Here is a 66,355-nt window from a genome sequence, read left to right as displayed (position 1 = left end):
CCCTCCCCCATTCATGCTCTGTCTCTTTCTGTCCCAAAAATAATTAAACGTTGAAAAAAAAAAAAAAGAACTTTATCAGATGCTGTACTGAAAAGTGATATATTTATATGTGAGAAAATAGAAAAAAATAACACAACAGATGACATATTTAAGTGACAAAATATTGATACAAATGACAGCAGCTGTGGAAAGGAGAGAGGTGACTACATGTAATAATGGAAGGATCACGGTATCCAGTCTGAAGCTTTGCCAGTGAAAGTGTGAGCTACCTGGAACCGGAAATGTCAGCACCACCTGGGGATTGTTAGAAAGTGCAGACTGTACCTACTAACATAGGATCTGCATTTTAACAAATCTTCAATAAGCTTTGAGAAACACTGCTCAAGAACACTCAGATTAGGCTATGCTAATTATTTATTACTTACATACTTGGCCTATGAGATAGTCGTTCCCAAACTGTGAAGCTCTGAGCTCTCCAGGCCCTTCCTGCATCTCTTATATTAAGTAGGATGATTATGAGCATGGATATAGTCAAGAGGTTGGTAGTAATGCAGGGTTTCTTTCTGGAATTTTATTGAAATTCTACTGTGCCTTCACTTTATTTATGCATGCACACACACCCAGAAATCTGTGGAGCCTTAGGCTCATTGCTAAGAACAATAGTATAGACTTTCTATGGTGTTCCATGCTTTGTGTGAGATGCAGTGATGGATAACATGGTCTCTTCCTTCAGGATCTCCACAGAATAAATGTGTAGAAAAGATCTACCAGAAGTAGAAAGAAAGAAAGAAAGAAAGAAGGAAAGAAAGAAAGAAAGAAAGAAAGAAAGAAAGAAAGAAAGAAATGCAATGTTAAAGGCCACTCTCAAAATGGTAAGCAAGAAGACATTTAAAAAATACTCCATGATCTTGTATTTTAAAATCAATAGACACTTCTCTAAAGAAGACATCCGGATGGCCAACAGGCACATGAAAAGATGTTCAGCGTCGCTCCTTATCAGGGAAATACAAATCAAAACCACACTCAGATATCACCTCACGCCAGTCAGAGTGGCCAAAATGAACAAATCAGGAGACTATAGATGCTGGAGAGGATGTGGAGAAACGGGAACCCTCTTGCACTGTTGGTGGGAATGCAAATTGGTGCAGCCACTCTGGAAAGCAGTGTGGAGGTTCCTCAGAAAATTAAAAATAGACCTACCCTATGACCCAGCAATAGCACTGCTAGGAATTTATCCAAGGGACACAGGAGTACTGATGCATAGGGGCACTTGTACCCCAATGTTCATAGCAGCACTCTCAACAATAGCCAAATTATGGAAAGAGCCTCAATGTCCATCCACTGATGAATGGATAAAGAAATTGTGGTTTATATACACTATGGAATACTACGTGGCAATGAGAAAAAATGAAATATGGCCTTTTGTAGCAACGTGGATGGAACTGGAGAGTGTGATGCTAAGTGAAATAAGCCATACAGAGAAAGACAGATACCATATGGCTTCACTCTTATGTGGATCCTGAGAAACTGAACAGGAACCCATGGGGGAGGGGAAGGAAAAAAAAAAAAAAGAGGTTAGAGTGGGAGAGAGCCAAAGCATAAGAGACTGTTGAGAACTGAGAGCAAACTGAGGGTTGATGGGGGGGTGGGAGGGAGGAGAGGGTGGGTGATGGGTATTGAGGAGGGCACCTTTTGGGATGAGCACTGGGTGTTGTATGGAAACCAATTTGACAATACATTTCATATATAAATAAAAAAATAAATAAATAAATAAAATCAACTCAAGGGGCTCCTGGGTGGCTCGGTTGGTTAAGCGTCCGACTTTAGCTCAGGTCTTGATCTCACGGTTCGTGGGTTCTGAGCTGTCAGCACAGAGCCTACAGTCTACTTCAGATTCTGTGTCTCTTCTCTCTCTGGACCCCCCCCCCCCCCACACGCTCTGTCTCTCTCTCTCAAAAATAAACATTAAAAAAAATAAAAGCAACTCTATTGAGATACTGTTTATATACAATAAAATGCACCCATTAAAAAAAAACACTTGGAGGAGCCACTTACGAGTGTATGACCATGAATGCCTTTGACGGGAATGATTAATGCCAACTACACAGGTTCAGAATGACTCTCAAGCTTAAGATAATGGATGAGAAACTCCTCTATAAATTACTACATGCTATTCAATGTTATCTGTGTTTTCAGAGAAAGTTTTCATGGAGAGTGTACACCTTTCGATTTAATCTGTGGGTTGAGCATGCAGCCTGATTCCCCCTTTTGGTCCCCAGCTGTCACTCTGTGAACTTCCCTTTCTCATAAGGACACTGTCCTTGACCTATGTTCCTGAATTCTTTTTTTTTTGAGGTGTTTTCATTTTCATTTTTGTTTTTGTTATTTTCCACTTTAGGATCTTTGAGCCATTCTCCTTCTCCTGAAGAGTCAGCATGATCTTTTAAAAAACTCCTTATAAATTAAGACTTAACAATTAACTATTATCATTAATATAGACAATTATTTAACCTAAAACATCATGCTAAAAAGGGACCAGATTCCCAAGCTCAGGAAAGAGCAGTAATCTGGCACAAAATACATGAGGCTTATATGTTATCATTTGTCAGAAACTTAAAAGCATGTGGAAATTTAATTTTTGTAATAATAATCTCATGACCCACTTATGTTGGTATGAGTCAAACACCACCAGCTTCAGACACCACGTTATTTCCCCTCCACTCCCAGTACATAATTTCTCCCAAAGTTACAAAACGTTAACAGCTTATACCATCACCAACAGCTGAGAATGATGGTTAACCCGTTACCAGATGAGGAGGACTTTCTCACCAACCATAAGGCTTATGGAACAGAATTAAGATGTACAGTTGTTGGCTGACATGTTTTTCCATTAAAATATTTTATTTCCAAAGAATCATATGGAATATTTAAGGATCAGCATAGCAAATTTTCTAGTTATTTGTTGCTTTTGGTGGGGTAGAGGTTGGAGGAAGAAGCAAAGACTGATGTAGGTCATATCTGAGACAAATTTGTAGTAGTAAAATTCCTAGTTGGAAAAATATTTTGAACCTAGAAAATTAAGCTGCATGTGAAAAGATTTATTTTAGTTATAAATATTGGACTGATGACTAGCCCTTCATGTATTTCGTCTCTAATTGGGACATAGAGTGTGGATAATTAACATACTTAGAACTTCCAGTTTTTTTTTTAATTTTTTTTTAATGTTTGTTTATTTTTGAGACAGAGACAGAGCATGAACGGGGGAGGGTCAGAGAGAGAGGGAGACACAGAATCTGAAGCAGGCTCCAGGCTCTGAGCTGTCAGCACAGAGCCCGACGCGGGGCTCGAACTCACCGACCGTGAGATCATGACCTGGGCGGAAGTCGGACGCTTAACCGACTGAGCCACCCAGGCGCTCCAGAACTTCCAGTTCTTGAAAAGTAAAAAAAAGAATTAAATACAAACACCTATCACTCTCATACATGCCTGTTCTCCCCAGAATAACTTGTGGGAAAGCACTGGCTCACAAGTTGCTTTATTATTTAGAATTTATTCACTTTTTGGGGCGCCTGGGTGGCGCAGTCGGTTAAGCGTCCGACTTCAGCCAGGTCACGATCTCACGGTCCGTGAGTTCGAGCCCCGCGTCAGGCTCTGGGCTGATGGCTCGGAGCCTGGAGCCTGTTTCCGATTCTGTGTCTCCCTGTCTCTCTGCCCCTTCCCCGTTCATGCTCTGTCTCTGTCTGTCCCATAAATAAATAAAAACGTTGAAAAAAAAATTAAAAAAAAAAAAGAATTTATTCACTTTTTAAGTCAAGAGGAAGTGAATGCATATCCTTTGCCTCTGCCTCTGTGACATTTATGTTATTCTGTTATGACACGGGGAGCAATTATGTTTGATTTAACGCAATACATTTGATTGGGGTGACATTGTTAGGAGCTCTGTGTTTACTGGGTCATCTGCAAGTTTTTCAATACCACTGAGTGTCAGGTGAGAGCTAGCAAATTGGATTACTCATATTTGGAAAATCAAAGGAAAATTCAGTGTTTTGTTTTCCTTAAGAGAACTGTTTATTTAATCTAAATGTTATATAATGACTTTTATAATTGCTTCCAAGATTTTTCTCTCCTTGGAACCTAAAATTTTACAACTATGTTAATTAATAACGTTCTGCACTTCCACAGCACCTTTTTGTCTGAAAATCTCAGTGTTTACTTGTCTTTATCCTGTCTTCGGGGAGAAGTGAATCTGTGTTTTTTTTGCTTTTTCCTTTTTAAGTATAAAAAGTGCATTGATTCAGAATGGCCGCTTTTTGTCCAGCATCGCATTTCTGTGGCATATTGTGCCAAGAAAAGGAGGGTCTCACCTGCTGTTGTTCTCGAGACTGCCCGTACTTGGTGATGGCGTTAGAGAGCATGCAAGAGCATTTCACAGACTTCTTGGGGATAAAGATCACACTTTCACTTTTTAATGTTTATTTAATATTTGTTATATTTTAGGTGAAGCCAAGTAACTGTGAACTCCACATCCACACATTCTGCAAAATAATGAAGTCATAAACTCATAGGCTAAGGCAAACGGCAACCACAAGAAGCTTTTGAGACCCACAGATGAAGTCTAGAGTCCTTGTGCTAGCAACTTCCTGCGGCACCCACCCACCCAGGGTCTGAAAAGAGCACACGTTCATTATCTCACAGTGTCTGGAGGCCCAAAGTCTGGGAACAGCTTACCCACATTCCCGGCTTAGGGTCTCCAAAAGCTGTGATCACAGTGTTGGCTAAGTGGCGTCAACGTCTGGAGGCCAACTGGGGAAGAATTCACTTCCAGGCTTACTCAGGGTGGCCACAGTCCTTTCGGTTGTAGGACCCTGGCTTGTTGCCGCTGTTGGATGCCAACCGCTCTCAGATCCTGGACACCACCCTGAGCCCCATGCCAGGTGGGTACCATGCCAGCATGGCCACTTCTTCACAGGAAGCTAGGGAGACCATCTCTAGAGTGACTCTGCTAACAAGACACAGTCTTATGAACATAATATAAACACAGAAGTGCATCCCGTCACCTTTGCCGTTCTCGACTAGACAGAAGCAAATGCCAGGCTTTGCCCACAGGCAAGGGAGATAGCTGTACAAGGCCATGAGCGGCAGGAGGTGGGGATCATGCCCCACCCTACCCATAACCGGTCCTATCAATGCAGGTTAGGGAGAGCAGCATATAATGGAAAAACCAGTGACTAAAGCTAGAAGGGCCTTAGCTCTTTCTCGAGTCAACAAAGAAAGTAAATTCAGAGAAAGCTGTGTCGTGATGGGTCTGGCAGCTCCACCTGTGCTTCTGGGGCCTCTGCAAGTTTTAGTACATCTTCCAGGCCCAGCTTCCACTCTTAAGGGCACTTCCTGGCCCAACATGGCTGTTAATGGTTACAGCCATCAGTAGCATAAAGAAGGAAAAGCAGACAGAGAAAAAGTTGGAGCGGCCAGAGCAGCCTCCATAGCTGTCCTGCAAGTCCCGCAGAGCAAGGCATCGGTTTAGACATGTCTGACATGTTGCTGAGGGCCATGTGAGCGAGTTACAGCTGAGGGAGAGGCTGGGAAAGGCAGTTCCTAACTGGAGCTGTTGTTGCCAAATAATGCAGGGGATCTTTTACGAAGGAAGGAAGGGTGGTAACTTGCTGCTTCTGCCCAGCCGGCCCCGGGAGTTCCTTAAGGTTTGCTGACACTAAATGCTGAAGCGCCCTGTCCGATACTGCCCTCCTAAGGAAACCACGCTCCGAGGTCGGCCTCCAGCCACCCCAAACAGAGAAACCATGTTGATTCCTGCCTGTGCTGGCAGAGGCATCTTTGCCATGGAAGGTCCCATATGTGGACCTCCCCATCCTTGCCAGACTTCCTGCCTTGGTAACATGTGCAGTGAATCAATCAACAGCACTCGGGGCTTGTTTTGACTGATTCCACCCTTCATCTCCACCCTCGGTTCCCAAAACTCTCGGGTCGCAGTCCTGGCTCAGTGCCCATCTCCCTTCTGCTCACTGATTTATTGCCTGTTCTGTGTGCTGGCTCCATTTCAGGACACAGATCACTCCCTTTTGCATCTTTCTGTTTTCCTTTTTAATGTTTATTTATTTTTGAGAGAGAGAGAGAGAGAGACGGAGCACAAGCAGGAGAGGGGCAGAGAGAGACACACAGAATCCAAAGCAGGCTCCAGGCTTTGAGCTGTCAGCACAGAGGCCCCGCCCAATGTGGGGCCTGAACCCATGAACCATGAGATCCTGACCTGAGTGGAAGTCGGACTCTTAACTGACTGAGCCACCCAGGCACCCCTCCCTTTTGCATCTTTGATGCCAGGTCCTTGTCTGGGCAGGTCCCGTTCTCTGTCCCTACGCTCCTGTTACCATCTACAGCTGGGAGTGACCCCAATGTCCTCCATGTCTCACGATCTGGATCTAGGTCCCATCATGTGCTCCACAGCCTCAGCCTGGCACTCTTACAGCAATTACCTGGGCCGTGGGGAGGTCAAACAACTGGGAATACTAGCACAGGCACATAATACGTGCTCAGTGAAGATCTGAGCTGGTTTTAGTGGGTACTGCATTTTAGGATAACAATCTTGGATCTTACTGATGTCAACCTCCCTCACATACTCAGGTTATGTTCTTTTCTCCACAGAGACTATTCCAGCACAAGTCTAAGACCAGTTAGGTCTCAGGCAACAGTCTTGGGACCTTACTTTGTCAATGCCAAAAATAATTTGGGTGAGACTCTCAATCAGTGGTGAAATATTTGGGGGAATATATAGGGCTTTGAGCCCGCAGGGACATGGCTGCTGGGGGGTGAAGGGAAGAGAAATGAGAATTCTGCTGAACTGCCTGGGGTTCCTGCTCCCCTGTTATTATCTGTGGCTGTTGCCTGAAATCCTTCCTCCTTACATTCCCAGCACTGTTGTTGGAGATTCCACAGATGATTTGCTTCCCTGAAATTACACTTCTCTGTTAGATGATTGCCTTAGCCTATTCCACCCTCCAAGTCATCTCTCTGCCCTAATGTCTGACTTATGTTGACCCACAGGTTCTGAGTCTGAAGTTACAGGCATATTGGCCAGTATTCTTACCCGCTTCTCAAAGCAGTTGGGACACCACACTGTCACTTTTCATTGACACTACTAAGATTTATGAAACCTCTCTTTGTGCAAGACACTATTCTTAGTATTTGGGATAGAGGGATGAACAAAAGAATGTCCTTAATCTCTTGTCATTTGTAATCTATAAAAAATCACAATGAGCAAGTAAATCAATGGCAAACATAAAAACATGAAGTAATGATAAATGCATTGTAGGGAACTAAAATAAGCTATGGTATTAATGAGTAACTGAAGTTTACATGATTAAGAAGGGTCTCTGAAGAATTAAACTATATGCTGAGGTTTATTCCCCACAGACAAGATGTGGAAACAACCTAAGTATTGTGTCCATTGACACCCGCCAATTGTGACAATATGCATGGAACTGGAGGGCATTGTGCTGAGTGAAGCCAGAAAGAGGGAGACAGATACTCTATGGTATCACTTACATGTGGAACCTAAAAAAATCGAAAAGTCAAAGACGTAGAAACACAGAAGTAGAATGACTGACGGTTGCTGGGGTTGGGGGAGGGGTGGAAATAGGGAGAGGTTGGTCGAAGGGTACACCCTCTCAGTTAAAGGATCAGTAATTCTGAGGAGCTAATGTGTAGCACGATGACCATAGTTGATAATACTTTATTGTACACCTGAAATTTTGCTGAGAGTAAATTTCTAAAAAATGCTTGAGGGATACATGTGCGAGGGGATGGGTGTGTTAATTAGCTACATTGTGGGATGTATACCAAATTACCATGTTGTATACTTTAAATATATTACATTTTTTATTTATATTTATTACATGTTGTGAAGTAAAAATATATTTGTTAATTACACCTCAACAACAAAAAAATAAGAATGAGTAAAATAAAAATTAAAAAATGTATGTACTAAGATCTTAAAAAATACCTGTCACTAGAGGATTGATAACATAATGTTTAGTGCATCCATATAATATGCTGCCACTAAAATTAATGATGATGTACATTTGGTCAAAGTGGAAGCTGTACATGCATTTGATGTGTGTATGAGTTTGCACAGCAGAACATTTATAACTACCTCTGGGTGGTAAGATGAAGGGCTATCTTCAAAAATATGCTCTTTATGTTTTTTTCTGCATTATTTTTTACAATGTGTAAGATTTTATCTTATGGTGAGAAAAGAAGAACAATAGAAGTACTTAATAAAATAGAGAAAAAGGAATCCGGATAGGCTACCTCTAAGCATCCTTTCTGCAGATGGAGGTTGATGACCTTGATCCTCACAGAGAAGAGCCTTTCTTCTTACTAAGTCTGTCTCTGGCACCTGGACCGAGTACTACCTGAGACTGGGTTTATTAGAGGTCTGTCTGAGCAAGGAAGGAGCCATGCGCAGCTGCTTACAGTCACAGGGAAATAGGACTTCAGACAAGCTAATGAGAGGAGACAGAAACAGGCCACTGGAGATGTCTGCTGGTCACTGAGCCATAAATCCTTTCCCCACTTACTCCTCCTGCCAGCTGTGCACTGTGACCTGGTGTCTAGGAGATCATCCACGTTCAGTGGATCGTGGGGCAGCAACAGAGAACCAGTGCAGAAGCACTTCTGTCTTTCCAAAGGGGAGGATTATGCAGGTCTGAGAACAACACGGATGGTTACATTGTGCTGATCTCTTCTTTATGGTCAGACACTTACTTTGCTCAGTTGACTAAACAGTTAATTATCATGAAGACATAATACTCCAGACTGACTCTGAAAGTGGGAATCAGACCAATCATTATATGGGCACATTTATCCTATTTTTCCATTTTATTATACTCCTGGATAATATTCCATCCAGAACAGTCAGTATGCACTGAAGTACAACACATATTGTACTAAAATGACAATTTATAGCTCTTCAATAAATGCAGAGATTCATTTCTATGTACGTTACAATCTACTTACTCCTTGAAATTGGATCCAGAGCACCTGGAATAAGAATGTCCCTTAGAAATCATCTTGTCTGATTCTGTTTCCAATAGCAGCAGAGAAGCTTATCTCAGGAATTGGAGAGTGACAAAGAGCAGGATAGAAACTGCAAATGATATCACCCTTAAAGGAGGAAAACCTCACTGGACCGGATACACTCTAATATGGCTTTTATCTGAGATAACTCTCTAGTCTGAAAGGCACAGAGCAGCTGGAAATAAGCTGAAGGCTCTTGCGTTATTGACTTGAGATATCCGAAGACAGAGTTGGGAGCCGCTAGAGAAGCTGGAGGTTGAGTTGAGAAATTCTGGCAAGAAGGAAGTCACAGATCTGTGTATAAAGTCCCCTCAAATCCTTGGCTAACTCCCGATACGCATCTGCCTGGGGAAAACCCGACAGAAAGCAACAGATGAACGGTTGAAAGAAATTTCAGTTGCTGCTCTTCATAAAAGAATTTAGAATTCGAGTCTGGCCATGTTGGAGGACTTGGTAAATTCACCCTATTCACAGAAACCCCACAAGGTTCAAGCCGTGGGAGCAAAGACTGTGTCCCAGATCTAAAGGGTTCTAGGTCTAAGCATAAACCATGAGACCTACTCCGGAAAGTATAAAACCAAGTCTCTCTGAGTTCAGTGCGATCAGCCAATAACTGCCTGCCAGAACAAAAATCAACACCATCCCAAGGATGATAACAGAATCCAGAGTCTCTGCAATACGTCGTGCACAGGGTCTAGTACTTACTAAATATCAGTAGGTATGCAAAGGAGCAGGAAGATGTGACTCACGGTCATGAGAAAGATGAGTCAGAAGAGCCAACCCTAAGATGACATAGACGTTGGAACTAGCAGACAAGAATTTTCAGCAGCTCTTGTAACTCTGCTCAGTCTAGACGTTATCGACTTACCGTTTCTCAGCCTCGACTTTGCTTTTCTGTGACCTGCTTTGTGATGTTGGAGCAAGAGTCTGTAAACATTTCTCTTTTGCCAGCTGTCCCAGTATTGAGCTTTGTTAACAGAAGGTCCTGAATGGGGAGGCTGCAGGAGGAAGCAGTTTCTCTTCCTGGTTCTGTTGTGCTTTTAATTAAAAAGGAATTCTGGCTCTTGCAGTACGAGGCTGCCAGAAGACAGTGTGACGCCCGGCAGGTGGCTTTCCCCCGTGAACTCCAGCAGCAGGTCGGCAGGTATCTTCCCACATGTCTCCCCACTTGGGGGCGGGCACACCAGGAGGTGATTTCCTGCTTGCCATCCCTAGCCTGGAATACATCGGGAACTTACCTGCTGTTCTATGTGTTAACACCATAGCCTCTCTAATGATGTATGAATCTCAGTCTTGGCGGGGGCGGGGTGGGGGGGAAGTGATTTATTCCACGTCTATTCATGCCTCGGCTCCCAATATCTGCTATTTATATAGTCTTTAGAATTCTCTTTACCTCTTAGTGGTTAATCCCCTGACACTAGTTAATAATTCTTTCTATTATGTTTTTCCTATTCAAATTATTGGTGTGTTTTCTACCTCCTGATTGGACCCTGAACTACAAAATGTATTTAAAATGAACACACAATTGTTGTAAGATATGTTTAAGATGAGTAGGAAATCTCAATACTAAGATAATATAAATGATTTATAACATTTCTAAAACAAAATTCATGGCATGGACTTAATAGCATATTAAACATCTTGATTGCACAACAAAAGAGTGAGTCCAAAACTAAAATTGGATGATGACTATATTTCTCTGAGAAACTGAGAGAACAGAAAATGAAGAGGTAGGTGCTGAGCACCTTAGGGACCTGTGGAATCCTGTCACAAAAGGAGACCATGTATATAATTGTAGTCTCAGAAAGAGAGAAGGAAGAGAAAGTGGGACAAAAAATATTTTAAAAAAATAATGGCTGGAACATTCCCAACTTGGGAAAACAGAAATCTATAGATTCAAAAAGTTCAGCAACTCTGAAGAAGATAAATATGGAGAGCATCGTCCTTAGGCACATGATAGTCAAACGGCTGAAAATCATGATAGATAATCTTGAAAGCAGACAAGGAAAAATGATTCATTAATAGAGAGCTACAATCATATGCTGACCTTCCAGCAGAACTAGCAGAGACCAGAACTCAGGGAACAGTATCTTTAAAGTACTGGAAGAAAAAAAAAGTCAATTCTGAATTCCTTCAATAAAATATCCTTCTACAATATATAAAGTTAAGTAAAAACAAGTAAGAATTTTCTCAGATAATTAAAAGCTGAGAAAATTCTTTAGCAGCAGTGCTGACACTACAAGAAATACTGAAGAGACTCTTTAGGCATAAGAAATTACCCAACATTAAAAATCTCATCTGCAGTTGGGAATGAAGAGCACCAGAGACTTTGTTTATTTATTTTTAATGTTTATTTATTTTTGAGAGAGACAGAGACAGAATGCAAGTAGGTTAGGGGCAGAGAGAGAGGGAGACACAGAATCCGAAGCAGGTTCCAGGCTCTGAGCTGTCAGCACAGAGCCTGACGCTGAGCTTGAACTCACGAGCTGTGAGATCAGGACCTGAGCTGAAGTCAGACACTCAACCGACTGAGCCACCCGGGCGCCCCAAGCACTAGAGACTTTAAATATGCAGGTAAATATAGTAGAAACTAATTGTTCTCCTGAGCTTTGTAAAATACATACAATCAAGTAAAACAAAACAAAACAAACCAAAATTTATAACCTATGCAGATACAAAACATATGAAAACAGTAACACAGAAGAAGGAGTAAATGGAATTGTAATGTTGCAGCATTCTTACATTTTATGAAAAGCAGTAGAATATTAAATCTATGTGGAATGTGACAAGTTAAAGTGCATGATATAGTCCCTGAGCTGCGATTTAAAGAGGAGATGTACACCTAAAAAGGAGAAATTAAAATGCAATAATATGGTTGCCAAATTAATGCTAAATAAAGGCTATGGGGGAGAAATAAGTGAGACAAATAGAAATCAAAATGTAAAATGACAGACTTAAGCGCAGTCATATAAAGAATTGTATGTAAATGAACTAGGCACTCCAGTTAGAAGGTAGAGATTATCAGATTGCTTTTTATTTTAAAAAAGTAGTATCTGACTTGTGTACAAGAAATACACTATCAATATAAAGACACAGGTATGTAGGATGTAAAAGAGTGGAAAAAATATACCATTCAAAGAGTAAGTATATGAAAGCTGGTGTAGCTATCTAAATACCAACACGCTTGAAGACAAGGAATAGTAACACAGTGCATTTCATAATGATAAAAGGGAAAACCCATCAGGGAGACGTAACCATGTATATATATATGTGCATAAAAACAGCTTTGAAATACATGAAGCGAAATGGACAGACGAATCGAGATGTAGACAAATCCAAGATCATAGTGTGGGATTTTACCATCCCTCTTTCTTTAATTAGCAGGAGAACTGGACAACAAACCAGTAAGAATGTAGAATGTGTTTAACAACATGACCGGCCATGTGATCAACTGACGTGTATAGACCAATAAACAGAACGAAAGGATACACACCCCTTTCAAGCACACAGAACATGCATATCACTATAGATTATATGCTGGGCCATAAAAAAATCCTTCATTAGTTAGAAAAGATTGACTCTTATTGAGGGTGTTCTCTGACAAAAATCACATTAAATTAGAAATCATTAAAAATTAATTATCTAGGGGCGCCGGGGTGGCTCGGTTGAGTGTCCAACTTTACCTCAGGTCATAATCTCAGGGTTTCTGAGTTAGAATCCTGCATCTGGCTTTCTGCTGTCAGTGTAGAGCCCAATTCAGACCCTCTGTCTCCTCCCTGCTCTCTACGCCTCCCCAACTTGCGCTCTTGTTCTCATTCTCAAAAATAAATAAATATTTAAAAAGTTAATTATCTAGAAAAGCCCAATAAGGGAGAAATTAAGCGGCACACTGTTAAATACCCTGTGGATGGGGCGTCTGGGTGGCTTAGTTGGTTTAGCATACAACTCTTGATTTCAGCTCGGGTCATGATCTCATCGTTCATGGATTCAACCCACATGGAGCTCTGCACTAACAGTGTGGAGACTGCTTGGGATTCTCTCTCTCCCTTTCTCTCTACCTCTCCTCTGTTCTCACTCTCCCTCTCTCTCTCAAAAAATAAACTAAAAAATTAAAATTAAAAGAAATAAATACCCTGTGCATAAAAGGGAAAAAATAGAATTTAAAAGTATTTACAATATTTTTTAAAAAATAGGCTTCATGCCCAGTGTGGAACACAGTGCAGGGCTTGCACTCACGACCCTGAGATCAAGACCTGTGCTGACATCAAGAGTTGGATGCTTAACCGACTGGCCACCCAGAAGCCCCCAAAGTACTCACAATTTAAAGATAATGAAAACAATATATAAAAATTGTTGGAAGCAGCTAAAATAGTGCTGAGTAAAGTTTGTGACATTAAATCCTTATATTGTGTATCATCAATTTTAAACCTGCTTTTTTAACCTTCCAACTTAAAAAGCTTCAAAAAGGTGTGCGCGTGAAAGCCAAATCAATAGAAAACAGACACAAAATTAACAAAACCAAAAGTCCATTTTTAAAGAGATTAATAAAATATATTTTTAAAAATCTGGTTAGGTAAATCCAGAAATAAAACAAAACACGTATCTTCTTTTTAATTGCTGGTATTAGCAATTTAACTACCACTCTTACATACCTAACAAGGTAAAAAAGAGGCTAGCATAAAAACTATAAATTCGACAATAAGTTGGACAACTTACTGAATTAGAAAATTTTCTGGTGGGGCGCCTGGGTGGCGCAGTCGGTTAAGCGTCCGACTTCAGCCAGGTCACGATCTCGCGGTCCGTGAGTTCGAGCCCCGCGTCAGGCTCTGGGCTGATGGCTCAGAGCCTGGAGCCTGTTTCCGATTCTGTGTCTTCCTCTCTCTCTGCCCCTCCCCTGTTCATGCTCTGTCTCTCTCTGTCCCAAAAATAAATAAACGTTGAAAAAAAAATTAAAAAAAAAAAAAAAAGAAAATTTTCTGGTAAAAACTTTTCAAAATAGACACAAGATGGAATTGAAATATGAATAACCTTTTATCTGTGTGACACTGAATGTTTTTGAAACAAAATTCCAACAAGGAGAAAAACTATAGACCTAGATATTTCAATTGTGACAAACATGTAAGGAAGAAAGAATATTAATTTTATACAAACTATTTCAAACAATAGGAAGGAGTCACACTGCTCAGCTGGTTTTATGAGACCAGTACAACCCTGATAAGAAAAACAAAACTTTCCAGACACGTGACAACAAGAGAAAATTATAGAACAGTATCTATCATGAGCAGTGAATATAATGTGAAAATCCTGCACAAGGTATTAGGAAACCAGCCCATTAATATATTAAAAAAAAAAAAAAAAAAGGCTAAGTCTCGTTATTCTCTAGGAATGCAAAGTTGGCTTAACAATAAAAAATCAATGTTATTAACCACATTAAACAATAAAGAAGTATTCAATCTTGTCAATAGATGCAAAACAAGCATTTGACAAAATTCCGCACTGTCCTCTCCTGGCATTTATGACTGCCAGCAGCTTCTCGCATCTGCTGGGTATTTGCTCCTCATTTCCTCAGAGACCCCTCCTCTCTTGTCTCTCCCTGTGGCTCTCGGGTCTCCATCATCCACCAACCTCTCCTCTGAATTCCACACTTCGGTAGGCACTGCCTGTAAGTTTACTCTTTGGTCATCTCACACCTAGTGTGTTCAGAGCTGGACTCCTAAACCACAAATAAATATTCCTACCCCCCCAATCTATTTCTCCCCTAGCCTCTTCCTTCACAATAGATGTCATTATAATCTACCCAAGTGTTGGCACAACGGCTCTGATATCCTGCTTGATTCCTCCTTCTTACTACTCTCCCGGTCCACTCTATCAGAAAGAACTAGACTTTCTATATCCACAGCACCTCTCCGCTTACGAGTGTCTGCTCACCCTCACTGACACCACCTTGTGGAAGTACCACATTAGCCTCTCTTCCTACTGCTCTTCCTGACTCCCCACTGGCTCTCCATGTCTACTTTTCATATAGCATCTGGCATGATCCTATTACTCCTCAGTTTAAAGCCTCTAGTGTCTTCCTTTGCATGACAAATATAATCTGAACTTCTAGGGGGTCTTTAACGTCTGCTTAAAGTGGCCCTTGTCATCTTTTCAACATCATTGCATTCGTATGCACAGTCACTCTCCATACTTTATCCACACTGGCCCCTTCGTTCCTCAAATATGCCAATTCCTCATGACCTAAGGAATCTAGGAATAGATGCTAAAATAAAGTTTGGCCAAACTCAATCTGTCCTCTAGTAGAGATGGGGGGTGACTATTATAAATACTTTGTGAAAGGTTTCGAATCCATGTGACATACCAGTGTGATGTGTGTGTGTGTGTGTGTGTGTGTGTGTGTGTGTGTGTGTGATACTCCTACATTTATTTTCCTATGTTAACATGCAATAGATTATTAATGCAAATGAGACCTTGTTTGAAGAGAGAGCAAGGAAGTGAGGGAACAATTCTACTTTGAGTCGTGGGGGAAGGGGAAGCCCAGAGGGATACAGAAAATGTGAAGGGTGAATCCTTAGACGGAGGAAGGAAGGAAAGAGAAAGGAATGGGAAGGCAGGAGGCTGGGTTAAGGGGGTGTAGCCTGGATAGAGTTTAGATTGAGCACAGATGAAAGTCTTAACTATCTTGAGAACATAGTATCTGGAATAGAGAATTTGTGATATGCTGTCAACAGGTGGAAGAAGAGAGCAGACTTGGTCATCAGACCTGACCCTACGGTAATAGACAATCCAACAGAGCTGGCTGCTCCTTGGGAACAGACGCAGTGAGGTGATGAGGGGCAGTCCAGCCAGGCCAGAATAGCATGGTTTCCATGGTAACACACAAGCAGCTGATCTAGGCTGGTTCCATGGGATGACCTGTGGACTCTCTGGATAGGCTGGTGACCAGTGAGTCGAAGAGCTCAATGCATGTAAATTCTGGCCACCTAGAGGGGATATCAGATTGAATAGCAGAATTTGGCACATCCCAGCTAAGAGGGTAGGACCAAGGTCCAAATCCAGTGAGACTAATAAATAGCAGGGCAGGTCATGTGTGGGGGAATGTGTGGAATGAGGCAGTTAGTGGCACGCGTACTAGGGCTAAGGGTAGCAAGATTTTTTTAATGTGCAAATTGAAAAGCAGCTACGTCAACAGAGGAGCAACATCAGAAACATCAGTAGCATGAGGGCCTTGATGCTGTATCACTTGCACCCGTGCTCCTTATAATTTTGGGCCAAAAACCAGTTTGTCTTCAAACAGCTCTTAAGGTGACATTCACAGTTACTGATAATTGAGACTCATATCTACAAAAGGAAAGGACTGCCAGGCAACACAACTAAAACCTGACTGATGGTCTAGTGCCCCAACACACAAACATCAGTGATGTTAAGATAGCAAGACATAGGGGCGCTTGGGTGGTTCAATCAGTTAAGTGTCTGACTTCAGCTCAGGTCATGATCTCATGGTTCATGGGTTTGAGCCCCGTGTCCTGTTCTTTTTTATTTTTTTTTTTTAATTTTTTTTTTCAACGTTTATTATTTTTGGGACAGAGAGAGACAGAGCGTGAACAGGGGAGGGGCAGAGAGAGAGAGGGAGACACAGAATCGGAAACAGGCTCCAGGCTCTGAGCCATCAGCCCAGAGTCTGACGCGGGGCTCGAACTCACGGACCGCGAGATCGTGACCTGGCTGAAGTCGGACGCTCAACCGACTGCGCCACCCAGGCGCCCCCCCCCCCGTGTCCTGTTCTGTGCTGACAGCGTGGAGCCTGGAGCCTGCTTCACATTCTGTGTCTCCTTCTCTCTCTCTTTGCCCCTCCCGTGCTCATGCTCTGTCTCTCTTTCAAAAATAAATAAACATTAACAATTTTTAAAGAAAAGGTAGCAAGATATAAACATCAAGATAGCGAGATACAGACATCATCACGAGAAAAAGAAACCACCACACCTGAGCGTCATCCCATGAGTGAGGTTGGCCAATTGCAGTTGCAGGTAGTGAGTGGTAACGTGAATATTTACATTGTTCATGGTCTTTTGAAGTCATTAGATCTTTAACAAATGATTTTTTAAGTTTATTTATTTGGGAGGTGGGAGGGGCAGAGAGAGAGAGAATCCCCAGCAGGCTCTGCACTGTCTGTACACGGAGCCCTGCATGGAGCTTGATCTCATCAACTGTGAGATCATGACCTGAGCCAAAATCAAGAGTCCCACACTTAACTGAGCCACCCAGGAGTCATGACAAATTACTGTTTTAAAGATCTAATGACTTCAGGGGCCCCTGGCTGGCTCAGTTGGTTAAGCATCTGACTCGGCTCAAGTGATGTTCTCACGGTTTGTGAGTTTGAGCCCCATATTGGGATCTTCGCTGACAGTGCAGAACCTGCTTGGAATTGTCTCTGCCCCTCTCCTGCTCATGCTCTCTCTCCCTCAAATAATAAATAAACAAACAAACAAACAAATAAATTAAATAAATAAATAAATAGAGTAATTTGTCAATTGATGATTTGTATCACCTTCCCCTGCTCTCAGTTCTTCAATGCAGAAAGGATTAACTGCAGGCATTCTATAAAGTGGCTACGTGCAGGGTTGAGTGGACTTAGGGACCACCAGCAGACCATTAGACTTCTACTCTAAGAAGTGAACCCTTAAGAAGTGAAGTGTTCTGGAAGGCTGTAGAGAGGAAGTCAGCCCTTTAGGGTGACCGTGTTTACTCATTGCCTTAGTTACCTGTAAATGTGCAACAAAATATCCCCAAACTCACATGGCCTAAAGCAGTAAATGTTGATTACCTGCTCAGGAATCCTGTGTGACCTGGCAGGGTGTCTCTGTCCTGGGTTCTCTCGTGCAGTTATAGCTAAACTGTTGCCCAGGATAATAGTCATTTCAAGACTTGACTGGAGCTGAAGGGTTCACCTCCAAATCACTTCTGTGCCCATTGGCAGGCCACATCCTCACTGGACGTTGTCCAGTACCTCGCCACATGGACCTCTCCTTGTGCTGCCTGAGTGTCCCTATAAATGGCAGCTGGCTTCCCTCAGGGCAAGCAATCCAAGAAAGAACAAGAGAGTGTTCACAAAAGAGTTTCTGAGGTGAACGTCACAGGCTTTTTATAACTGAATCTGGAACTGATACACCATCACTTCTGTTATATTCTATTACTTAGATGCAAGTCACTAAGTCCCACCCAAACTCCAAGGGAGGGGGTCACACATTGTGTGAATACCAGGAGAGAGGCGTCTTGGAGGCCATTCCAGAAGCTGCCCACCAGAGTTATCATTTAACTCAGTAACAGGCCTTACTCTCTGAGTGGCAGGTGGCCCTGAGTACTGGGTGGAGAGGGGAACAATGAGGACACTGTGTTGTAAGATGTTGGCCTGCCTCTGACATGAATCCGAGAAGTACACCACAAAGAGTCATTACAGTTCCAATGTTACGATAAATCTAGAAAAGCATTGAAATCATCGGTGTAATCAAATTAGAGCAAAAACATGTACAATCTAAATAATTATACCAAAATATATCTTCACACGTTCTGGAATATAACAAATTATTTTTAAAAATTGCCATGAATATATATTTATAAATAGCAACTGTAAAAACACTTTTCAGAACATAAACAGCTTAGTGTAGGATATTTTGAATACACACATAGCTCACTTACCTTATCCTAATATTAAATATTAGTAAAGAAAATGGTAATTATAATTTTTTTCTTAAAGAGATCAACTTTCTAAGATAGTATCAGCTTAACAACTTTCTAAGCTAGTATCACAGCTTAACAGATACTATCTCAGTGTCGCCACCTCAGGCCCCAAATAAAACCACTAAAATAAATACTCATGGCTGTTAATTTTATAGTCACTATCTGGGAATACTTTTAGCACAGGGTTAGATCGCGTGAACACTGAGACATGCTCGTAGCTCACTAAGCTCGTAACATTTGGAGCAAATAAGGGGACGTAGGGAAGCAGCAACAATTAGGAATCGAGCCCGAAAGGGTCATCACAAACTAGGCTTCTTTCTAGGTTAGTCATGGACACTGAAACCTGGGGATGTGAACGAGGCAAGTGTGTCATTAGAAGTGTGTGTGCAGGGCGCTGGTCGTGTTGGTGTCAATTATCATGCTGGGCCAGTCAGTGGAGTACACAAGGTTGAGTCCTGGTTTCCTACAGCTTCAGGAATGAATCTTTTTCAGAATTATTTGCTGGCCCCTTCTCTTTGGCTTTAACATTTATTTTTTTTTTTTTAATTTAAATTTGAATACAGTTGACACACAATGTAACATTGGTTTCACTGTGGTATTTTAATGGGGATTGTGTTGAGTCTGTATATGGCTTGGGTAGTATGGACATTTTAATACTATTGATTCTTCCAATCCATGAGCATGGAATAGCTCTCCATTTGTTTGTATTGTCTTTAGTTTCTTTCATCAGTGTTTTATAGTTTTCAGAGTACAGGTCTTTCATCTCCTTGGTTAAGTTTCTTCCTAGGTATTTTATTCTAATTTGTGCAATGGTAAATGGAGTTGTTTCCTTAATTTTCTGCTACTTTGTTATAGGTGTATAGGAACTCTGCCAATTTCTGGGTATTAATTTTTTATGCTACAATTTTACTGAGTTCATTTATTACTTCTAATAGGTTTGTGGTGGAGTCTTTACGGTTTTCTATATATACTATCATGTTACTTGCATATAGTGACAGTTTAACTTCTTCCTTACCAGTATGGATGCCTCATTTCTTTTTCTTGTCTGATTGTGTTGGCTAGGACTTCCAGTACTATGTAATATAAAAATGGTGAGAGTTGACAATCTTGTGTTGTTCCTGATCTCAGAAGAAAAACTCAGTTTTTCAGCGTTGAGTGTGATGTTAGCTATAGGTTTTTCATATATGATCTTTAGTATGTTGAGGTATATTCCCTCTAACTCCACTTGGTTGAGAGTTTTTATCATAAATGATTGTTGAATTTTGTCAAATTCTTTTTCTGCATCAATTGAGATGATCATACAATTTTCATCCTTTGTCTTGTTGGTATGGTGTATCATGTGGATTGATTTGTGAATATTGAACCATCCTCACATCCCTGGAATAAGCCCACCTAATCATGGTAAATGATCCTTTTAATGTATTGCTGCATGAAGTTTGCTAAAATTTTGTTGAGGATTTTTGTATCTATGTTTATCAGGGATATTGAACTGTAGTTTTCCTTTTTGTGGTGTCTGTCTGATTTCAATATAAGGGTAATGCTGACCTTGGAGAACATATTTGGAAGCTTTCCTTCCACTTCTATTTTTTGGAATAGTTTGAGGAGAATAGATATTAACTCTTACCTAAATGTCTGATAGAATTGACCTGTGAAGCCATCTGTTCCTTGACATTTTGTTTGTTGGGAAGTTTTTGATAACTGATTCAGTTCTGTTACTAGTAATTGTTGTGTTTAGATTTTCTGTTTCTTCCTGAGTCAGTTTTGGAAGACTGTATGTTTCTAGAAATTTATCCATTTTTTCTAGGGTGTCCAGTTTGTTGGCATATAATCTTTCATAGTATTCTCATAATCCTTTGTATTTCATGGTATTGGTTGCTACTTCTCTTTCATTCCTGATTTATTTATTTGGGTCTTTTCTCTTTTTTCTGGATGGCTTTTGCTAAGGGCTTATCAACTTTGTTTATCTTTTCGAAGAACCAGTTCTAGGTTTCATTGATTATTTTCCAGTTTTTAAAGTCTCTTTGCTATTTATTTCCTCTCTCATCTTTATTATTTTCTTCTTTCTATTCATCTTGGGCTTTGTTCTTCTTTTTCTAGTTCCTTTAAGTGTAAGCATGTGTTGTTTATTTAAGCTGTTTTTTTTTTAATTTTTTTTCAAGTTTATTTATTTTTGAGAGAAAGAGACAGAATGTGAGTGGGAAAGGGGTAGAGAGAGAGAAGGAGACACAAAATCCAAAGCAGGCTCCAGGCTCTGAGCTGTCAGCACAGAGCCCGATGTGGGGCTCGAACTCACAAGCCGTGAGATCATGACCTGAGCTGAAGTCGGACACTTAACCAACTCAGTCACCCAGGTGCCCCTTTAAGCTGTGTCTTGTTTTTTGAGGTAGGCCTGTATTACCAAATATTTCCCTTTTAGAACTGTTTTCACTGTGTCCCAGAGATTTTGAACCATTGTGTTTTCATTTTCATTTGTCTCCATGGAGTTTTTGCTTTCTTCATTGACCCATTGGTTGTTTAGTATCATGTTGTTTAATCTCCATGTATGTATTTTTTCTAGTTTTTTTTCTTGTAATTTATTTCTAGTTTTATACTGTTGTGGTCAGAAAAGGTGCATCATATGATTTCAGTCCTCTTGAATGTAATGAGACTTGTTTTGTTGTCCAATGTGATGTATTCTGGACAATGTTCCATGTGCAGTGGAAAAGAATGTGTATGCTGCTGCTTTAGGATGAAGTGTACCATACATATCTGTTATGTCCATTCGGTCTAATGTGTTGTTCAAAGATACTGTTTCCTTACTGAATTTCTGCTCTTTGACTTTAACATTTACTATTGTAATGCTTCAGTCATGAAACTGAGTCATGAGCCTTCTTTCCTTCTTTGATTATATCTTTTCCAGATTCAATCTTATTAAATTCCATTACTTTAAATATTATGATATTCTAATGATTTCCAAATTAAATACCTACATAAGACAGTTCTGTTAAATTCTAGACTTGTGTGTCTGAGAGCCTGTACCACATCCCTATTTCTGTATCTAGTAGGCATCTCAAATTTAATTGATCAACATAAAACTCTTTTTTAAAAAATTCAGGTCTACTGAGGTATAATTGATGTATATTGTCAGATATTTAAAGTATAAATCATGGTGATTGAATATGCCTACATAGTGTGAAAGGATTCCCCTTATCTTGTTAGTTAATACACTCATCACATCCATCACCTGACGTATCTATCTATCTATCTATTTATTTATTTATTTATTTATTTATTTATTTATTTATTTTGGTGAGCATTCTACTCTTTTGGTGAGAGTTCTACTCTTTTCACAAGTTTCAACTACATGGTAGTGGTAGTTGACTATCAACTATAGTCACCATGTTTTTCCTTGGATCTTCAAACATTTTTCAACTTATGGCCAGAAGTATAGACCCTTTTACCAACCCCTCCTATTTCTCCTACTTCCATGAAACTTTTAATCAGTCCTTCCCTAAAATCTGTTTCTCCTGGAGGCTTCCCATCTCAGTAAATGACATTATTCATCCAGTCACTCAAGCCAAAAAACTAGGAGTTTTTCTCACTTCCCATATCCAATCTGTAAGTGATGTTAGTTTTATCTCCAGTGCCACCTTTAGACCTAAACAAATGAGGTGACCCTTTTCCTTAGACTTTTGTCTCAAGAGACCCCACTGAAAGTATTTGCCTGGGAAATTTTCTAAATCTCCCCAAAGTGCCTGGGACAAACATGGGAAGGCAGTGCCATGCTGACAAGGGTGCCTCAAGCCCAGATTAGGATGTATATGGTCCCCAATCCCCTTTAACCATCCGACACATGTGGGTTCCATCTATTGCCCCCTGACCTCTGAAACTTGAACTTATAGAGTGATTCTGGAGCTCTTATGCCACCTCACACCTGTCAGAACCCTTATTCCAGCAGGCCACCTCTGATTCCAAACTGCTGAGTGGATCTCTCCCACAGGCCTTGAGATTAGATCACCAGAACCAAGCCAACACACTGATTTGGAGCTACTTCCGTTCATGCTGGACATAGGACACGTTAGGGCTTGAGTTGTGTCATAGGTTTATGCATGGGCTCGTATCATCTGTGGTCTGACTAAGATTCCACCTGGTCTATACCAGTGGGAATGCAAAGGGTGGTAGTAGTCATCCATTACCCTGTGTAAGTCTTCAGGGCCAGAACCAGTGTGATCACGCACCCACCCTGGAGGCTGTGTGGCACATCCGACACACAGTCTTCCAGAGGTGGCTGCATTTATTGCTTTCTAGGGCCTCAGGACTATTGTCCTGCAATGGCAGTGACTGATCCTCTCTTGCCTCTGATTAATATTCATCAACAGGAGAATGGGTATTGGTGTGAGTATACTGCAAACAATTGATACATGAAAAAGCACGGAAGAATCTCAAAACATTATAATTAGGGAAAGAGGCCAAAAGGGTACGTAATATGTGATTCCTTTCAGATGAAGGTCAAGAACAAACAAATTGATCTGTTATGATTTTTGATTAGGATGAAAATGTTCTGTATAACTTTTCAAATTGAGGTGGTGGTTATGTGGATGTACACATGAAAATTCACTGAGCTATGTAATTAAGATTTGTATATTTCATTGCATGTATTTATAAAGCATTAACAATTAGACCAAAAAAAAAAAAAAAAGAAAAATATGTACTGAATGATAGAATAAGAAAATTGTTTAATACACACAAGAAAATGTTCAACAAAGCCTACAATACACTTTTCCTTTAGAATGACACTAATCTCAGTGGATTTCAAACACTTACTAATGCTGCATATTTTAAAACAGTAATTATAAGTGCTAATGAAACAACATCAATTGCTATTCAGAATTTCAAGCCAAAAGTTTAAACTCTTATTAACCAAAGAAATTTTTTTAAAAAAGCCATAATTTCTAGTCTACAAACAACAGAAATTGCCCTAATGTCTGCCCATTGCAAGCAAACTATATCACACTGTGAGCAACACTTACAAACCTATGATAACAGCAAGATGACCTTCCCTTCTGGCTCCATGAGATAAACAGCTTAACATCCTAAATAATGCCACATGAATACTTATCTTGGATAGCAGCAACAATGGAACATATTTATAAACCATGGTTTGTAAGTTTCATATTCTGCTATTTATGGTTTTCAAATTCTGTCATTTTTCTTCTCACTGTAAATTTCCTATTTAGTCCCTGCTTCTCAGTTCCCAGGGTTGTACCACAATTTAAGACTTGGCACACTTCTCATGAAGAGTGAAGACGGCATAATAAATATGAGGACATTTACCCAGATTGTCATTTGATTCTACTTTCAGTGATGGCATCCACAGATGGAGGGGCCTTTTGACTGACCAACTCAGCATGTGTTATGACCCATGATGTTAAACCCCTTCCCCATTTCATTCCCTGTCTTCTTCTCATGCTCCAGCTTTTTTCTCTATCATTTTTCTTATGATTCCCTCAGCCATACTCTAGAATTCAAGGTAATGACTTCCTACTGCATTTTCTACTGCGGGCTTTTCACTCAGTCTTCCTGGATCCATCTGGCATTCTGTCCTTAATATGTACTACCAGCTCCATAGGTCGTGTATCCTATATAGGACCCTATATAGGATCACCTGTTGGGAATATTTCTGTTTGCTTCTGCAAGTTAACTGACATCTTTGACTGTTTCACTCACACTTGTTCACTGTCTAGCTTCTGACTGGATTTTGCAGGTGACTCTTACCAGCCAGATACTGGTAGTGGGAAGGGAGAGGGAGAGAGAAATGGGAGTATTAAGTTTTGTGGCAGAGGGTTTGCAGTAGCTGCATTCCACTAAGACCACCATTATTTTCCGGTGACTTCTCTCCCACAACTATACATTTTGCTGAGCTCCGGTAGAAGCCACCCCCTCCACCCCTTCAAGTCACATTAGGGTAGATGCTTCTCACCATTTCTAGTCCCAGATTCTTCGCCACTTGTGCATTCCTGGAACCTGCCCAGAGCCTCTCACATCATCTCTTCCTAAAATTCTTTTTGCTTTCCTCTTTGGGTGTGATGTCTCCCAAGACCCTGTCTGATACACCTGCTTAACGTAAAACAAAATAAAACATGAGCCTTGAATACTGTGACCATCTCAGAGGACATGATTGCTTTCTCAGTTTTAAAATAATTCGTGTCTGTTGCATCTTACAGGATGTGTGTATGGAGCTCAGTAGCAGCCTGGCAGCCTCGTGGACTCTGCTGAGTGTTTTCTTACACTGGGATTTCCCTGGCCTAGAGACTGAAATCACAGAACCATGGAATCCAAGCCAGAGGGGCTTTCTCTGTCATCTGAGATAGTACTGATTTTCGGCTACATGTACTGGAGCCAGCCAGGGCCCGGGCTGTGGGGCTGACAGAGTAGGGAGCAGGTAAGACTCCATGTCCCTCCCAACCCCCTCTGCACAACTGGCTCCACTCCTACCTGTTGTGGTGTTTGACCTTTTACAGATGGTTGGGCCTGAACTCTGTTGTTTAAGGTCAACCTCTGGAAACAAGTATTATTGAAATAGTAAACAACAGCTGGATTTTCACAAATGTTTGCTAAATGTTGGGATAACTGCTTTAAATTTGTTATGTCATTGAATTAGGACCCTTCCTCCTCCCCGTGCCCCCAAAAAAGTAATGAAAGCTCCTCCTCCCCCAGACTCAGATTTTCCCACATTTGAGTGTATCATTCTGTGCTGTGATGTTTGGCCCTTTCAGCTGATGGCTCTCAAGAGGATGAGGAAATGAGAAAGCCACATACCAAGGTATCTTTAAGGCTTATTCACTGGAAATATTTTATTTCTCTAATCAAATCAATCACCTGAAAGGGTAAACCTGGCTGTTTTCCTCATGGTGAACTGACTTGTGATGAGGGATTGCTTCAATAACATCTACTAAAGATTCCCTGAATATCCGCTATGTGTGAGACACTGTTCTTTCAGTGACAGAAGAATGATCAAGGCAAAGCCTGTGTTCTCAAACAGCTCACCAACATGAATGCCCTCAAAGTGACCATGCAAACAAAGTTTTACCTACGTCCCCCCGATTGTAGTTCATGAAGGGCCCCTGGAAACCATCTGATCCATCCCATTCATTTTATACATTAACTCCAATTATAAGCGGTGTAAGCAGGTCACAGATCTTAAATTCATAGACTCTTTGGCTTAATATTTAAAATTTAAATGGCTGGAGGTCTCCATCCCTTGTATCGGGGAAATAGTGTGTCTTGCCCAAGGTGTGCAGTTTGTCAGGGATTTAAATTTGTATGGGCCAGTTCCACTCCAGACTTGTGGTTTTAAGCCCTTGGTCTTATTCAGGAGTTCCCTCCTGCAACCATTCTGTTGTCTGTGTCTGAGATGTCGAGACAGTGAACCAGGTCCCCACCTGTGATGTCTCAGAAGCATCACCTATGCAAGTCTGTCTGCAGTTTTGAGGATGGGGGTGAGATGCATCGCCACAGACTGAATCATGTAAAATTTAATATTAAACGTCCTGATTCACAAAAGTCACTTGACATTCTCTGCATGAGAAATTATGTGGAAGAAATAACATAATCAGCTGGGTCTTAAAGTGCAGTAGAATTTTTACAGTTAGAAACTGGGGGAAAGGACATTCAGGGAGGAAACACCAGAGGCAAAGGTAAGAATAGTAGATGTGTGTGAACACAGATCTTTCGTTAAAATGCCTTTCCAGATTGTCCACCCAGTGTCACATGGACACTGTTCATCTGGCACAACAGGAGCCTGAACTGGCCTAGGGATTGTGGTTTGACTAAATTGAAGGTTGATAAGTAGTATTGTGGACAAAACTTAAAAAGGAGGTTTGTAGGGGATAAATGATGGAGAATTAGCCAAATTTAGTTTTTCTGAATTTGTTAGCCCAATGAAAGCGTGGGAAGGTTTTTGAGCAGCAATACTGTGTGATCAAGCCCAGGTTGACAGATGATTATGGGCACATATGTGTGTGGATTCTGATGGGGAGTCGGTGAAGGTAGGGAAGCTTGCTGCAGTGAACGGTGGGAAGTGCTCCTCCGGTGTTCATGGACAGCCGACACTTACCACACTTGGCCACGGATTGGCTCATGCAGACAGCTACCTTGGTTCCGGCTGGGCCCCTTGCAGAAGACTCACACCCGAAGGTTGCTCTGTACCCAACCATAAAGGCCTAGACGTCCTGTCCCATCTGGGACTGCTCTGTGGGTCATTCATCCCGTCGGGTGTGTGTATGTGGTTGGGGGGGGGGACCTCAGGCCGTCCTGGCACCTGACTGCAGCCAGACTTCTTTCTCTTTCCCCTCTTTCTTCCTTCTCCTTCCTTCCACAGGTATTCATCCAAACATCCTGCATGCTAATCTCCACTTGGTGTGTTTTCCAGGGAACCCAGTCTGTGACATTAGTCAGAACGTGATGAGAGTAGTCTAGGCGACAGGCAATAAGGACTTAGGTTAGAGCAGTGTCATTTGGGATAGAAAGGTCAGACATAAAGTAGTCTTGGAATGGTTTTGCTGCCATGTAGACACCACTGGGGTTTCCGGAATTGGGACTCACCAGGACCAAGTCTATAGCCTATAGTCTATGCATAGTGTGTGTGAAAACATGACCGGGTGAGCAAATTAACTAATAAATAACTAAGAAACAAGTGAAACAGATGTGGGTGGTCATAGTTCCATGAACAGAGTGGGCCAAGGAAAGTGGGTCCTGTGGTTTGTCAGGCTATGGTAACGAGCCTTTGTCACCACATTTGATTCTGCTATGCTGACAGATACGCAGACTGAGGTGAAGAAAGCAGCGCAGAGCGCTTTCAATGAAATTCTTACTGTGCCTCAGTTGCAAATCCTCTGAATACTAATCAGACTTGAGATACTCTAACAGGTGCATCTTACCACCATCCATGCCAGCTGGGAAACCTGAAATGGCCGTTTGTTTCCCCGTGAGGGTACCCGCATTCTCACAGGGCACGCCGAGGCTTCACCTGCCTATACCCCAGTGCCCATACCTGCAAGCAGCCAGGAGACTTTTTATAATGAGAACCTTCATGACCTGTTAAAAATCAAACAAGATGATAAGCAGAATCCACAGTCAGTTCTGTTATCGTGTGCCTCTTTCTGCTAAAGATAGCAAATAAAACCTGCATAATTTTAAATATGGTTAATTGGGGACTGGCTAATCGGCTTTTTATGCTATTAAGAAAAGATAGTTCAGGGAATGGCCTAATTTCTACACTGATATAGGCAGGCAGCTTTCTATCTTGAGCATGTCTGTAACTCAGACGTAATAGTCCTTAGACATTAAAAGACACTTAATCCCCAAGGAAAACTCATCTTTGCTCAGCATACTGTCATTATCAACGGTGTCGTGATAGTTGCACAAATGTTTACTGAGCCCTAAACATGTGTCAAATGCCATGCTAAGCAGGCGCACTCGTGGTTATAAGGGCATAAAATCAACCCAGGAGGGGGGAGGAGGGTGTCAGGAAGGAGGGAGGAGGGGAGTGTCTAAAAGGAAGAAATTCTTGAGAGTGTCCATGTTCCCAAGCGTTCAGATACCATGAGAACCAAAAAGCATCCATTAGATTTAGTATCTGGCACATTAAAGCAGCTTTTGAGAAGCAGTTTCTGCAGGGTAGAGGCCAGAACATGGTGGCTTCATGTTAAGGAAGGAGGTGGAAACAGTGTGGAGGTTCCTCAAAAAATTTAAAAATAGACCTACCCTATGACCCAGCAATAGCACTGCTAGGAATTTACCCATGGGATACAGGAGTGCTGATGCATAGGGGCACTGGGACCCCAATGTTTATAGCAGCACTTTCAACAATAGCCAAACTATGGAAAGAGCCTAAATGTCCATCAACTGTTGAATGGATAAAGAAATTGTGGTTTAAATATACACAATGGAATAGTATGTGGCGATGAGAAAGAATGAAATGTGGCCATTTGCAACAACATGAATGGAACTGGAGGGTATTATGCTAAGGGAAGTAAGTCAGGCAGAGAAAGATACCATATGTTCTCACTCATATGTGGATCCTGAGAAACTTAACAGAAGATCATGGGGAGGGGGAGGGGGAGGGGGAGGGGGAAAAATGAAGTTAGGGAGGGAGGCAAACCATAAGAGACTCTTAAAAACTGAGAATAAACTGAGGGTTGATGGGGGTGGGAGGGAGGGGAGGGTGGGTGATGGGTACTGAGGAGGGCACCTGTTGGGAGGAGCACTGGGTGTTGTATAGAAACCAATTTGACAATAAATTTCATATTAAAAAAAAGGAAGGAGGTGGACATGGAAGGTTCTGAGTAGCTTTCTGGGAGCTTGATGTAAAGCAAAGGAAAAACACAGAGAGTGACTTCAGAACAGAAAACAAAGCAGAGGAAAAAGTTTTGAGTAGGTTTTTCTCTTTCAGATGTCACAGAATTGATCTTAGATGCTGAGAGAAAAGAACTAGTTGAGAGGAAATGGCAGCAAATACAGGGGAGGGATGAGCTACATTGATGCGAGGCCCCTAAGAGGCTGTCTGGTGTGGACTGAGGACGAGTGTTGGGTCAGGTCTGGACAACAGCCGTAATAGGAGCAACAATGGTAACTACTGATCACTATCTGCCACCCCTGCCTCAGTGTTCTTGCGGTTATCTGATCTTCCTTCCAAAGTATTATTAAATGTGTATAATTATTACTCCATTTTTACAGCTGAAGAGAATGGGAGACACAGACAAATTTTCAGGTGGGGAAAGAAATCAAGGTGTTGACTCCATGGGGACCTCAGTTTGACCCTAGAAAACAGGAGAGGAAATCTGCAGAGAATGAGGAGGAAGCTGATACATAGAAGACTGGAGGTGGATTTTGAAGGCTGGGAATAGGGTGAAGGATTTGAGAGTGGGCTGTACCTAGAAGTCGCAGCAGGTTTCCTGAGCAGCTCTGAGGAACCAGCTGAGGTACAAGACTGTGGGTTTTCACTTGTTCATAACCCAGGTGTGCAGCCCTGGCTCCCAGGAGCAGGGGAGGTGAATGCCAGGCTGTGGGTATAGTAGCTGCTCTAGTCCCTTCCATCATCTCTTTCGGTGACCTTATTCCTGCTTCCTAATTCCTCACAGCTGGGTGAACTAGACTGAATCTCAGTGTTACAATGAAACTTCATAACATAAAATTCAAAATTCATGTGAATGTTTCAGTCTGACAATTATTTTCCAACGCTAGAAGTGGGTGGACGCTGAAAATCCTCCATGCACGTGTGTGCATAGCATTTCTCAGGATAGGAGACGACCATCCGGATGAGGAAGTGAATTCCTCTATTTATGCAGCATTCCATATCTTCAGTATACTCATGGAATCTCAGACACATTTTCCTCTTAAAAGTGCTCCCCTCATTTATCAGCTTTCTTCTATTAGCTCGAATTCACTTTGAATTCACTTTCATGGTTAATTGTATTCAATAATTAAAAAATAATTTTAAAACCCAGTGTGCAACATCATGTTACATTTATCATCAATAGTGAGTCTGAAAAAGGGAAAATTAGAATAGTTGATGGTCTTTATTTTGGAAAGGTTTGGCTATAGTTGAATATGTGACTCGGAAAAAAGACATCTAATTAAGGTTAATCTATTTTGGCACTAGAATCACCTTACATGTGGTCTTAGAAATGATTTAGATGGGATGGATGCTTTATCAGTTAGCATCCAACTGGAAAAAGAGAAATCACTTTAGCTCTTTCCAATAGAACAGATTTAATGTAAGAACTTGGTTAAACAAGTAGAAATGATGAAAAGCCAATAGGAGGTGCTGAGGCAATCTAGACATTAGGAACAGCAGAAACAGAAGAAATGATGGCAGACTCCAGAAGCTGGACTATTTGGAAGGTGCCAGAAGAAGATGGGAGTTGCTGGTTGAAAGCTGAGAACACAGCTTTTTAGGATCTTGAGCCATGGTGAGATGTAACTGCTGCCAGACACCGTAAGAAGCAGAGAGAAAAAGGGAAGGAAGAAATACCCTAATTTATCCCTTCCTCTGGCTCTCTCTTCTCTGCCAGTGACACAAGTTACTCAGAGTTACTATGAGGCCAGAAGGAAGAGATCCTAGGAAGTGTATCTCTCTACTATGCAGGGCATAGGAAGGAAAGGGGAGGAAATGGATCTGAGAGAAAACAGACTGTTGAGCTGCATAAATGCTACTTTAGTAATCCGTATTTAACCTAATGAGAAACTAATAAGACATAAAGTTAGTGAAAAGCATTTAGAAGAACCTAGTCAGAAGTTTTCCCATTACCCTTCTCCACTCTACCAAACTCCTCTACATGACACTGATTCTTACTCTTTTACACCCTCTTTCTTTTCTTCCTTCTTTCCTTCCTTCCTTTTCTTTTTTCTTTTCTCTTTTCTTTTCTTTTTTCTTTCTTTTCTCTTTTCTTTCTCTTTTCTTTTTCTTTTTAGTTTTATTTTTTTAATTCACATCCAAATTAGTTAGCATATAGTACAACAATGATTTCAGGAGTAGATTCCTTAATGCCCCTTACCCATTTAGCACATCCCCCCTCCCACACCATCTCCAGTAACCCCCTGTTTGTTCTCCATATTTATGAGTCTCTTATGCTTTGTCCCCCTCCCTGTTTTTATATATATTTTTTTGTTTCCCTTCCTTTATGTTCATCTGTTTGTCTCTTAAAGTCCTCATATGAATGAAGTCCTATGATATTTGTCTTTCTCTGACTGACTAATTTCACTTAGCATGATACCCTCCAACTCCCTTTCTTAAAGAAAGGCTGTCCTTCTTTAATACGAGTCTTATAAATCTACCTGTGCTCCTGTGTTATCCGGCCATAGGTTTATCCCATATACTCATCCATGTATCCTCCTCTAACCGACACCCTACTTCTCTCTCTTTTCTCAGCCAAGATTGTAAATATTTTTGCACTCAACATCAGAAAACCTAAATATATATAAGGCAAATATTAATAGAACCTAAAGAGAAGTTAACAGCAGTACATTAATAGTAGGGGACTTGACAAAAGACTTGAATAGACTTTTTTTTCCCAAAATAAGACATACAGATAGATGGTCAACAGGTACATGAAAGAGTGCTCGACATCAGTAATCATCAGGAAAACTCAAATCAAAACCACCTCACATTTGTTACAATGAATGTTAATGAAAGGACAAGAGGTAAGAAGAACTGGTACATATGAAGACAAAAGAAAACCCTGTGCACTGTTGGTGGGAATGTACAGTGTTACAGCCATTACAGAAAAGGCATGGGGTTTCTTCAAAAAATTAAAAATAGAACTACCATATGACCCAGCAATTCCATTTCTGTGAATATGTCTGAAGGAAAGAAAATTGCTATCTCTCAAACAGTTGTCTGCACCCCCACATTCACTGCCACTTTCTTCACAATAGTCAAGATGCAGAAACAACCCTGTGTCCACTGAAGAATAAACACAGAAAGAAGATGTGGTAGATGAATACACAGAGGAAAGAGGGAAAGAAGGAAAGAGAAAGAAGGGACTCTGGCCTTTGTGGCAATTTGCTTGGACCTACAGTGCATTATTCTAAGTGAAGTAAGTCAGACAGAGAAAGACAAATGCTGTGTGATCTCACTTTTGTATGGAATCTAAAAAATCCAAATACTTAGAAACAGCGAGTAGAATTGTGGTTTCCAAGGAGGGAAGCCTGGGGAAATGGGGAGGTGTTGGTTCAATAGTACAAACTTGTGGTTATTAGATGAACATATTCCTGGGGTCGGAGTTGTAAGCCTGGTGACTATAGTTAACAAAACCATATTGCATACTTGGAAGTCGCTACGAGAGTAGCGCCTCAACGTTCTCAACCCAATAACAAACAATAACAAGACGATAATTCCACGCGGTAAAGGGTGTGTTAGCAAATCCTGCCCTGGTAAACATTTTGCAACACATACAGGCATCCAGTCATCACATTGTACAACTTACACTTACACAGTGTCATATACCAATTATGCATTAATAAGGCTTGAGAAAAATAATTACTGCTGGATTTTGTTCTATTGACCTCCACCTTCACACTCTTTCTTTACTTGTCCCTGTGAGATCGGTTCCTCTAAGTCTTTCTTTCCTCTTAAACAGGGAAAGGACACATGTGTTATGTTGATGGGAAGGAACAGGAAGGGGAGGCATGGCCAAAGAGGAAATACTGGACAATATTTCCTGGAAAGAAAGGAGTTAGAAGGTAGTTCCAAGCATCCCCAGGAATCTCCCTGAGAAAACCTATTTTGTTCAAAGTAAATGGACGCTAGAAATGTGAAATTCCCAGGGAAATTGCCACATCTTTCTTGAAAAGGAGAGGAAATCTAATAGATCACACAGCGTCCAGTAGTGTGGATGTTGTCAGCCTTGCCCTGAGGCCGAGCTACAAACCAGCTGCCATATGCAACTGTCCCTGTCATGCTGTGTCACTGAGCCGGGCGTGGTGTCATCCTCCTCAGAGCTGATAAAGATCGTACAGAATTTCATACCAAAGGGCTCACCTACCGGAAGGAATTAAATTCTCCAGTGTGAGTTTGAGTGGCCTCCCATGGAGGTCTGTCTGCCAGAGCTGCCCTCTCCTCACCGGGTCTGTGGCCTCCATCGGCATCTGTGACTACAGCGAAGCCAGCTGGCTGGGACCTGCCTGCACTCCTGTTGCATTCCTGTCCAGCTCTGTGTATTTGTAGTCAGCCCTGTTGAGCATACTCCGCTGTGCACATCAGAAAGAGCTTGTCCAGGGCATATCTCTGCCGTCTGGTCGTCTCTGCTCTGCCCTCCTGAAATAAGTCCTTCGTTTTGTTTCTAGAACCTTGAGGCCTTGTCACTTGGCGTGAACCCTGGCGGCCACCCTTTGCAGGATAAAGCATTTCTTTTTTTTTTTTTTTTAATTTTTTTTTTCAACGTTTATTTATTTTTGGAACAGAGAGAGACAGAGCATGAACAGGGGAGGGGCAGAGAGAGAGGGAGACACAGACTTGGAAACAGGCTCCAGGCTCCGAGCCATCAGCCCAGAGCCTGACGCGGGGCTCGAACTCACCGACCGCGAGATCGTGACCTGGCTGAAGTTGGACGCTTAACCGACTGCGCCACCCAGGTGCCCCAGGATAAAGCATTTCTACCCCAGTGGTTCTCCTCACTCTGGCCGGCTCGCTCCTCCCTAAGTCTGCCTGTGTAGGATGGGATGAGAGAGTGTGGATGGGAGCACGCAGCCTCAGAAGACAGGTTTCCCGTGGCCAATACCTCCTGCACAATTACTCAGTTAATCAGCGTGCTAAGCCTCTACCCCCAGTGTTCCCAGTTGTGTGTGACAGCGTGGAGGAGACTTGAGAAGGACACTCACAGACCCAGACTCGGCAGGGTTTATGAGCTAGTTGAACAGATGAATGAACAAGTAGGTGAGAAGTAATTTGACCCAAGTTCCAGTCTGGCCTCTGTCACTAACTGTGTGAGTTGGAGGTTTAGAGAGATGAGGCATAAAAGTATAAAACATATCCCTTTGGATTACTGTGAAGGCTAATTAAGAAGACGATGCCTGAAGACACACAGTAAAAACCTTCCCTCCTGTGAGCATTGGGTCAGTAAGCACCCAACCAAGTTCACGGAACATTCTGAGTTTTGGGAACAGGGACAGCAATGCTCACAACTTGCCCCTGGTGGGAGGAACCCTGTGAAGACCACAGGGCAAGCGAGGCAGCGCTTCGAGGCCCTATCATTCTTGGGCTGGAGGCAAGACGGAGGAGTCTGTGTTAGATTCAGGGTCACCCAGTGCAAGACGGAGCCACAGGGTCCACGGAGTAGGGGCTGGAGCCACAAAGAGGCTGCCGTTCCGGCTGGAGAAGGAAACCTTGCTACGGACAGAGGGAAAGAAACGCTCTGGTTTCTCCTTTGCACCTGCACTCCCAGTCTTCAAGGAATGCTGAGTCCGTCATCCTAATCCAGCTGAGGCCAGCTTACTTGGACCCTGGGCAGTGCAACTAGAAAGACTTGGGCTTCATCTCCCTGACCCTGCAGCTCTACACACACAGAAGGGCAAGGATGCCCGGCCTGGCACAAGCCCTCGCTGTGGATGTTTGTGTGGGGACGGGAACACCCCTGCTAGGGCCTCAGAAGGTCTTGTGCGAGTCCTAGGGAGGGTAAGTCTAGGCTACTAGCCCCTGGTCACACTTAAGGAAACTTGATGGAAGGGCATGGGAAGTAGGGAGTCACTGTGGATTGCTGAACCAGAGCAACAGCGGGTAAAGTGCAGTATCTAAGTCAGGGCCTCAGAAGCCCTGACTATCTTTAAAGCCAAATACAGTATGTAAAATTTAAATGATGGCTGTTCTCTTTTATTTGAAAGAGAGAGAGAGAGAGAGAGAGAGAGAGAGAGAGAGAGAGCGCGCTCATGACTGATAGCAGGAGAGGAGTCCCAAGCAGGCCCTCTGCCCAGTGTGGAGCCTGACTCGGGGCTTGATGGGAGCTCTGTCTCACTACCTGGAGACCATGACCTGAGTCGAAACCCAGAGCCAGACACTCAACCGACTGAGCCAGCAGGAGCCTCATGATGGCTGTTGTTAGCAGTCCTCCTGCTGTTCTGAGTAGCGAGAGAAGAAAACTGCTACTTTAAAACAAACTTTATTTTTGGAGCAGTCTTAGTTTCAAAAACCCATACTTTTGATGGGAATATATATGAACGCAAAGGAGACTCTGTCCAGGGTTTTCATGCTTTAGTAACAATTAAAATATACCTGATGTTACTCAAAGCTCAACTTTCTTTCTCAATGAATTTCCTTCGATGCCTGTGTGTGATAGAAGTCTGGGAATCTCCTGTGTACGAAGCAGAACCATCTACACGCCTCTCCCCTCCCAGCTAATTGGGGGTGGTGAGGTTCAGGCATCTCTTGAGTTTCTGTGACTCAACTATACCATCTCTCTTGCCTGACCACTGGCTCCTCTGGGGCAGGACACCTAACTGACTCTCTGGTTTCAGGCCCAAGAACAATGCCTGGCACACGGCAGGGGCCCAAGGCACCATTGCCATTTTGCTGTCACTAATCAACTTCAGAGCAGTCTACCCCTGGGGCCACCAGACTGGACTGCTTCGGCCTCTTCAGTTCCTCTGACCAGCTATCTGGCTGAGACTCGAAGGGGGGCTTCTGACGCAGACGCTGTAGCCCTGGTGCTCTCTGACCCGTGCCCTTGGTGTTTTCTGGCCTGTGTCCTTGGTGGTCTCTGGCCCGTGGCCCTGGCTCTCTCTGGCCTGTGCCCCTGGTGTTTACTGGGCCCGTGGCCCTGGTGCTTTCTGGCCTGTGCCCCTGATGTTTTCCGGCCTGTGTCCCTGGTGCTCTCTGGCCCTTGCCCTTGGTGTTTTCTGGCCTGTGCCCCTGGTGCTCTCTAGCCCATGCCCCTCATGCTCTCTGGCCCATGCCCCTCATGCTCTCTGGCCTGTGCCCCTTGTGCTCTCTGGCTTGTGCCCCTTTTGTTTTCTGGCCTTTGCCCCTGGTTCTCTCTGGCCCATGCTCCTGGTGCTCTGTGGCCTGTGCCCCTTGTGCTCTCTGGCTTATACCCATCGTGCTTTCTGGTCATGGCCCTGGGTGCTCTCTGGCCCATGACCTCATGTTCTCTGCCCAATGCCCCTGGTGTTCTCTGCCCTGTGCTCATGGTGCTCTTTGGCCTGTGTCCCTGGTGCTCTCTGGTCCATGTCCTCATGTTCTCAGGCCCCTGCCCCTGGTGTTCTCTGGTCCTTGACATTGGTGCTCTCTGCCCTGTGCCCCTCATGTTCTCTGGCCCATGCCCCTTGTGTTCTCTGGTGTGTGCCCCTCCTGCTCTCTGGCTTGTGCCCCTGGTGCGGTCTGGCCCGTTCCCTGGTGCTCTCTGCCCTGTGCCCCTCATGCTTTCTGTCCTGTGCCCCTGGTGCTCTCTGGTTTGTACCCATCGTGCTTTCTGCCCTGTGGCCCTGTGCTCGCTGGCCTGTGCCCCTAAAGTTATCTGGCCCATGCCCATCATGTTCTCTGCCCAGTGCCCCTCGTGTTCTCTGCCCTGTGCCCCTGGTGATCTTTGGCCTTTGCCGCTGGTGCTTTCTGGCTGTGCCCCTGGTGCTCTCTTGCCTGTGTTCCTGGTATTCTCTGCCCTATGCCCCTGGTGTTCTCAGGCCCCTGCCCCTGGTGCTCTCTGGCCCGTGCCCTTGATGCTCTATGGGCTGGGCCCCTCAGGTTCTCTGACCCGTGTCCCTGGTGCTCTCTGTCCTGTGCTTCTGGTGCTCTTTGGCCCGTGCCCCTGCTACTCTCTGCTACGTGCTCCTCATGTCCTCTGGCCTGTGCTTCTGGTAACCTCTGTCTTGTGGCCCTCATGTTCTCTGCCCTGTGCCCCTGTTGTTCTCTGTCCTGTGCCCCTGGTGTTCTCTGTCCTGTGCCCCTGGTGCTCTCTGGACTGTGCCCCTGGTGCTCTCTGGCCCGTGACCCTCATGTTCTTTGGCCTTTTCCCCTGGTGTTCTCTGTCCTGTGCCACTGGTGCTCTCTGTCCTGTACCCCTGGTGCTCTTCCGTCCCATGCCCTTGGTGCTCTCGGGCCTGTGTTCAGAACTTCACACACCACTTTTAGTCATATGAAGTCAGTTTCTCTGAACCTTTGCTTTCGCATTTTATTAAAAAAAATTTTTTTTTAATGTTTATTTTTGAGACAGAGAGAGACAGAGCATGAATGGGGGAGGGTCAGGGAGAGAGGGAGACACAGAATCTGAAGCAGGCTTCAGGCTCTGGGCTGTCAGCACAGAGCCCGACGCGGGGCTCAAACCCACGGACCGTGAGATCATGACCTGAGCCAAAGTCGGACGCTCAACCGACTGAGCCACCCAGGTGCCCCTGCTTTTGCATTTTAAAGTGAGTCCCCACAGTTACATTTGGAGCATGTTAAGTCTGATGAAAATTGTATAACTGAGAGCGGACAGCAATGATTATGCAGCAGCTATGAGCATGGCACTGTTTGTCGAGCCCTCATCTTCTCCAACCCCACTGGCTCTCTCTGGGGTTTCACTCAGGTCTGCTTTCCTCGTGGTGATTGGGAGGCTCCCTGAATTTTAATCTGCAGGCTTAGCCAATCACACCATGACTACGTGTCTTCAATGATTCTTTCCTTTCATTTCTTTCCCGTGGCACAGAGACCCACTTGTGTAACTCTGAAACACACCTTGCATCCCATCCCCTCTTTCTAGTCCTCCCGCCGCCATGTTGGATCAGGCATTTGTTTCTTTATCTCTTCAAGGCCTGTATTTCTGTTCTTCCATTTCTGCACGTGCCTGTTAGATTAATCTTCCTGAACCATTCATGCGCAACCTTCCTTTGGTCAGGATTATAGTTGCAAACTTTAGGATTTCAGAGAGAGTTTCCATGTAGCCTTAAAAAACGAATAAAATAAAAGCTAGAAACTATTTTTACTTTTAAACATTTTTATTCAATGATTCTGAGAATAGCAGGATAGACATCTTTTAGAATATAGGATATTACATCAATTTGATACTTTCATGTAAAATTCATTATTTTTCTTATCTAACCTGGATCGTTAAAATTTTTGCCATAGGTCGGTATTCGGAAATACTAAAATATACAAGTCCTTTAACAGGTGTTCAGAACTAAAGCCCCAGTGAGCAATCTCCAAAACCAAGCCCCAGTGAGCAGTTGGGAAAGTTGGGGCACGGGGGTGGGAGGAAGGATACACTCTGCTGAACTAATCTCTTTGGTCTCCTCCTCCCTCCACACCCCCTTGAAACCAATGAAATGTCCTTGTGTCATTCACCCAATACTAGGAAGATTTTCTTCCTTTAATATATCTGATCACATACACCTGCCTTTCCCATCGCATGGATTGGGGTAAAGAAATATGGAAAGGCCACGAGACCCAGATCCTGGGTTTTGGACTCACACAGATCCATCAGAAACTTCAGGTCTACCGCTTCGCTGTCTGACAGGCATGTTTCTTAAACTATCAGAGTAAAAATGTCTAGTACATGTCGTTCCCGATGTATAACACTTGCTCAGTGATTGATAGCTCCTATATTATAACTTTATCTTAGGACATGAGAACAGGAATGAAAAAAGGTTGAAGTGCTCTTTCAAAGCTGTAGGTGCTTGGCCATGAACAAAATAGAATTAAAGATTCTCCCCTTTCTCTCCTGTCATACTTACTCGGCCCTGTCATACATACTTACTGTAGCGCAGGGCAAAAGCTGTTGGCCCTCTCACCAATATGGAGAGAATGAGCTCCTGATCTTTCCTAATATCTATGTTGGTTTTCAGTACAGCTCTGACTTGTTTATGGTACATGTCACATCCTTTCAGAGAAACAAAAATTAACCTAGAGTCTCCCCTGAGGTATTAAGTTCATATATGTGAGAAGGAAAACCAAGGCAGATGGGAGCAGGTAAATCTAGGAAGTGAGGATCCTAGGATTAACGGGGGGATGTCTATAAATCCTCCAAGGGAGGCTCAAAGGAATTGGTTCTGCTGACGTGGGATAGTAAAGGTCACCCTTGCTTATTTTTGCTGCTTCAGGGAGAGAAGCAGCAGACTTAAATATGTTTAAGAGCTTAAAACAGAATGAAGTTGAGACTGTCTGGGTTATCTGACTGCTGGACTTTTTCAGTTACACTGGATTCTAAACAGAGTCTATCCGGGTGAAGTGTTCACAAGACACAGAGCCTTAAAGAGTCTGTAGAAAACAAACCAAATTTAAGAGAGCTGATATACAAGGGTTATGTAAATATCACCTGTAAATGTCATATAACAAAGCACATCCTGAGCCCAACCACTTCTGAAAGTTAAACTGTCTTCCTGAAAAATCTGTGAATATGTGAACTTCTGGCACAAAAGCTAAGAAAGTGAATTTTGATACATTAAACATGGCACAGAATTTCTATCTTAAATCCATATTTTAGAATGACGCAGCTTGATCTAATATTACTGGTTGAGTATACTGATTTGTCCAATGTCTAATTTGAGATAGTTACATAACGGTATCATTCTTTAAATAAGTGTGTTTGTCCCAATATTATCAAAGAGCCTGATGGTGAAGATTGGACAGTGAGGGACATCTCAGTGGCTCATTTCTTCAGCAGCAGGAAAGCTGCCAAGTGTGAAAAACAAGTCCAAGGAGAAGGAGCTGGAGCAAAGGCCAAGAGAGATAATCACTTAGATCAGATGGAGAGCAAGCTGAGATGGTTCATGCCAAGCCCTTCATGTTCCTGGAGCTCTGGGTCCTTTGGATGAACAACAGATTTGATCCTGGGTCAAACCAGGGGGCATGGAAGTGAGGGACCACAACCAGTGGGGTAACGCAGAGCTGTGAGCAGCTTAGAGCACTGCATCTGAGCAAGTGAGGGAGAGGCTGCCCCACGAAGCCAAGGGTGATGCAGGAAGCAGGATGGGACTGGGAAACATTTGTGATGTGCTCAGAGCTGTCCTGGGGGGCTCCCCCTGGTGGCCTGAGGGCACTACTGCAGCTTCTCTGGCACCTGTGGTCTGTCACTGGTAGGAGCGACCTCACCAACACCCATCCCTGTGAGCCAGTCAGGGACACCCTGAAATCTTTTCCATCTTGAATCAGAGCGTGGATTATCACGCCGACATTTAGTTGTGAAGCGAGTGAATAAGAAAAACCTAAGCTAGAGGACTACAAAATAGAAATGTAATAGAAAGTTTCTGAGAGAGTTCTACATTAGCCACAGGGAAACTTGAAGCTGTTGTCCAGTGGCTCAGACCATTCTTATAGTGCCCATGTAATAGGAAGTAAAGTTTTTAAAAATACTTTTAAAAGTATTAGTTTAACTATCAATTTCATCTTGCTCAAAGGGGTTTAGTGTGAAGGGTAGTAATGAGCTCTGGAAAACATTCTTAGCTTAGGTCACGCTGCTTTAGAGTTACAGGGGTCTTAGAAATGAAATAATCCAACATTTTCATTATTTTTGTGGAGAGAAAAAAGGCCCAGAAAGATGAAAGAGACTTAGTCAAACACAGAACACATTCATTTATTCCTAAGTATTTTTATGGTCTTCAATGTGCCAAGTGTGTGTATGGATGGTGACAAAGTCAGGACAAGAACTCAGGTCTCCTCTGCCCTAACCCAGTGGTCTTACTGCTAAACCATAAATGCTGACCAGACCATGAGTGCCCAAATCCTTCGGGTTACACCATCTCTTTCAGAGGAAAAATGGTACCAAGTAGTTCTTTTATGCATAAAAAATCAAGCAATTGAGATCTGTCTCCCTGGCTACTGGACCAAGTCAAAGGAAATCTATACCACGTTGCCATAATACAATATGAAATCTCCTGTCACTATCAACTTCGTTCTGTGCTAAGAATAGATCCTAGGAAAAGGTAGCTGGGTCACTAGAACTTTGTTGCTCAGTTCGGAGAATGCCAGGCCCATAATGACTCTCTGACAGATGGGCAATTCCCCGAGCTACTGCATTCCTGGTATCCTGCAATAAATCCAGGGTGAAAGAGACAATGCTGTGCATCAGGGATTGAGGGCCATTGAAGACCTGCATAACTGTGTCCGGTAGGAAAGTCTGCAAACCTAGGGGAATGTTACAGAGTGAGGTTGAAGGAGTAAAAAAAAGGTAGAGGAGGTAATGTAAGGTTTTGAGCCACAATAAGGATTTGGATTTTATTTTCCCAAAGAATAACAAGACCAATGTATGGTTTTAAAAGGTCTCTCAATAGTACCTAATGCAATATGTAACTGACAACTCAGCAGTGCATTTCTATAATAAGCAATTGTTATTGACTGCATGCAGAAAAGATGGAATTTCATTAAGTTCAAAAAGGAAAAATGTATTTCAAGTGACCAGATATTAGAGAGGCAAAGAGAGATTTTGGTATGTGTAATGGCCTCCTCTGGACTAACAAATTCCTTTGCAATCCAGCCTCAGATTTGCTTAAGAATATACAAAGTTTCACCAGTGTGGCAGTGAGAATTTAGAAAAAACATTTTCAGAGGAAAGTAATAATACTTGAACTTCAGCCACAGCTTTATCAAATAAGCTTAATTTATGACAAGTAATATTTATCTTCCATCTACAGCAGTCAATGGAGCCCCATTTAGCAAGGCGGTAAGTCAAAGAAGGTGGAGAACAGAGAAGTTCGTACCACCTTTTGTAGTAAAAACTTGGATGATCATCTTCTAAGGCTCCATTTAAGTTCCTTCTGATGGAAAAGACCTATAGTTAATAACTTGTGAGATTTATTTCCTTATTGTAATGGTGAGAAAACAGACAGGTGGTCAGAGACCTAAATGTCTCACAATATTTGGGGTTTACTCAATTTCTACTTGAAACTTCAGGCAGACCTGACCTTCCAGAGAAGTTTTCTGGTTCCATTAAAGTAACATGGGAGGAGAAATTGGGAGAAAGTAAATTTATTATTCCTGAGTAGATTCTGTTAATATTTTTATATACTGTGCATTCTTCCTTTTTGGTAGGATTACTGGTAGATCAGTGACCCTTAACATCAGGACAGCACTGAGTGAATGCAAAGATGTGGGCAGGCATTAGCGCACCTGAGTGGTTTCTAACTGATGAAGAGATCATATCCAGAGTGAGTGGAGTGAATTGGTCAGCGCCAATTGGACTTGGAAGACAGTATCCAGTGGTATATCAAAAAGCAGCATTATTTCAGATGATTGAATCAGAATACGTAAATCACGGGAATCTACCCCCAAAACCAAAGAGCACACTGTATACACTGTATGTTAGCCAACTTGACAAGAAGTTATATTAAAAAAATAAAAGGTCATATTTCTAGTTAAGAAAAAGGAACACATGAGTCAGTATTCCTATACATCCTCATGTTTTCAGGCTTTGTTTCCTTCTGGTCCATTTCCTGTATTGATACTAGAGTGCTATTTCTAATATAAGTTTTTTTATGTTTATTTATTTTGAGAGAGAGAGAGTATATACGAGCCGGGGAGGGGCAGAGAGAGAGAGAGGGAGAGAGAAAAGTCCCAAGCAGGCTCTGTGCGGTCAGGGCAGAGCCTGATGCGGGGCTCAGACTCACAAACTGTGAGATCTTGACCTGCGCCGAAATCAAGAGTTGGACGATCATCTGATTGAGCCACCCAGGCGCCCCACCAGAGTGCTATTTCTAAAACCTAATTCTGTCACTTGTCTGCTTAAAACTTTCCAAAGACTCACCATCCACTTGAGGATAATGACTCAGCCTCTGGGCATGACTTGATCTTTCATATTTCTGCAGTCGTATCTTTCCTGTCCCTGCCCTGTCTTATATCTTAGGGATGCGGGACTAGCTCCCTGACAATAACACTGTCTCTGATTTGGGGGGATTTGAACAGATGCTTTCTCTGCCTGAAACACCTCCCATGTCACTCTTCATCTGACTAATTCCAAATCACTCATTAAAATTCAACTTGGATAGTTATTCATCAAAGTTCATCTCTGAACTTTTCTTGCACTAGTAAAGATTAAAGAGGGTTAAGATTTCTTAGTAGTTACATAACTTCTAATGAGAATCTTTATTAAATGTATTAATTTTTGTCCTCATTAGGCATAGCAGAGTGCCTGATACCTAGATGGAACTTTCTAAATTTTTATTGAATGCAAAGGGAGAAATAGAGACAAAATTCAAATATTCAAACCCTCTGAGACAGCCACTTTTCAAATATTTTGAAAAGTTCTGGCTTACAAATATACAATACAAAATTAATGGAACCATAAGACATCCTTCTTAACAATTACAGTACAGCCATATAATAGAATACTATCCAGCCATTAAATATGCTATTCTAAAAGAATATTTAAATCGCATGTGGGGATATTTACCACTTGTGGTTAGGTGAACAAAAAGGATACAAACTCTATCTATAGACTATGCCATTTTTGTAAAAGAAAAGTATAAATGGAAAGGTAAAATTTTGTAAGAATATACATCAAATGTTGATTTTTTGGGGGGCGGTAGATTATGATTTTTATTTTTAGTGGTTTGTTTATATTTTTAAACACAAATATTTAGTCTGGAATATAAAGAAAGAATATTATAGGAAACTAATTCTTGAGAAGACTTTCAGGAGGAAGGTTCTAGGGAGGCACTTGTGCATTGGCTGGTGAACCAGCATAGAAGTGAATGTATGTCAGGACTGTACCATCCTCACACGGGGTGGAACATCCAGCTTAACAAGGGAATCGGGATGTGGTATGTGTGTTTGGTGGGAAGGGGCCACGGTAGTTTTTACCTTGTGTGCTTCATAATCTTTATGGCCCATGAGAAATACACAACAGAAGTTAAGGCTACCCAGGGGTTACCTTTTAGCCGTGAGAATGTTTTCTTTCTTCATGTTTGTCTCCAAGAGGAATTTCTCCTCCAGATTTCCATAGTGTGATTCCCAACCTCAATCACAGCAGCTGCTGTGATCAGTAGGTCCACTCCCCAGGCAAAAACTCTGTTAAATGGTGTGGGGAACATGGCCACCTGTAGGGGTTTGTCCTACACTAAGGAAACATTATATAGGAATATCAGCATAATAGTCTAGGAACCAGGGGTAGCTTTATCTCACACTCTCACTGAGTATCTTACAAGTGTCCTTGACAAACACAGATAAACACATGGAAATGTTTCCTCCTTTGCTTCTGGGCCAGGAAGATCTTGAGAATACAAGTCAATATTTTGTGGAAAACTGATTCTCCTAGTTTCTGAAAGACTACTAACTTTTTAGGGAAAGAAAATAAATGGAATCAGGCTTCATGGAGGAGGATATGAAGAAGAACGTGAGCAGGAGAGATTCTGAGCTTAGTATTCAAAGAGACTGGAATTTTCAGGAATATACTTTTCCCTGGGAAGTTAAATTTCCCTGGAAGTCAGGCCATCTCTTCTTTCTCCACTTCCTGCTTCGAATCTTGGCTTCAATCAGACTGAGCTCTCCAGAGGTCTGGGGACGCCCCTGCCACCTGCCCTAACTCCTAGTGGCCAGTCTCCTGATGCTATGATGTCTCCGCTGATGTTAGAGAAAGATGCAGTCTCTGCCCCAGGCATCCCCAGGCCATTCTGTTAACCCATCACAGACGCCATCACAGTGCATTTGCTTTTCCAGCAAAACAAAAACAGCCTGAGCTTCTTAGAATTGGTACCATATATGTGGTTCACCTCTGTGTCTCAGCATCTCTGACAGTGCTAGACATCAAGTGGAACTCAAAATATTTTCTAAAAATAGGCTTTATCTTCTAGAATGGTTTTAGGTACACAGCACAACTGGTAGGTGTTGACACCGATTTCCCATGTGCCCATAGCCCCACATAGGCATAGCCTCCCCACTGGCAGCGTCTCCCACCAGAGTGATACATTTGTTATAATCAGTGAACCTACGTTGACAAATCATTGTCACCCAGCGTCCATAGTGCACATGGAAGTTCATTCTTGATGCACGCTCTATGGGTTTGGATAAACGTATAGTGACATGCATCCACCATTATCGTGTTGTTCAGAGTAGTTCCATTGCCCGAAAAATCCTCCATTCTGCCGGCCCATTCCTTCCTCCGCCCTAACAACTGGCAACCAGTGATCTTTTTACTGTCTCCATAGTGTTGTCTTTTCCAGAGCACCATATAGTTCGAAAGCACACAGTCTGTAGCCTTTTCGGATTGTCTTCCTTCACTTAGCAATGTGCATTTAAGTTTCCTCCATGTCTTTTCATGGCTTTTCATGATAAAATTCTATCATCTGGATTTATTGATTCATTCACCTACCAAAGGACATCTTGGTGGCTTCTACATTTCAGCAAGTATGAATAAAGCTACTATAAACATGCATGTGCAGATTTTTGTGTGGAAGTCAGCATCCAGTTTCTTTGGGTAAATAACAAGGAGAAGGCTGGATCGTTTGGTAAGAGCATGTTTCATTTCGTAAAAAACCACAACTGTCTTCAAAGCAACTGCCATTTTGCTTTTTACTCAGCAGTGAACAAGACGTACCTTGTTCCATGTCGTCAGTGTTCTTTCTCTCTTGTGGCCATTCCGGTGGTGGTTGTAGTGGTACTTCTTTTATAATTTCCATTTCCTTGATCACATGATGTGGAGCTTCTTTTCAGGTGCTCATTTTCCATCCGTGTATCTCCTAGGTCACAGTGTCTACTAAGGTCTCAACTCATTTTTTAACTGGTCTCAACTCATTATTTTCTTATTGGTAAGTTTTAAGAGTTCATTGTGTATTTTCTCAGATATGTCTTTTACAGATGTTTTCTCCCGGTCTGTGGCTTCTCAGTCTCTTGATAATGTCTTTTTTAGAGCTGAAAATTTTAATTTTCATTCAGTCCAGCTTATCAATTGTTTCTCTCATGGATTGTGACTTTGGTGTTATTATCTACAAAGCAATCACTAACTCTGAGGCCTTCTGTTTTTTCCCTATGTGATTCTCTGTAAGTTTTATGATTTGCATTTTACATTTAGGTCTGTGATCCATTTTGAGTTCATTTTCATGAAGAGTGAAAGGTGTGTGTATAAATTCTTTTGCTGTTGTTGTTGTTGTTTGGTATGGGAATGTCTAGTTGTTCAGCACCATTTGTTGACAAGCTTCTCTTTTCTCCTTTGTATTTTTTCACCCCTTCATCAGAGATCAGTTAACTGGAACTGTACACGTCTATTTCTAGGCTCTCTATTTTGTTTATTTTAGCATAATACAAAATTGTGGCATAAGTATATTATTTAACCTCCAAGTATTTGGGGAATTTCTAGCCATTGTTCTGTTACTGATTTCTATTTTAATTATACTGTGGTCTGAGAGCAGACGTAAATAGTTTTAGAGCAATTAAGGTGTTTTGTGGCCCAATATGTTGTCTCTCCTTGGGTGTGTTCCACGTGAGCCTGAGGAAGATGTGTGTTCTGCTGTTGATGCATGAGGTCGTCTGCAGATGTCCACTATATCCAACTGCTGACTTCCACCATCACGCTACTGCTGAATCCGTTCATTTTTGATAGAGGGCTGCTGGACCCGCCAGCTGTGCTCATGGTTTAGCTCTTCTTTCTAGTGGTTCTATCAAGTTTTTACCTCAAGTTCTCCAATGCTCTTGTGTTATGTTGAGGATTGTTATGTGTTCTTGGAGAATTGATTTCTTCATCATTATATAATGCCCTTATTTTTTTTTTTATTGAAAGATTCTTTATTGATTTTTATTTATTTTTTTGAGAGAGAGAGGGAGAGACAGAGAGCATACTGGGGAGGGGCAGAGAGAGAGGGAGACATAGACTCTGAAGCAGGCTCCAGGCTCTGAGCTGTCAGTGCAGAGCCCGATGTGGGGCTCGAACTCACAAACTGTGAGATCATGACGTGAGCCTAAGTCAAAGGCTTAACCGACTGAGCCACCCAGGCACCCCATGTAATGCCGTTCTTTGTTCCTGGTAATTTGCCTTACTTTGAAATCTGCTCTGTCAAAGATCAGCATGTCCTGCTTTCCCTTGATTAGTGTTAGCGTAATACATCTTTCTCCATCCTTTTACTTTTAATGTAGATGTGTCTTTATATTCAAGGTAGGTTTCTTATAGAAGACATAACTGCATCTTGGTTTTGATCCACTCTGACAGTCTCTTTTAATTCATGTGTGTAGACCACTGATGTTCAAAGTGATTTTGTCTATAGTTGGATTAATATTCAACTGTAGACAATGCAAAATCCAGATTTTATTGTTTTTGTTTGTTGTCCTTGCTCTTTGCTCCTGTTTTGTCTCCCACTGTTTTTCTGTCCTTTGTGGTTGTTGAGCAATTTATATGATTCTATTTTCTCACCTCTCTTAGCATATCAATTTTATTTCTTTAATTTTAATTGTATTTAATTTTGGAAGAACACTTAATATGTGTCCTCTTCATAAATTGTTAATTACACAACATATTATTGCTGACTTATACTTATTTTTTACCCTTTTTTTAGTGGCTGCCCTAGACCTTATAACACACATTTATAGTTAATCGAAGTCCACTTTTAAAGTGCACAACACCATGGGTAGTTGTGAGTACTTCATAGTAACAAAATAATCCCAATTTCCCCCTCTTGTCTCTGTATCATTGCTGCCACTCAATTTGCTCATGTTTATGTATATAAGCATATATCTACACATGAGTGTACATGATCAAATACACTGTTGCTGTTATTATTTTAAAGAAACTGTTATCACTCAGATCCATTAAGAATAAGAAAAATAAAAGTTCTTATTTTACCTTTACTTACTCTTTCTCTAATGATCTTCCTTTCTCTGTAGATCCAAATTTCTGACCTATGTATATCATTTTCTATTTCCCTAAAAACACTTCTTTTAACATTTCTTGCAAGGCAAGTCTACTAGCAACAAATTCACTCAATTCTCAGTTTCTGTTTGAGAAGTTCTTTATTCTCCTTCACTTTTGAAGGATAATTTCACAGGGTACAAAATTCTAGGTTGGTGGTTTGGGAAAACACTTGACAGGTTAACTGGCTAACTTTCAACACAAGATTTCACTTTACTCTTCTTGCTGGCAGGATACTGGAGAAGCTAGATATAATTCTTATCTTTGCTCCTCCACAGGCAAGGTGTTTTTCCCACTCTGGCTTCTTTCAGTATTTTTTACCTTGAATTTTCTGTAATTTGAAAATTAGATGCTTAGGTGTAGTTCTGGAGGCATTTATCTCATTTGGTGTTCTCTGAGATTTCTGGATCAGTGGTTTGGTATCTGACATTAATGTGGGGAAATTATGTGTCGTTAATTTCTAAAGGTCTTCTTTTCCTTTGTCTCTTTCTTCTCCTTTTTGTATTCCCATTATGCCGAACTGCAGAATAATTCTTAGATATTCTGTTCTGATTTTTCCAGTTTGATTTTTTGTTTTGGAGGTTTCTGTTGGGATAGTCTCAAGCAGAAAGTCCTTTCCCCAGCTGCTCCCAGGTTAGTGACAAACCCACCAAAGCCAGTCTTTATTTTTGTCATCATGATTTTGATCCCTAGCATTTCTTTTTGATTCTTTCTTAGAGTTTTCATCTCTCTTTTTACACTGCCATATGCTTTTGTATTCTGTGTACTTTCTCCATTAGTGCCCTTACTATATTAATCATAGCTCATAAATTCCTGGTCTCATAATTCCCAGATCCGTGCCATATCTGAGTCTCGTTCGGATGCTTGCTACATCTCTTCAAACTTTTGTTTTGTTTTTTGTCTTTTAACATATCTTGCAATTTTTTTAACTGTTCGTTGGACATGTCCTAGGTAAATGGAACTGTCACAAATAGGCTTTCAGTAATATGGGGCGGGGAGAAGCGTTCTATAGTCCTGTGGTTAGATCTGTCTTTCGGTGAGCCTTGACCTCTAGGCTGTGAACCTGGCACAGTTTCTCAGTCTGCCCTTTGCCCCCTGGAGTGGAATGGGCAGCAGGAGCTAGAGCTGGGCATTTTCCTTCTGCCTGGTCACTTACAGTCTGGGAAAACACTGGCAGGTTAACTCTGGCTAACTAGTTTCTCCTGAGGGCAGACCTTATGAAGAAGAACAGAATGCTCTGTGTGTTTTAAAATGGTCCTTTTTTCCCCTCCCACTGCAGAAAGCACTGGGAGATTTTCCTCTGATATTCACTGTGAGAATTGGGTGGAATTTCGGGAGGTAAAATTCATAAACAAGCCCCCCCCACCCCCTCCCCACCTCAGTAATTGAGTCCCCTGGAGTTTTTATTCCCCAGATTTATCCCTACTGTGTCTCCAGCAATTTATTTTATTTTATTTTGTTTTGTTTTGTTTTGTTTTATTTTATTTTATTATTTTATTTTATTTTTAATAAATTTTATTTTATTTTTTTAAAATTTACATCCAAATTAGTTAGCATATTCTCCAGCAATTTATTAACTACAGTTCCTGTTTTCCTATCTCAGTACTGGATCCCAGGGAGGTTTCTGCCCTGTCCACTTGTGATTCTCTGGACGTTTGCCCTATAACCTCCCTGCCTGTATGAATCTAAGAAGAATAATTGATGTTTCAGTTTTCTCAGTTTTTTCCTTGTTAGGCTGAAGTGATAACTTCCAACACTTTTATGTGTTGGACCAGAAACTGAGAGTCTCAATACATTAAAAAAAATGTGAACTGTCTGGATTTGGATTTGAGGGGATAATCAGAGATATACAGACAGATAAAATTAAAAATAATTTTTCCCAAGCTGAAAAAAAAACAAACATTTTTTTGATCTGACTTAAAATTAACTCCTAGAGTTGACTTCCCTATTTCCACTGCCTATAGCAAAAAGAGAGGACCCACTGGAGGAAATGTGTTATAAAAATAAACTTTCTCTGTGACTGACAGAAACTGAGTTATCTTTGGAATGTAAAGCCTTTTCAAATGTATTTCAGGAATATCTTGGTATTATTCAGCTGGGAAAAAACAAATTTTCTCTCTCCATAGTTCCCTCCAATTCCCAGGGGCCTTCTAGGGCAGAATCACAGACTAAAAATAGCTCAGACTAATTTAGGCTCACTTAGGCAAGCTATTTACTCGGTTGCACATAGTTTTTTTCCCCCTCTTCAAACATCTAGTCATTCCATTAAGGCTCTGAAAACATCTACAGGGTCTGAACAAGACTGCTGCACTTACTGAGTCACTTCCTTGAAAGTATTTGTGTCTCCAATTGTATTTTAATGCACACCATTGTTATGTTAAAACCATCAATCCTTTATCATCTGCCTACTTACTAAACAACATATTCAATTATGCAAACACATTCTTAACATCTCAATATTTTGGTTCCAACTAAAGAAAATTAAATAATTTTACACATTTTTCCTGTCTTTAATTTCTGGTTTTATAGATCACTCTATATTGTGCATTTGAGTCCGTATGGTTCTGTGTTTTTTATTTCACAAATATACATTAGAGTGAAGATGCCTCTTTCATTTTCTTTCTGGCACACTATGATGATCATTAATTCTTCATCCGTGCTTAGATTTCTTACTCCTTATTTTTTCTGAGTTGTTCCTTCAAATTCTCCAAAACATTTCTCTTCTTTCTAATTCCTACTATAGCTTTTTATGAAAATCCAGATTGTGATTCTCTCTCTGTGTGTGGGATAGCTGGAAAGATTAATGGCAAGTGTGTACTTTCCATGGTTAAGGACTTTCTGGTTAAAAACTCTCAATCACATCTTAAGTAACTATTCTATCTTCTGGTAACTTCTTACTTCCTCAGCCTTATCCCAACACATACCAGGTTCTAGTGCATTATATTTTGCTAAATTGATAAATATTCAAGTGGTTGAATCCGTAAGATTCAAGGCATGCTTTTGAGGTGGCAGATAGCCCTCGAATACAAACCATATGCCGGTCACTATTCCAGGCACTAAAGATTCAGTGGTAAGATAGAAAAAGTCCCTGCACTCATGGATCTCATAATCCAGTCCGGAAGACAGCCAATTCCATGCTGTAAAGAAAACTGGGGAAATAGGTTAGAGAGATGTCTTGAATTTCTCTTTCACAGATGCACTATTTTAACTATTCAGGGAAGCCTTCCCTGATGAAATAACAATCAAGCAGAGATGGGGATGAAGGCAAGAAGTGGGCTGTGCAGATATCTGCAAGGGAGGGCTTCTCAAGGGGGAGGGAGCAGGAAGGACAAAGGCCCTGAGGCAGAAGCAGGTACGTTAGGGGAGGAGTAGAGGAAGTGGGAAGCATTTGCAGCTCTGAGGGAATCACATCTGCTAACACCCCGGCCAAAGGAAGTCTTCCTCAGGGTCAAAAGGTGAGGAAATCAACCACCTCTTCAGTGGGAGGCTCTGCAAAGTCACGTGGCAAACGGATGAGAAGCAGGTGAAAAATTGCACGGATCTTAGAAAATCTTTACCCACATCCAGAATTATTCACTTAGAATAAAAACCAAACACAGGAAATAAGACAAGTGATCTTTTGAGTTTTCTCCTTGAAATTATTAATGCAGTAAATAACTTGTTTGATTTTTAAATATTAACCCCCCTTTTATTCATAGGATAAAGTCAGGTTTGCTCACAATGTACCTGATTTTTAGGTATTTGTGTTTTTGGCTCGCTCACATGTGTCTGGACTTCTGGAGATCTGTGAGTGCACAGCAATGAAGGAGACTGACCTGTAGTTTTCTGTCTTACATTATCCAGGTTGTTCTGATAGTAAGACTAGGTTGGTCCTGTAAACATAATTGGAAAACGTACCCTCTTTTACTTTCTGTGAATGAGTTAGTTTAAGACTAGATTCATTGCTTCTCAATATGCTCAGTAGAATTTTCCAGTGGAGTCATTTGGCACCATTTTCTTTATCAGACAGTTTTAAATGCTGATTCAATTTTTTGTAAAATAGGACTGGTAAGAGTTCCTATTTCTTCTTGTGTTAGTTTTGATAAGATGCCCTTTTCTCGGAATTTTTTCAGCTTTCACACAGGCAGAACCTTGTTTATAATATTTTCCCATGATTCTTAATATCTGTAAGGTTGACACAGGAGAACCAAAGGGACCCCCTGAAAGACAAAGGTTTGTTAGTTTGTTTTTTCTTGCTCCTTCTCCAGGTTCTATTTTTGCCAGGACCTGTACCGCCACTCTACACATGCCTCGAATGCTAACAGTGCATGTTCTCCTTGTGAGGGACAAGGAGTTAATGATTCTGTAGAAGACGGCACATCTAAAGAAAGACCAGGTGAGAATGACCAGACAAAGCCATCGCATGCATATTCCAGACCGCCAGAGCTAGACAACTCAACACAAGACCCCCGGCTTCAGGTAGTAAGTGACTTAGGATGGATACCTGGACCTTGTCCTCGTTCTGACCGGGTCCCGGATGCCTGAGAGGACATGTGCGCCAGACTGTCATCAGTAAAAGTCCCAGATCCTGAGCGAAGATGAGACTCATGCTCCTTTCCTTTCTGTGTCCCCTTGATGGTCCGCCTATACCTGCTCTCTTCTGTGTCTTCGACAAACACAGCTCTCACCTCCTGCTGGCTCATGTCTGATTTCCGTCCTGCATGCAGCCAGTCACCGTCTTGGCTGGTCCTGCAGGACCCCACCTCCTTGGGTCCTCAAACCATCCTGATGCTGCATCAAGATGTGCAGTGATATCTCCATTTGCAATTCTAGAAATTGCTTCCTTTTGCCTTTTCTCTTCTTTGTAAGTCTTACATTAGGTTTACCAATTTCATTAATTTAGAAAAACTGGATTTTTTTAATTTTATATTTTTCATAATTGAATTTTATTCCTTTGTTTTCTGTTGTCATTATTTCTTTTCTTCTACATTCTTTGGGTTTACTTTGCTTTTGTTTTTATTACATCTTGAAATGGATGCCTTAGGTCACTAATTTTCACCACTCTGCTCATTACAACTTTTGGATTTAGAGATAAGTTCCATAAATTCTGCTTTAGTTTCATCCCTCAAATTGCAGAACGTATTTGTGTTTGTATGATAGGATGGGCTATTAATCTGGTATCAGCACAGTGAAGAGTTTTTTTTCACTCATGTGTGAGTGTATGGTGGGTTTCACTGACCCAGCTCCACTCAAGGAACCAGGCTCCTTCCGTCTTACAGTGACACCAAGCATCATGGACAGAGCCACTGTAGAAGAGACTTAATAGTAGGAGGGATTTGTGGCTAGGTCTACAGGTGGTATATATAGTTCCCACCTCTATTCCATTGGTTAGTGTTCAGGCTACTATTGCTGTGTAACTAAGCACCCCAAAAGTTAGTAGCATGAAATAACCATTTTATTCCATTCACTAATTTTGTGCATCAGGTATTCCGTAAGACTCGCTGGCTGGGAGTCACTTCAAGGCTAAGGGCTGAAATCGGGAATATCTTCACACATATGGCTGGCACTGGGACTTTTCACCAGAATACCTCCAGGGAGCCCTTCCCCGTGGTCCATTCTCCCCAGCATGGAGGCCTCGAGGTATATGGACTTCTAACCGACTGACTTCAAATACATGTGACCCAGGAGAACTAAATGGACACAGTGAGGCCTCTTGTATCTTGCCTTAGAGCTTAGGTGTCATTTTAATGGCCAAGAGTGAGTTGTTAGAGTTGATCCCAATTCAAGGCAAGGGGACATAGATATCATCTATCAGTTGGAAGAGTGTCAATTAGTGTGCAAAAATGTTCAGAATTCCTCATAGCTAGTTACGTGGCTCCAACATAACTCACAAATGTTTTCTTACGTGCTCAGAAAGAGGAAAATGAAACTGGGTTTGGTGAACATATTACAAGTAGATACAGCAGCATTTTTATCATTTATTAAAAACCCTATTCTAATTTCCAGTTTTAAATTTATTTTTGAGGTGGGGGGAACGGCAGAGAGAGGGAGAGAGACTCCCAAGCAGGATCCATGCTGTCAGTGCAGAGCCCCACACGGGGCTTGAACTCACAAACTGTGAGATCATGACCTGAGTCAAAATCAAGGGTCAGATGTGCAACCAACTGAGCCAGCCAGGCACCCCTCTAATTTTCATTATGAGTTTCTCTTTGCTATTTTAATATTCCAGGTGTATTTATAAGGAGTGTCCTCTGTAGCTTGTCTAGCACAAACTTTTTTATGAATAACCAAATAACACATAGTCTAGACTTTGTGGACCACATCTGGTCTTTGTCACACATTTGTCCTTAATTTCATTTTTTCACAACTCTTTTAAAATGTGAACGCCATTCTTACATCACATTTCATTCACAAACAGGCTACCGACACAGTCTGGCTCAGTTTGCTTGTCCATCTATAATGTGTTGTTATGTTTGATTACTAGGTCAAGTTTGCCAATCTATTCATATCTTTTATATCTTTCAGTAAAAAAGATTTCCCGTATCACATATGAAAAGAGACATGTTAAAATCTCTGAGATGGTGGATTTCTGTTTGTAGATCTGTTACTTTTTGTTTTATGCATTTTGAGGTCTTATTATTGAGAATTGTTATACGAGAAATTACATCAGTCATATGTCCATGGAAAAATGACATTTATGCAAAAACACTAATAAGGACCCTATGTATTATTATGTGGAAAAACCCCTCTAATGCATTCATGTTAATGCCAAACCCTCAACCAATTTCCTAAAATGTTACTAAAACACAGTAAAGAACTTATTCATAAGTATCTGTAGTCTTTATAAACTAACATGTTAGGGTACAAAATGTTTGAAATATAACTTCCTAATCACCAGACACCTAATTTATTTGTTAACCAATATCTGCTTTGTATAAAGTAACATAATTTCTTTTGGCACCAAAAATATCTCACAACATTCCCTTTGTTGATGCTGAATGCTTTTCAAAACATCTACTTTAAGAGCACAAAAAGAATGTCATAGATCAGTATCTCTTGTGAACATTGGTGCAAATCCTAAATAAAATACTAGAGAGCAAAATCATACACCATATTTAGGAAGTAATATATAATGATCAATTGGGATTTATTCTGGTACTGCAAAATGGTCCAATAGTAAGATATCCATTCATATAATGGACCATATTAATAAATCTAAGAAGAAAAATCATATAATTATCTCCATAGTTGCTTAGAAAGCCTTTTTGAAAAAAAATTGAAAACTTCCAGAAAACAGGAATTGATGGATATTTTCTTACACACACATACACACACACACTTCACACGCTTGTTTTTTTTTAACACACTTGTTTTTTTTTAATGTTTATTTTTGAGAGACAGAGAGAGAGAGAGAGACAGAGAGCATGGGGGAGGGGCAGAGAGAAAGAGAGAAAGAGAGACAGAATCTGAAACAGGCTTTAGGCTCTGAGCTGTCAGCACAGAGCCTGACGTGGGGCTTGAACCTATGAACTGTGAGATCATGACCTGAGCCGAAGTCAGATGCTTAACCACTTAACTGACTGAGCCACCCAGGTGTTCCCCCCTCCACTTGTATGTAGTTAAATACCTGCATATATTTAGTCTACTATTTTAAAGTGCACTGGTCTCATTAACCAATGGGATTAGGCAACAGGAAATAGCTAGAGTCATAGGAATTTGAAAAAAAAATAGAAAAGCTATCTCTAGTTCAAATGATATAATGGTATTGTTAGAAAATTCTAAATCATGTCTGATAAACTAAAACAATAAACGAGTTCAGGAAGGTATCCAGATGTAAAATGAACACAGAAATTAATGGATTTCTTGTCAACAAAATAACTGTTTAGATAATATAATGGAACATTAACCATATCTAAAATAGGGGGATAAAAATTTTTAAACCTAGGAATGTTCTTCACAAGAAGGAAAGTAACTTTAGAACAATTCTGCAAAACATAAGTAGACCTGAGCAAATAAAAAAGACATCCCTTGTATTTGGATATGATAACTCTGAATCACAAATATGTCAGGTTTGCTTGAATTAATTTATAAGTTTAATGTGAACTCAATAAAAATGCCAGAAAGTGTTATTTTTTGTTTGTTTGGATTTTTTTTTTTTTTTTTGGAGTTAGAAAAACTGATACCAAAGTTCATGTGGAAAAATAAGCATACAGGAAAAGCTAGGGAAATAGAGAAGGGGAAAGCTAAGAAAGGTCGTATCTAAAATCCCTGGGACAGGGGCGACGTTTTTAACAAATGCTGCTGGGGTGAGTGGATAGCCATGTGGAAGAAGAGAGGAGTGAATCCGTCTGTCACCCCTTACGACAGCACAAACTCTAAAACGGAGCAGATACACAGATATAAAGATCAAATTATACACAAGCTAAGACGGGTTAACTTTCCCTGTGCCCACGCAATCCAACTATGACTCAAAATCCAGATTTGATAAGATTTTAAAAAGCGGCACCACTGTCTTCTGGCCCTCGAGGGAGGAATCATGGGTTAATTGAACTGCTGTTTCCCTATGAAAAATGGGTTATTTTCCACTGGCTTCCTTCAGGATCATCTGTCTTTGGTTTTTAGCAGTTCAACTACGATGTGCCTACTTCTATATCACAAATTAAATTTCTGTAAGCCTCAGGGCGCCTGGGTGGCTCAGTTGGGTGCACGTCTGACTTTGGTTCAGGTCATGATCTTGTGGTTTGTGAGTTCGAGGGGCAGCCCCTCGTTGGGCTCTGCACTGACAGTTCAGAGCCGGGAGCCTGCTTCGGATTTTGTGTCTCCCTCTCTCTCTCTCTCTCTGCCCCTCTCCTGCTCGCGCACTGTCTCTGTCTCTGTCTCTGTCTCTGTCTCTCTCTCAAAAATAAACAAACATTAAAAACATTTTTTTTTCGTTCTGTAACAACAATTAACTCTAGACAAGATACAAAAAACACACAAAGGCACTGAGGGTGAATGAATAATTTAGTCAGGATTTCTTGAGAGAAAACTTGGAAGAAGAGGCCCACATGGAATAAGTTTTTCCCTTTTATAGCTTTTATTTGGGGACAGGCCAAGCAGCCACCAAGGACGGGGGGTAAACCCCGGCATCTAGAGTGCTCACAGCCTGTGCAACAGAGCCCAGAATTCAGGGCAGTTTCAGCAGCTGGGAAGTGGAGGGAGATTCCTGAACGGGGAGCCAGGGTGGGGTGATTCCCAAGTTCTGTGAGTAAACTCTGACCAAGTCTTTGCTGACCCTGTGCTGTGCACATAAGGACCAGACACAAAGGGTTAAGTAAATGTAGAAGAACCAAACTGAGATTTGAACTGCCAAACAGGAGAAACAGCCTGCAATTTAATTTCAGTCAAATAAATTGCTTTCGAGGCAAAAAATATCAGACTTTTCTAGTCTGCAAAACATAATATTCCAGAGTTTTCCCAGGATACAATCCAAAATTAATTATCATGTAAACCATTACTTATTAGCAGTAATGGTCCAGATGTTGGGGTGAGCAAGCCAGGGTTTCAAAGGGGCCGCTCCAGCTCCACACGGAGTGAGGGGAGATGTTGGTAGACTTGCGCTGGGGGTGATACAGCATCTGAAATTTGAGAGTCGCTGCATGGCTTTCACAGAGGAATTCAGATGACAGAGGAAAAGAATAGAGAATATCTAATCTGAAGAAGAAGAAACAAGACCGAAAGAAAATAAGCAGAGCTTTAGGAATCGCTGGGACGATATTGAGTAGAATAACTTATCTGCATCTGGAGTCAAGGAAGGAGAGGGGAGGATGGCTCAGAAAAAGGTATTTGAACACATAATCTCCCAAATTTTATCCAAGTACACTGAGGCACCGTGTGTGTGTGTGTGTGTGTGTGTGTGTGTGTGTGTGTGTGTGTGGTATTCCTAGCCGGTAAGTAGTACTTCAATCTAATGATGAAGAAATGCCAGACAAACCCAAACTAAGGGACATTCCACAGAAATAAATGACCTATGCCTTCGAAATGCCAATGCCATGGAGAAGACAAGCTGAGAAACTGTCCCAGATCAAAGGAGACTAAACAGACGTGCCACATAAGTGCAGTGTGTGTGCCTGCCCTGGATCCTGGACCAAACAAAACTGCCAAAAAGGACATTCTCAGAATAATTTGCAAAATCAGATTAAGATCAGAAGATTGACAAGGGAATGATATAATATTAAAATTTCTGGTCATGATAGCTGTATCTGAATATCCTTGTTCTTAGGAAATTCACATTGAGATATTTTGGGGTATAGGGGTATGAAATCTTCAATTTCCTATCCAGTGGATGAGAAAAAATGTAATGGGATTGTAGAGCAATGATGATGTACCAAATCTGGAAGATAAATAAAAATGTAATAATTGGTGAATATAGGTAAAAGATAAATGTGAGTTCTTTCCACTTTTTAGAAACTTTTCTATAACTTTTCATTTGAAATTATTTAAAAATTAAAACTTTAAAAGAGATGAGAAATCAAACCATACCTATCACAGCAAAACCAAATCCTGTCACAATAAACTTCCCTACTTCTCAAAAAAAAATCTACTTGTGATTTTTGACAATGTCCCACCAATGGTATGTGAAATTGTATCGGTATACATAACACATAATTTTGTTAAAGACGAGGTGTTCACTCTAAGGAGGGCTTACAAATACAAACGTCCCTAGCAAGTGCTGGCTGCCATTGGCTGTGTCCCAGTCCCACAAGGGAAGAGGCTGAGCTGTGAAGAGTATCAGAAAGTCTGCAGATGTGACGAGAGCCCACAGTCCTCCGGTTTAGAGATTCCTCGGCAGTGAAGAGGCTGCTGCTTCTCATTCCCAAACAGGGAACCGTGACGTTGTGACATTACTGAACCCACAGAGATGTCTAACTGTGTCGTATACAATCACGGGTCAAATCCCAGGTGTGTACATCCCTGATGGATTTAGGGGGGGCAGGAGTGAGGGGTGAGGGGCTCCTCAACCGAAGCCTGAGGACTGCAGGGCTCTGCTCTTGGGAGGAGAGCGAGGAAGGAAGGGGGCAGGAGACAATGGAATGAAATGTGGCCGAAATAAGAAACGCAGCCCCCAAAAACATGTGTGTGATTACTGGCCCGTGAAGCTGATCGGAATCAAATGGGAAGACGTTTTCTGAATTTTGAGACGCGAGTTCTGCCAAAGGACCCATGAGCCACAGTAATGCTGGGACTTTCAATCCCGTCCTCTTTGCACGCCCTCCAGGGACACAGTGGTTTGGGTGGGTGGCCTTAGCACAATTCTCATTATATATATTACATTTAATACACCCAGATGTAAATCTTTGATTTTATTAGTCAGTTCTTTTGGTGAATCCTTAGAATGGCATTCTCCACCTGAAGATTAAACATTAAAAAAGAAGTTCACCTGAATCTAGAGGTTTTACGGTTTTTAAAATTTAATGCATCCCATTATTTATATTCTTTTTTAAAATTCTATTTATTTACTTACAGAGAGAGCAAGCACGAGCAGGGGAGGAGCAGAGAGAGGCGGGGAGAGAGAGAATCCCAAGCAGGCTCTGCGCTGTTAGCACAGAGTCTGACGTGGGGCTTGAAATCATCAACTGCGAGATCATGACCTGACCCGAGATCAAGACTTGGACGCTCAACAAGTGAGTCTCCCAGGCACCCCTGGATCCCATTTCTTTTACGGCAGAGATGGAGACAGAAATTTCTTTAATTCAATATGGATTCATTTCCCCCAGTGAGTTAAGATAGGTTCTACATCATACTATAAAATCTTTTGTATCCTGAAGTCTTTGACTGAACTTTCTATTCTAGTCTTTTAATGTTTCTATTTCGTGAATACCAAGCTATTTATTGTGGCTTTACTAAATCATTTAATGTTTTATACAGCAAGTTCCTTTCATTGCTTTTTAAAAATGAATTTACTTGCTTTTGTCACATTTATTCTTAGAAAAAATAAATGAGAGAAAACCCATCCACAGAAGGGAAATACTGAAAATACTACATCCTAAAGTCATCTACAAACTTAATTCCAGTCTCATCCAAGTATCAGTAAAATGTATAATTTATGTACACTTTGACTCATGTTTTTTTAAAGCTTTACAATTTTCTTTACATAGGTTTTGTAATTCTTGGTTAAATTTATTTCTATTTATTTTATATTTTGTAGCCTTTACTATGTTTTCACTGGCTATTGCTAGCATTAGGAAAACCACTGAATTTTTTGTTTTCCTTTATTCTCTAACATTGTTCCAAACACATTTCTTATTTCTCAGTTTTAATAGTTTTCAGTTAAAAATCTTAATTTTTTTAACAATTACATCATCTGTCAACTAATAGGTTTATATTCGTCTTAAAACCTTTTATCTTATTTATTTATCACATTATATTTATCATATTGTAGAAGTTCCTAGTTAATGAGTAACAGTAATGTACAGTCAGATCTTTATCTTATTCCTTATGTTGATGGGAGCATCTCTAGTATATCTTCCTGTTGGTTTTATCTGAAATAGGTATTCTTCACCATGGTAATGATGTGTCTGTTACTCTTAGTGTACAAAGTTTTTTATTTTAAACATACATTAGGAGTAGATATTAGAATTTTATCAACTGTAAATTTTGGATCCATGAAAATGATTTTTAAATTTTGTACTTTTTCTTAAAGGATTTTAGCGTTTTGTTTGTTTTTTTAGTGTTTCTTTAATTTACCACAGTTGGCATCCATTAACTTTAGCATACACTTAGCATATGTAGAAAATTGAGGTCCAGGCTGTATTTGAATACTTCCAGCGATAGGAAAATAACTACCTGTAAAGGAGCTCCATACGTTCTTTTTTTTTTTTTTTTTTTTAACGTTTTATTTATTTTTGAGACAGAGAGAGACAGAGCATGAACGGGGGAGGGGCAGAGAGAGAGGGAGACACAGAATCGGAAACAGGCTCCAGGCTCTGCGCCATCAGCCCAGAGCCCGACGCGGGGCTCGAACTCACGGACCGCGAGATCGTGACCTGGCTGAAATCGGACGCTTAACCGACTGCGCCACCCAGGCGCCCCCATACGTTCTTAATACATCCTTATTTACAGAACCTGGGTGACACTGACCCATAAATCAGCAGTCTTCTCAACAGTCTCCTGACTACAAACCACTCCTCTGTTACCTGGCTCATATTTTCAAATTTTGGTGCCAAATATATTACACGATGTCCTTGTTCAATAGTTTACTGAAAGCATTCCAAAAATTCTACCAAAGAAAAGTTAATTTAGTCCAACATGACTTGTTCTAAGTGAAACCATGGTAATCACAAGTGCTTACAAAATACCCATTGGGGACACCTGGCTGACTCCTGATCTTGGGTCATGTCATGATCTACAGTCACGGGATCAAGCCCAGAATCAGGCTCTGTGCTGACAGTGCAGAGCCTGCTTGGGATTCTCTCTCTCTCCCTCTGTCTCTGTCCCCTGCCACCTCCTGTACGCTCTCTCTTTTGCTTTAAAAATAAGTAAACACTAAAGAAAAAAACTTCATCCTTTATTTTAAAAAAATACCATATGGGGCACCTGAGTGGCTCAGTCGGTTAAGCCTCCGACTTCGGCTCAGGTCATGATCTCATGGTTTGTGAGTTCAAGCCCCACACTGGGCTTGCTGCTGTCAGTGTGGAGCCTGCTTGAGATACTCTGTCCCCCTCTCTCTCTCTCTGCCCTTCCCTCTCTCTGTCTCTCTTTCTCTCTCAAAAATAAACATAAAAAAATGCCTATATAGTAATGTTAGGATTCTGGACATCTATGTTAAGCTCAAATTAAAGCAAAAAAAAAAAAACCAAACAGGTTGCTAATATTTCATATGTTCCTAACATTAATAAAGTTTTAGCTGTAGCAGGGATATTAATTTTTTTAAATGTTTATTTTTGAGCTACAGAGAGAGACATGACATGAGTGGGGGAGGGCAGAGAGCGAGGGAAACACAGAATCCGAAGCAGGCTCCAGGCTCTGAGCTGTCAGCACAGAGCCCCACGCAGGGCTCAAACTCACAGACCGCGAGATCATGACCTGAGCCAAAGTCGGGCACTCAACCACCCAGGCACCCCTGCAGCAGAGATATTAAATGTAGTTATTATAATCCGTTACTTTAAAAATTAAGATACAGAGGTTCAGAGGTGTAGCACCTGTAATTATTTCACTCAAATGTTAATTTACATAAGGCCTTCACTGATAGAAGATCAGGCGTTTTGAAGTTTGTAGGGTGTTTTTGTTTTTCCCTCTGTGGATTCTACACAAGTTAGGAGTCAGAACTCAGGGTCTGCATACCTTAAATTATCCAGATGAATTGCTGACTCAACCATTACTTGTAGCAGTTGGCCAGCTAACCCCAAACTGCATTTCCCAGCAAAGCTCTGTGTCAGTGGCTTCCTCTCAGCCCCAGCACCTCATAATCTGCAGCCGCCCCAAGTCTTCCATGTGACCCCTTCCTAGCTTCTTCTCGAGTCATTAAGCATCTCATAATGTTTTCTCAGCCTTTTGTCCCTGATGCCAGAGGCAATTCTGTTTTCTTTCCCTTTGGGCTCTTAGCCTGTGACCCTCTAGACGGCAACCCTTTTCTTATTCATTTTGCCTCCAGTGACTTGTCAAAATACTGTTATAATAATTATGCCAGATTTTAAAAAGTTAATCAATAATCAAACAGTGCAGATGTATGCAATGAGTTGACAGTCCTTTCTTAATGCATCCCTCCTGCCCCCATAGAGGTACAAGGCCCACCTTCATCCCCGTATCTTGGAGTTACAACTGAATGTTCTGTTTTATCTCCGTATCATCAACATACTACATAAACACGTGAAATTACATGATACTTTTTAACTCTGTGAGAATCCTAAATTCTTCACTCATCCGACAGGTTTTCACTTTGAGAACTATCGTTTTTCATTCACCCAATTTTCTTCACTGGTCTAGATCTACTCAACACTGCTGCACTTGATTAAAACATGTTAATTAGCTGAGAAGTTGTCTTGTCTTCTTGTTCCACCATGTTTTTTAATGTAATTGAAGAGACAAAACTTCATAGGTAACCATACACACAGAAAGAGATAGATGAGCCCGCAGTAATCATATATCCATTTGCTGATAAATAAATGAAGCAGAAGGAGATCAAACATCTTCTCTGCAATCACAAACTTTCAGTTAGGGGATTGGTTAAAATAATAACACATGCTATCAGACTACTAATGTTAACTTCTTCCTAGTCCCTCGTGAAGCCCTTCAGAACCTCCCAATCCTGTGTGCACTGCCTTTCTCCACCTGTGAAGATGGGGATTTACTGGTCCAGTAGTCAGTGTTTGTCAAATAGTAGGGAAAAGCATGTCTGTGTTGCAAAACAATAAGCTGATGTCACATTGTAAGTTTAGGGTAATAATTTTTTCAGTGTGAAGGTTGGTACCTGAGAATGAAAAACAGTGTGATGAGAAAAGGCACAAACAGCTCAACTAACTGTGACAGCAAAGTAAATCTGTCCCTTTTTTTTTTTTTAAGTTAAAGACTAGTACTTCAACTACCGACATCAGTCTTCTCCAACTTTGTTTTGACTCACAGACTTTGAGGGTTGAAAACATGGGAATATTACTTCCCCCACTAAATTGTTTCCCACCCTTGATGTTTCTAAGCAGACTACCTTGGCGCTATTTAAATTAAACGTTTATTGGGGCGCCTGGGTGGCGCAGTGGGTTAAGCGTCCGACTTCAGCCAGGTCACGATCTCGCGGTCCGTGAGTTCGAGCCCCGCGTCAGGCTCTGGGCTGATGGCTCGGAGCCTGGAGCCTGTTTCCGATTCTGTGTCTCCCTCTCTCTCTGCCCCTCCCCCATTCATGTTCTGTCTCTCTCTGTCCCAAAAATAAATAAACGTTGAAAAAAAATTAAACATTTATTAACTAATTCATTCAAGTATCAAAGCTGTTGAATTCTTTTTTTTTAAATTTTTTGTTTTTTCAACGTTTACTTATTTTTGGGACAGAGAGAGACAGAGCATGAACGGGGGAGGGGCAGAGAGAGAGGGAGACACAGAATCGGAAGCAGGCTCCAGGCTCTGAGCCATCAGCCCAGAGCCTGACGCGGGGCTCGAACTCACGGAGCGCGAGATCGTGACCTGGCTGAAGTCGGACGCTTAACCCACTGCGCCACCCAGGCACCCCTCAAAGCTGTTGAATTCTTACAGATAGTATTCACCATAAACAAACACATTTCAAGCAGAGTGTCTTATTGCTATGTATAATCACCAGAAAACAATAAAAATTTTAAATCATGGCTCCAGATGTTGAGAGATCAAAAAGAGATTCTTAAATCAGGAACAATACACTTCAGAATGACAGAGGTTAGTTTTTCTGGGTAAAGGTGCTTTTAGTGGTCAAGAATGGTTTCTTATTTTCTTGGTCTACACTTTGTCTGTCCGTCCATCCATCCATCCCACATACCTGTGCCAAACACAGGCTGAGGCCCTCGAGAGACACTGCTTCCCAGCCTCTCTGAGCTTTAGTTCCTAGTGTGCTGGCAGAGTCAGATATTCTTAATTTGTTATCTTTCCCCCTCGATCAAGTTGATTGCTTTTGCTCACGCTTCCAATATGCACTGCATTGCTTACCTGTTTGTGGGAAGCGAAGGTACCTTTCCTCTGGAATTTCAGACAGTCTGGCTGTCTTCAATCCAATTGTAATGGGCTTCTGATTTTCTCAAGTCCGGCTCCTCCCCAGGTCTCTTCACCTAACTGGCACCTCCTCTAAGAGGTCTCCTTTAACCACCTAACCTGAAATAGTCCCAGTTAGTATCACACCAACCTTATTTTCACTGTAGGCTTTGTCTGGTACTTTTCATTTGCCTGTTTACTCTGTGTCCTTTTCTTCCATGAAAGCTCTTTGAAGGCAGATAGGGCCCTTATCAGGCAAATTTACCTCTGAATCCTAAAATGGTGCTTGACACACAGCTGCCATTGATTAAATACTCATTGAATGAATGAGTGGATGGATTCCTAATTGACTACTGTTTCAACTACTACAGATATGGATTCATCCTTACTGAGAAGCTTTCTCACATCTGTGAAGACTAAATCAGCATTTAAAACTCAGTCTTAACATTAAAAACAGTTTAGAAATGTGGGGAACATCTGGCAGAGAAATAATTTCAGCATTTGCAGTGATGGAAGGAAAGGTTTCCTCTGAAGTAAGCAGCTTGTTGTCCTCTTTATCGTATCATCAGAAAATGCCTGCCTATTTTTGTTGGTTTGCTCAGGAACTGTGCACATCTGGTGTTGGGAACATGGAACGTTGTTCATTTTAAAGTAAAGCGTTGCAGTATCTCCAGGGGTTGGGAATAGGAGAGAAAATGCTTTAAGAAAATGAAGACAATCTGGAGAAAGGAGAGGGTCTTGTCCTCTAAAAAAAAAAAAGTTCCTTTGGTTCTACAAGAAACTTACCTAAAGGAACTTCTAGAAAGTTGTCAATATGTATGATTTCTAAATAAGCGGACTTTTAGGGGGGAGAAAGAGAAAGGAAGGAAGGAAGGAAAGAAAAAAAAAGAGAAAAACAAGGAAAGAAAGAAAAAGTCGAAGAAAGAAAGAAGGAAGGGGGAAAGAAGAGACGGAAGGAAGGAAAGGGAAGGGAAAGAGGGAGAGAGGAACGAATGAAGGCGGGAAGAAGGAGGGAATGAAGGAGGGAGGGAGGAACGAATGAAGGAAAGCAGGCGGCAGGAGCACGCGGCTGTCCCGCCCCAACCCTCTCCGAGAGCCGGGTTCGATCCCTTTAAAGGAGGGGGCGGCCGGGAGGACGCGGGCGCAGGGCGGGCGTCCGGTCGGCATGGTAACTCGTGGGTCGGGCCCCGCGCCCGCCTCTGCTCGCTCCGCCCCCCCACCTCCCGCCCCCCCCCACCGCGGGGGCCCCCTCTCCGGCCGCGCTCCGGGCGGGGCCCCCGCTGCGCCCCCAGTGCTGACTCGCCCCCAGGCCGGCCTGGAGCCGCTGGCGGAGCTCGGAGCCGCGCAGCCCGCACGCCCCCCCTGCACTTGGTCCCCGCGGCGCCCCGGCCAGCGGGTCCCGGGCCGGCCATGAACCGGAGCCCCGCGTTCGCGCCCCGGAGGGCCGGGTCTCCCCGGAGGGCGGCTGGGGTCGGTGCACGGCGCCAGGAGAGCCGGGACTACCTGCTGCTGGACGCGGGGCCGGGGGACGGCGGCGAGGCTCAGCCCCCGCGGCCGGAGCCGGGTTACCACCGCTGCGGGTGAGTGCTGGGGGGGGG

General features: G+C 41.8%; 1 protein-coding gene and 1 long non-coding RNA gene across 3 annotated transcripts in view; both read left to right on the top strand.

Annotated features, from left to right (window-relative positions):
- The first annotated feature begins 25,032 nt into the window (after positions 1–25,032).
- On the top strand, positions 25,033–54,111 carry LOC121020794 (uncharacterized). Its single transcript, XR_005786288.1, has 4 exons — positions 25,033–25,246; positions 25,522–25,627; positions 52,343–52,470; positions 53,559–54,111. It is a non-coding gene; the product is annotated as an uncharacterized LOC121020794 (long non-coding RNA).
- An 11,888-nt stretch (positions 54,112–65,999) lies between these two features.
- Positions 66,000–66,355, top strand: part of TRPC6 (transient receptor potential cation channel subfamily C member 6) — a 137,787-nt gene continuing 137,431 nt past the window's right edge. For both annotated transcript variants that reach the window (XM_040460838.1, XM_040460836.1), the window contains exon 1: positions 66,000–66,337. In XM_040460838.1, coding sequence (XP_040316772.1) covers positions 66,168–66,337 — 170 coding nt within the window. In that variant the 5' untranslated portion in view covers positions 66,000–66,167. The remainder of the gene's footprint in view (positions 66,338–66,355) is intronic.

The sequence above is a fragment of the Herpailurus yagouaroundi genome, unplaced genomic scaffold, assembly GCF_014898765.1.
Source record: "Herpailurus yagouaroundi ecotype Mexico unplaced genomic scaffold, PumYag 251, whole genome shotgun sequence".
Classification (NCBI taxonomy): Eukaryota; Metazoa; Chordata; class Mammalia; order Carnivora; family Felidae; genus Herpailurus; species Herpailurus yagouaroundi.
The sequence above is the reverse complement of the archived record's forward strand: the minus strand, read 5'-3'. Positions and strand labels throughout refer to the sequence as shown.